The 70636-nt window shown below is 47.5% G+C and overlaps 2 protein-coding genes across 6 annotated transcripts; one reads left to right on the top strand and one right to left on the bottom strand.

The window, feature by feature from the left end:
* Positions 1-39886: 39886 nt before the first annotated feature.
* On the top strand, positions 39887-49893 carry Gtf3a (general transcription factor IIIA). The gene is made up of 10 exons (XM_036172310.1): positions 39887-39984; positions 40859-41300; positions 42989-43089; positions 44831-44927; positions 45515-45603; positions 47005-47078; positions 47521-47601; positions 48034-48263; positions 49382-49441; positions 49630-49893. The coding sequence occupies exons 1-10, from the start codon at positions 39887-39889 to the stop codon at positions 49795-49797; spliced, it is 1440 nt and encodes a 479-aa protein (XP_036028203.1). The 3' UTR covers positions 49798-49893.
* Mtif3 (mitochondrial translational initiation factor 3) lies at positions 49844-58005 on the bottom strand. Of its 5 annotated transcripts, none has more exons than XM_036172236.1 (6): positions 57944-58005; positions 57480-57613; positions 55910-55956; positions 53855-54288; positions 51051-51208; positions 49844-50088 (listed from the first exon to the last, which is right to left on the bottom strand). In XM_036172236.1, exons 4-6 carry the CDS (start codon positions 54285-54287, stop codon positions 49873-49875), a joined length of 807 nt encoding a protein of 268 aa, XP_036028129.1. In that variant the 5' UTR covers position 54288; positions 55910-55956; positions 57480-57613; positions 57944-58005; the 3' UTR covers positions 49844-49872. The 5 variants fall into 5 exon arrangements, with proteins under 5 accessions (XP_036028129.1, XP_036028130.1, XP_036028131.1 ...); XM_036172237.1 differs by having other exon boundaries at positions 57933-57998; XM_036172238.1 differs by lacking the exon at positions 57480-57613 and having other exon boundaries at positions 57944-58001.
* Positions 58006-70636: the final 12631 nt, after the last annotated feature.

Raw genomic sequence — 70636 nt, 5'->3', positions numbered from 1 at the left:
GACACCTGCCCTAGATGAGGCTTCGGAATCTAAGGAAAACTACAGTTCGGGCTGAAGCCGGACCGCAGCCAGATGTCTGGAGAGTAACAAAGCTTGGCAGACATTGGGGCACAGCTGCTTCACCCCACAGCTGGACCAACCCCGGGAGATGGACGAGTCAGTTACTGAGTACTACTTCCAGACATTTCCAAATGTTGGGGTGCTGCTCATCAGGGGGCAGCGCTGCAGAAAAGGAGGGTATGACTCTGCTCAAATACTGTATGTTTGTTGAATGAATACTTGTAAATAATAAAGATGAAACGCCATCAGCTGCCATTTAGTGAGCATTAATTCTGGACCAGGCACTGTGCTCTCTGGCTTTTCCCTATAAAATTCCATTCCCTTTTGACAACTTTACACACAAACACACAGACACAGACACAGACACAGACACAGACACAGACACAGACTACACAAAGGGAAAAAGCCTGATGTTTAAGTGATGTTCCATGCTTGCCTGGGCTCTAGGGTAGGGATGTTAAGCCTCAAACCTAGAAGAACTTGCGTTCCTACAAGGTGATGTAACTGTACAGCTCTCCCCCTTTCTGCAAATGGGCCATTTAATGCCAGAGGTGTCAAATGGCTGTGGGCTGTTTCCCACTGTGAGCAGACCGCAGAAGCAAAAGCCGCACATTCCTGGACCACTCCCATTTCCCACTGGGGCCTGGAGACGTGGTTCCCTCCAGGTCAACACTTCCTCGCAGCTTTATCTGTCCTGGGTTCCAGGTCCCAGCCGTATTTGTCCAAATTAGAGTCCGTTGACTTTACAAACCGCCCTCTAGCTTCCCCGGACACCCAGCAGCTGCTCCCCTGACGTCCCTAGCAGGGCCCTTGTTTGCAATCAGCAAACAGACCGCCCTGCACAAGCCACTGGGTCGCCTGGCTGCGGAGATGGGCGCAGCAGGCAACCGGAAGCTGGAAGCTGCCCACTGCTTTACACAAATAGACTGCTCTCTCTCCGTTCCCTCGCTCTCTCTCTCTCAAAACAAATAAGTAAATAAAATAAGAATCCAGAAATGAGGTATTCTTGGGGAAATGTGCAAAGATGTCTACACAAAGCGGAAAGATCATGGGAAAGATCATGCCCACCGACCCGCTGTTACTCTGGCTGCTCGGCTCTCACTCCACCGGGCCACACCCTCAGGCTCGCCTTAGGCTTAAGTGGAACAGACAGGTGGTGTTGAGGTCCCTGTTCCTACCGGGGGTTTCAGCTTTGTGCAGCCCAGTGTCCTCACGTGTAGAATGGTGATAAGGAAGCGTGTTAGGAGGAGTAATCAGGTCTAGCGGTAGTGGCGCAAGCCTACACAGAAAAACCCTGTCTCGAAGAACCAAAAAAAGAAAAGAAAAAAAGAAAAACAAAAACAAAAAACCCTGAACGAATCAGATCTAGCACACAATCCACTAGCATCACTATCCATTAGCATCTACAGCTGCTTCTTAAGCAATGACCAGACTGTGCCTCAATAAATCTACAGCACCTTGGTGTACCCAAAGTGGAAAATACAGTGATCCACGCACCCTGAAGAAACCCACAGCTGTAGTGTGTAGTTGTGAGTCCCAGTGGCCAAATGGGAGCTGTGATCGCTGCTATCCCTAGGGTCATGAAAGAGCATCAGGTTGCAAGTCACTAGGGAGAAGAGCCAGATTCCAAACTTGAAGTAGACTTTCTCTTGATGTGCCTGGCTTTCACCCCATCGGGTGGAGCCGCCCTCAGGTGGACCTCTGTAAGTTAGGAACCATCAAACTCTGGGGTCGCCTGCTACAAGGCTGGTTTTGCTATATGTGTGCTGTTAGGGATCCTTGAAGAATTGGTGGCTTGAGGTGCCTGTCTGTACCCTACTCAGATGTGACATGGAGTTTGACAGGAACCTAGAGAGGCTGCTCTGGGCCACTGTGGTCGAACTATATCCCTCTTGGGGGCTCCCTCCAGCAGACCCCACATGCTGTTTCTTCACCCTGTAAGGGAGTGTTTGTGTATCCCAGTATCCTTTTTTTTTTTTTTGAGATGAGGATTGAACCCAGGGCCTTGCGATTGCTAGGCAAATGCTCTACCACTGAGCTAAATCCCCAACCCTCCCAGTATTCTTATATTTGAGCAGCTCAAGGATTCAGTGGCCCGTTTATTGTTTGGTTCCACCTGCAAAATACCTGACAGGTGTTTAGTGTGAAACTGGGTGTCCTTAGCCCTCCCCAGCCCTGACATCGGGATGTCAGCAGACACAGCAGGGTGAGTGGGAGTCACTGGATATGGCCCGCTGGGATGATATGTTGCTCCTTAAGCTCCCATTGCCTGCACAGTGGCAGGTTGCCATCTCTGCCTCAGTCACCAAGATGCCTCGCCTACTCTGAAGAGTTCTGGAAGGCCCTGACTTGGTCACATGGGCCGGGTAAGGGAAGCCTTAAAATACCCCTCCCTCGGCCTCCTGTGAGTCTTCTCTGGAAAGGATTTCTAGGAGAGGTGCCTGTCAGTGAGTCAGTGAGCAACAGGCTTGTCATAGCCCAGCCTCCTAGCCCGTCCCTAGACAGCCTGGTGCCGAGGAGTGTCCTTTCCTAGGATAATTAAGGAGAAGGCCACTTTCTCCTTGTTTCTGATTCATTCGGCTCTTGACCCACAGAGCACACAGGCCCAGCCTCTTGTCTGTGAGTCAGCATGTGACTCCAGCCTCCCATTTTATCTGATGGCTCCCGGTGGGCAGACACCTGTAGATGCAGCCAGTCCTTTGAGATGTCGTTATGCTGACAAGTCACGGGACAAACTCTGACAGCCACACTTCTCATTTTTCTGGCCTCCTTGATTTCACACGGGGCTCTTCTTTACTCCGGGAATGAGCAGTAGGTGGTGCTGTGTGGCCACAAACCGCTTTCCAGAGCTCTGTGGTCCAACCGCCCCACAGGCTAGAGACTGGTTTAGGGGTCCTGTCCCCAGAGATGCTCAAGTCCCTCATGTGACCATACATAGATCCAATACAACCCTCCCATGTTCAACCATCTCGGGATTTCTGGTAATGACTAACACAGTGTAAATGCTGTATGAATGGTTGACATTGGGGACTGCAATGTCTACGGAATAAAAACCAGCAAGACAAAATCTATGCACATCCAGTATACATTAATTTTATTATTGAAAGTTTTGTTTTGTTTTTGAGACAAAAATCTCACTATGTAGCTCTATCTGTCTTGGAACTCACTATATAGACCAGGCCGGCCTCGAACTCTCAGAGATCCACTACCTCTGCCTTCCAAGTGCGGGATTTAAAGGTGTGTGCCACCACTCTAGCTAATTTTTTTTTTTAAAAAAGATTTATTTATTTTATATGTATGAGTATTTTGCCTGCATGTATGTATGTGCACCATGTTCATATCTGGTATCTGAAGAAGTTAGAAGAGGGTATGGGATCCCTTGGTGTTGGGAATTGAACCTGGGACCTCTGCAAGAGCAGCCAGTGCTCTAAGCCACTGAGCCACCTCTCTCTCCAGCCTCTCCCCCCTTTAAATTTGAAATTGGTTGGCACAGATTTGGAACCCATGGGGATGTTTCCCAGCTCCTCTGCCCCTGGACAGACCTCCTCAGAGAGACGGTACAGAAGCCTGACTGGTCGGTTTCTTCCTGGTCCCCTTGCACATCTGCATGAAATTTCCCAAAGTCAGGGCAACCCCTCCGGCTCTATCTCCTCTAATAGAAAGGATCGATTCCCTTGATGCTGAAGTGACATTGATTATATTGGCTAAATGATACTGCCACCAACTCTCCATACCACATTTCCTCAGTTAGTTTGAAACATAGTCTGTTTCCCTCAAACAAGCTTAGAGCATGAAAGTTTAATTGTGGATGTTTAAGTAGGAAAAGGACACTATCCTGTTAAAAAATAATCTCTCAGTTGGGTGGTGGTGGCACACGCCTTTAATCCCAGCACTCGGAGGCAGAGGCAGGCAGATCTCTGTGTGTTTAAGTACAGCCTGGAGTGAGTTCTAGGAAAGCCAGGGATGCACAGAGAAACCCTGTCTCAAAATCCAAAACAACAAAACAAAACAAACCTCTCATGAGAGTATTTCTTTAAATAAATCTTTATTAACCCTTTAGAATTTTATACTATGTATTTTGATCATTAATTTTACCCTTAACTCCACCTGGACTCACGCTCACCTCCTCATACATTCAACTTCATGACCTTCTTTGCTTTTTACATTTAAAAGCCCATCAACTCTGATTTGTGCTGTCCATATACTTCTGGGCGTGGGGCCATCTACTAGGGTGTGGTCAGCCTACCCAAACCACAATGTCTATTCTTGGAGAACTATATTCAGTAATCCTTTCTGTGGGGTTTGCTTGTTGGCAGAGGATCAAACTCAGGGCCCCCCACCAATTTGCTTCTGGAGAAGGAGACATTTTGCCATCGACCACAGTAAAGATTGGGTACCACCAAGGCCAAAAAAAGTTTAAGGCAAAGAGGTGCCGTCAAAAGATGATTCCTGTGCACAATATGCATTGGCACTGTTAGGAGAAATACATGAGATGCTACTTGAGAGAGAGAGAGCGTTGTGGATCCTAAATCTCTATAATGGGACCAAGAGAGTTGAGTGGTAGTCCTCTAGGGTGCAGGAGAGTACCCCCAAAGGGGAGTTTCCTGGGAAACCCAGGTACCTGCTAAGCACTCTTAGTCCAAAAATCCAAAGCCAAAGCTGCTCTGAAATCTAAAATGTCAATGGATGAAGCCTGCGGAAACATTTCCAAGTCAGAAGAACTCCAAAAGTCTGTCTGTGTGGCTGTCAGCCAGCGAGCCTGGGGCAGCTCCTGCCATGATCACCTCTCTCCACCAGGGGGCTCCACTCCTTTTCCTGAATTACCAGCCTGAACTCTATTCCACGTGAGAAGTGGATCCCTTCACTCTTATCTCCATGAAGAAGGCTCTACCCCTGCTCCCCAGCTCATCTGTGATCTAGATTAAAGTGCTAGAGAAGCCGCAGATGGAGAATCACCAACCTCAGCTAAACTGGAAGCCCCATAGAAATGCTGTCCAGGCTGGGTATCCATCAGAGGCCTGCCTGGTCTACATAGTGAGTCTCAGGCTAGCCTGGGCTCCACAGGAGACCATGGGGAGGGCTGAGTGGCTGTTCAATCATATGTTGGTTTCAATGGGAAATGTCCCCCATAGGTTCACATATTTAAAAACTTGGCCCTTGCCGGGCGGTGGTGGTGCACACCTATAATCCCAGCACTCGGGAGGCAGAGGCAGATGGATCTCTGTGAATTTGAGGCCAGCCTGGTCTACAGAGCTAGTCCAGGACAGGCTCCAAAGTTACAAGAGAAACCCTGTCTTGAAAAACAAAAAACAAACAACAACAACAAAAAACTTGGCCCTCAACTGGTAACACTATTTATGGAGGTTTAGGAGGTGTGAACTTGCTGGAATATGGAGGTCACTGAGAGTGGTCTCTCTCTCTCTGCTTTGTGCTTCTTGCCCCTCCCCCCCATGCCTGCGCTTTTCTGCCATGCCTCCCAAGTCGACTCTTACCCCCTGGGATGGTGAGTCCAAACAAACCATCCCTCCAAGAGCTGCCTTGGTCAAGGTGTTTTTATCACAGCAGCAGAAAAGGAACTGAGTCAAGGTGGCTGGACAGTGGAGGCAGAGGCAGGCAGATCTCTGAGTTCAAGACCAGCCTGGTCTACAGAATGAGTTCCAGGACAGCCAGGGAGACACAGAGAAAGGCTGCCTCAAACAAAACAAAACACCAAACAAACAAACAAAACAGAATTCACTCCTGGCCACGTGTGTGACACAGGCCAGGGAGGCTAAAAGCTGCAAACCGGGCTGGCCTGGGCTACAATGAGACCCTGTCTCAAAACACCAAAAAGCTAAGAAAAGGAAAGAAAAAATCCATTCTGATGGCTTTGAATAACTTAAGAATCATAGGAGACCCAGCCATCTGGGTTCTTGATATTTCCTTTATGTTACACCCTCCCTCATATCTTAACAAAAGAACACTGGCTTCTCATCATTTTCAAATCTATTTTACATATCTTTTAGGTATGTGTTTTACAGGGTACATGTATTTAATATCTCCAGTGTTCTTTATGACTGTTAGGACCCTGCTGTCACTCTTCCAGGGCCGACGTCTTATATCATGGGGGGGGGGGGGGCATGGGTGACTACATACCGCCACGTGCTCATGCAATCTCTGCCTTAAAAAGCCACACACGGACCCCCACTCCCTCTTTCTCTTTCCTCTCTGCTCTGCTCCCACCATCTTTCTGTCTCTCCAGGCCTGGTTTCTTTCTAATAAAGCTCTTTCTAACTCTGGTAGTCGGAGCTGTGGCTGGTAACTTTTCCGCTGCGCCCACCGACTTTCAATGACTGTATAAGTTACTTAGGCTCCATTTTCAGAAAATGAACTAAGTTTCACAAAATAAGTGGCATTGAAAACCGTGAGGTACAGAAGTGAATATTTAGAGGCTGGAGGGATGGCTCAACAGGTAAAAGCACTGGCTGCTCTTCCAGAGGACCCGGGTTCGATTCCCAGCACCTACATGACAGCTCACAACTGTCTATAATTCAGTTCCCGAGAATCTGACACCTTCTTCTGGCCACCATGAGCACAAGGGACGCACATGATGCACAGTCATACTTCCAGGCCAAACAACCATTCACATAAATATCAAATGAGTGAATATTTATCTAGAGAAAAAGAAGAAATTATAAAAATAGCAAATGTTTATAGGCTGACAGATTCAAGCATCTCAAAATCCAAGACACAATGTATGTAAAAGTATTAACTATTCAATGCGATGTTCCCCTGTAAGTTTAACAAATTGTGGTAGAGCTGACCAGTTGGCTCAGTGGGTAAAGTGAACTTGACCCCCTGACCCTCGAGGAAGGAGAGAGCTGACTCCTGCAAGTGGTCCTCCCACCTCTGCAGTGTACACGTGCTCCACACAAAAGAAACAAACGTCAAAAGAAAGTGATAGAACGTATACGCCATAAAATTCACCATTTAAAAACTGTCCACGAGGATGTTTCAGGGGCATTAAACCTGTTCACCTTGGCGCACGGCCATCTCCGCCATCCAGCTGCAGAAGTTTTCCATCTATGAACCGGAAGCTCTAGTCTCACTAGACAGAGACTCCCTTTGCTTCCTCACAGTCACGGGAGAGCACCCTGCCGGTGCCATCTCTGTAACGCTGAGCGGCTAGCCCTTGTCCTTTGTGACTGACTTATCTCACTAAGCATAAGGTCGTCAAGGCTCATCTATGCTGCAGCACCTACTGCAACTTTCCTCCTTCCAAAAAGGCTCAGTGATTTGCGTTATCTCACCTTTAACCATCCCTGTTCACTGATGGGCACGTGGATTGTTTCCGCCTCTTGGCTATTTGAATAATGGACGTTGGGACATACAGATATTTGAGTCCCTTCTTTGGTGTGTATACCTGTTTGTAACTTGCTGTCTGCACCCAGCCCATGGGAGCTCCCCTGTTATGGGGACACCAGGTTCTGCTGCAGACATTAAGGCCCATCCCCCAGGCACCCATCCACACAGGCCTTGAGTTAGCACATCCTCTGGACCTCCGTGGCAGTGACGTGAAGTGTAGGCTTGCCAGTCTGGCTGAAAACACAACAGAAGACCAAGAGCATCTTTATCCTATAGCTGGGCTGGCCCATCAGAGGTTATGTGGTAGAGATGCTGTTTGGTAAGCCCCATGGAGACATCCCAGAACCCTCATCTCACGGTGACATGCAGAAGCCCGACCTGAGGACACTCAGGGTCCCACTGCCCCATCCCACACCTCCTGTCAGATCAGCCAACTTGCCGCTGAGGGGAACCAGATGTTTGGAGTCGGAAGCCCCCAGCAGTCGGCTGGGAGGGCTCTCCTAAAGGGCCTGTGTACCTGGCGCTGGAGGGGGTGGGGGAGGCAGGAAGAGAGCGGGAGAAAACGAGACAAAGGAAGACCACCATAAACCAGCAGCACGTCTGTAATCACCAGAGCCCTTTGTTTAGCGCACTTCTAAACAAGTCCTGGTGCCTTGTAAGGGGAGGCCATAAACCCAAGGGAAAATAAAAGTGTTTACAACACGGGAGAGCCAGGTGCGGGTTCGTTTGGCCAGATCAATGGGGAAAGTGGTGGCTGGGGTGGGCCGACCCGGCTGAGAACGGGCTTCCTCTCAGCGCCGACCCCAACATCACAGGCTCCAGTGCGGATGGGGGAGGAGCGCCCCTCCCCCACCCGCTCCAGGCTTCCAGGGACCATGCCGCATTCCAACCTGCTTTAGGGGTGGGCAAGGGTGGGGAGGCAGGAGGGTTGGATGTCAGGGCCTCTGGGCTTCTAGGGAGCCGCCCTCTAGGTCAGCCTCTATTCTGTAAATTCCTTTATAATGGACTTGAGGCTTCGGACAGCTGTTTCTCTACCCCCCCCCACACACACACACACACTCACTCAACAGCTGAGAAATGTAAGGTGGTCCACTGTGGGGCGGGTCATTCTTCTGGGAACTTCTGGAGCTGCGGAGGAAGGCAGATGTTCTGCAAAGAGAGCATTTGCAGAGCATGACTGTCTGAAATTTCTGGAAGCCTCACGGGGCAGCATGGGCACACCTGCTACTGTGTTGTTCTCTACTTATCTGAGATGCTTAAACCTCCTTGGCCAAATATTCACGTCACACATTTAGGACGCACCTGTTTTAGGACAGCCAGCCAGTGCAGAGGTGACAGAGCTACAGGACAAGGTTTGGGTTGAAAAAAGCAATGCATTGGGGGATGGCTCAGTAATAATACTTCCAGGGCATGAAAACATGGATACGCTTATGTTTTAAACACAATTAGTTCTTAACTTGCCTCAGGAATATGTGTCTATGCTATGTAACATCATGGGAGAACAGCCACACTGGGCACATCATTGGTCATGCAGCATGCTGATATCATCACAGTGTCCCTGGACTGTGCTCCACAAGAAAGGCTGTGTGTGGGGGGGTGGGGGGGAATACACCACACTGAGGTCACATCCATGCTAGTAAGAAAACCAAGTGACCAGAGGCTCATGGTCACTTCTGCCCTTCAAACACTTGTGTCTCGACCTTGCAACAATTCTCAGTGGTCCAGCAAAGTGGGAGTCCCCTCCGAAAGACATGCCAACCTTTCTAGTTGGAAATGTCCCTGACAGTCAAATGCTGGATTCTGGGACCCACCTCGCCAGCTAATGTGATGAATTTCTTCTGGGATGTGTTTTCAGCAGGAAAACAAGCAAACTCTCTGCTACCAGCACCTTCCAAAGGCCATTGCCTGTTCTCTGGACACATCCTCCTCCTGCCGTGTTGGCCCAGCACCCTCCACACACAGGCCCAGGGGTCTGGCTGAACACTGGTGACCAGGTGCCCTGCAAGCTGGGAGGTGGGGGAAAGAAGGAGAGAGGAGAGGAGAGAAGAGGGGAAAGGAGAGGGGAGGGGAGCAGGAGGTGGAGGGAGAGAGGAGAGAGAGAGAGAGCATTTTCTAGCATATCAAAACAGGGCAGTTTGGTGGGCATCTCTGCTTTGACTGTACCGCTGGCCTGCCATCTGCTTGCAGCGGAGGTAAGAGCACCACTAGGGAAGATGCCCCACAGCCTTCCCATTCTTCACCCCCACCACACCCGAAGGCTTCCATCCTCCTCCTATTCCGCTGTACTTATCCACGTGGCCCCAGCCAACCATTAAGGAGAAAGAAAACCCAGAGGCGTGCAAGTATAGATTGTGTGTCTGAATGCTGCCGGGGACATTTGCTTATATTTGGGTGAGCTAATACCATGGTGATTATCTATCTATCTATCTATCTATCTATTTATCTATCTAGGTTTTTCGAGACAAGATTTCTCTGTGTAGCTTTGGTGCCTTTCCTGGAACTCACTCTGTAGACCAGGCTGGCCTCGAACTCACAGAGATCCACCTGGCTTATGTGAATGGGAGCCACAGAAGCCTTGATAAAAATGTCTAGTGTGTCCTGTCCACGGCCAGCGAGAGGCTCATCAAGTCTCCAGTCTTCCAGTCACCCAAAGGATAGCCAACATCCTTTCTTCCTGGCATGGGACGTGCAGAAAGTGTCTTTCCCCAGAAGTGGTAGCCGGGCCACTTCTCCAAGTGGAGGCCCCTTGCTCTCAGTGGAGGATTCTGAGTGATGGGGATCCACATGCGGAAGCCACAGCTGCTCCCAGAAGGCCATCTTCTCCAGGCCTTTTTGTGAATATGGCCTGAAAAGGTGTACTTTTTTTTTTTTTTTTTAATCTTTTTGATTTTTCAAGACAGGGTTTCTTTGTGTAACAGCCCTGGCTGTCCCAGAACTCGTTCTGTAGACCAGGCTGGCCTCAAATTCAAAGAGATCCTCCTGCCTCTGCCTCCTGAATGCTGGGATTAAAGGCATGAGCCACCGTGCCCAACTGAAAATATGTACTTTTGCATTAGAGATGAAGCTGTCATAAGATGTAACTCTGAGACTTCAACTCCAGCCAGGGTCACAGGGGTCTCTGTCTGCATGACTTCCTTTCCCACACAGGGAGATGCTCTCAGAGGCACCAGAAGTCAGGCTCATTAAATCGCTCCCCCACCCCCCAAACAGAGCAACACTCGGGAAGGGACCAGCATTGCGGTTCCCTCCCAAAGCCAGGAGGGCTTATCTGTAGGATGCTCTTGATTCACACACTGGTTTGAAGATAAGGCCATACATAGTTCAATGGTAGTGCCCTTGCCTAGCGTGTACAAGGGCCTGGGGTTAATCCTTAGTGCCAAAATAAATAAATAAAATTTCTCTGTTCTTTTAAAAAAAAAAAAAGATATAGCATGTTTAAAAAAACAAAACAAAAAACAATGGGTGGGGATTTAGCTCAATGGTAGAGCGCTTGCCTAGCAAGCACAAGGCCCTGGGTTCAATCCTCAGCTCAAAAAAAAAAAATCAGAAGCGAACTTCTGCCTTCCGGGGTTCCCCCATTGTGCTATAAGCCTGTATTTAAGACCTCCTCCCTCCTTCCATAAACGGCATTCAGCATTCAAAAGAGAAGAAGAAGAAGGAGGAGGAGGAAGAGGAGGAGGAGGAGGAGAAGAAGAAGGAGAAGAAGGAGAAGAAGAAGAAGGGATCAAGATCATGATGGGGAAACCTACAGAGACAGCTGACTGGTGCTAGTTGGAGCTCACTGACTCTGGACTGACAGCTCGGGAACCTGCATGGGACTGAACTAGGCCCGCTGAACGTGGGTGACAGCTATGTGACTCGATCTGTTTGGGGGGGTCCCTGGCAGCAGGACCAGGACTTATCCCAGGTGCATGAACTGGCTTTTTGGAGCCCATTCCCTGTGGTGGGATACCTTGCTCAGCCTTGGTACAATGGGGAGGGGCTAGGCTCTCCTTCAACTTGGTATGCCAGACTTTGTTGACTGGGGTTGATATGTGAAATGAAAAAAAAAAAATTAATAAATAAATATATTAAAGAAACAAACAACAACAAAACCCCACTACCTTTTATCTTCTCCTTGCATCTTTAAACTTATTTTATTGCTGGGTGGTGGTGGTGCACGCCTTTAATCCCAGCACTCAGGAGGCAGAGCCAGGCGGATCTCTGTGAGTTGGAGGCCAACCTAGGCTACAGAGTGAGATCGAGGACAGGCACCAAAACTACACAGAGAAACCTTGTCTGGAAAAACAAAACAAAACAAACAAACAAACAAACAAACAAACAAAAAACATATTTTATCCTTCTTTAAAATGTTATAGTGTTTAAATATTATGCTTTATTCTCCACTTTAAAGGTTATATATTTTTTAATGAAAACTTGAGACATAGCTTGCACACTTTTAAAGGAATCTTTTTATGCTCCTTCTCCTCATAGAAAAATAGTGGCAGAGAAGTGAGAGACAGCTCAACAATAAAGAACACTGGCTGCTCTTGCAGAGGACCCAAGTTCAGGTCCCAGCATCCATGTGGCTGCTTACAGCCATCACTGATTTTAATTCCAAGGGTTTCTACCACCCTCTTCTGGCCTCTGTGGGTCCTGCACACACATAGTGCACATGCATACGTGCAGAGAAAACACTCATATACATAAAGATAATGGTGGCAGGTAATAAACATTGTTCTCCTTTATTTTTTGCACTAGCTACAAAATCCCAGATCTCCACCTTGTCAGTGCACAGACCTAGCCCTCATTTTCTTGTAGCTGCTCTGTCTAAAACTCTATCGTTTATATAGTTAGTTCATTGGTGGCCATTGAATCACTTCCAGATTTTTGCTATTGCAAATGATGCATACATCTAAGCATACACTGGCAGTGTGCCTCCAGGGTGGATCTGTAGAAAGGGAATCACCGAGTCCTGGGGCAAATGCATCTATGCAGCTTTTCTAGATGTTACTTACTTTTCTGTGATAAGATACCACAGCCAAGGCAACTCATAAAAGAAAGAATTTATTTGGGTTTACAGTTGCAGAGGGCTGGAGTCCATGCTGGCAAACAAAGGTGGGGTGGGGAGATGGGGCGCAGGAGCAGGAAGATGGGGGTGCATATTGTGAGCCATAAGCACAAAGTGGAGAGAGCCAATCAGAAGTAGCACTCAGCTTAAACTCTCAAAGCCTGCCCCCTCCCCAAGCGATGTACTTCCTCCCACAAGGCCACAGCTCCTACACCTCCCAGACAGCACCACCAACTGGGGACCAGATGCCTGAGACTAAAGGGGACATTCTCATTTAAATCACCACGCATAATTGACGGCTCTCTTCCTCAGTCTCCACTCTGGGTGCTTCTGAACCATTGCAGAGGTTCTGGGCGCACAGTGAAACCCACTCAGTGGTGTTTTACTTCAGGTGTCGCCCAATAGGAGAGGGTTTTCTTTTCCTCCCTCCCTCCCTCCCTCCCTCCCTCCCTCCCTCCCTCCCTCCCTCCCTCCCACTTTCTACCCTCCTTCCCTCTAAGTTTTTCTCCTATGGACTACATTCTAACTCTCACAGATCTTCCAAGAGATTATGGCATTCAGCAGCCATTTCCCCTCAATTTTTTACCTTGGCCTGTGTGTGAAAGCATTTTGCTGTTGTTTTCTACAAGCAACTGTATCAATCCCTCATTGCTTCTGGTTCTGAAACATGGACAAACCCCTTACTTTGGGTCTGTGGATCTGAACCAGCTCTTTTTTTTTTTTTTTTTAAAGATGTATTTATTTATTATGTATACAGTGTTCTGCCTGCATGTATGTCTGCATGCCAGAAGAGAGCACCAGATCTCATTACAGATGGTTGTGAGCCACCATATGGTTGCTGGGAATTGAACTCAGGACCTCTGGAAGAGTAGTCAGTGCTCTTAACCTCTGAGCCATCTCTCCAGCTCCTGAACCAGCTCTTTACAGTATCCTAAGTTCCACGTACAGTTGGTATGTTTCTGAATCTTCAATTCTGCTTCCTTGTCTGTCTGTCTATTTTGAGCTGAGACTATGCTCTCTCATTGCTGGCCCGGGACTTTCCTGATTACTCTGCTTTTAAACATTATTTTTATTTGAATCTATGTTCATGTGTGTTTGTATGCAACATGTGTGTGCTGTCAAAGGCCTGTTGAAGGCCAGATGAAGGCAGTTGTGAGCTGCCTGATGTGGGTGCTGGGACCTTTGTTAGAGCCACCAAAGCCTATTTCTCTCTCTCTCTCTCTCTCTCTCTCTCTATCTATATATATATATATATATATATATATATTTATTTATTTATTTATTTTTCAAGACAATGTCCTGCTATGTAGCTCTATGTAGCTCTGGCTGTCCTGAAACTCATTATGTAGACCAGGCTGGTTTCAGACCAGGCTGGTTTCAAACTCATACAGATCCTCCTGTCTCTGCCTCTCAAGTGCTGGGATTAAAGGAATGTGCCACCACTGCCCAGCTGCAAGAGATACCCAGAGCAAAAGAGGCTTGGAGACAAGGACACAGGCAGCAAGATCCTCCAATAGACGCTCAGGGCACCATTAGAGCCCAGTGTGGTACTCTGAAAGGGTCTCTCAGCAACCCTGGAGTCCCATCCACCCTCTTGTCTCCACCTCCTCAGTGCTGGGATCGCAGGTGTGCACTGGTGTGTCTGGCTCTTACGTGGGTGCTAGGAATCTGAAGCAAGATCCTCATCTCTGTGTAGCGACCACTTTCCAGACAGGGCCATCTCCCTAGCCAAAAGCATTAAGAAGCAGGTCTTATGGAGGTAACCACAGCTGGTGAGAGTTTATGTGCGCAATGGCCCCGTCATGTCCAGAAAATGTTTTCATAGCCCTCCTCCCCCCCCCCAATTCTTTTTTTGTTTTGTTTTGTTTTGTTTTGTTTTTAGAGACAGGGTTTCTCTATGTAGTTTTGTGCCTTTCCTGGAATTCACTCTGTAGCCCAGGCTGGCCTCGAACTCACAGTGATCTGCCTGCCTCTGCCTCCTGAGTGCTGGGATTAAAGGCGTGTGCCACCACTGCCCGGCTCTCACCCCCAATTCTTACATTCTCTCTTTCTTCCCTTTCCAAGAAGACCCTGAAGACTTAGAGGGGATGATATGGATGTACCATTTAGGATGGTTAAATCTTTTTATCATCTAACTTAAGTTGTCTGGTGATGTTTGTGTATTGCTGAGTTACTGATTATTCCCTGTAAATTTAATGTAATCATTTGTTAGATTACATTTTTCAATTACAAGGAGTTAGGATTAAAAAAAGAACTGAAATTCTGTTCTGTTTTCCAGTCTCAGTTTAAAGAGTTAAAATGTAGGGGGCTGGAGAGATGGCTCAGCAATTAAGACCTCTAGCTGCTCTTCCAGAGGACCTGGACTTAATTCCCAGCACTCACATGGTGGCTCACAGCTATCTGTAACTCTAGTCTTAGGGGCTCCAACATCCTCTGCTGGCCTCTGTGGGAATCAGACATCTCCATGGTCCACAGATCTACATGCAAACAAAACATCCATACACATAAATTAATTATTTTTTTTCTGTAATCCCTGTAACTGGATTTAATGATAGTTATAACCCACTGTGCTATTGAACCTGGGTCCTCTGGACAAACAGCCAGTGTTCTTAACTGCTGAGCCATCTCTCCAGCCCCCACATAAATTAATTTAAAAATTCTATTTATACTCCTAAAAGTTTTAAAGACTTTTTGCCTAGATGGGTCATATCTGTCATGCTTATCATTTCAGAGATTAAAATGAAGGAGTTTACAATAGTGATTTGTTAATTTACTATAAAACAGTCCTGAGGGGTTGGGGATGTAGCTGAATAGTCAAAGACTTTCCTAACATGCATAGGCCCCATGTTTGACCCTTAGCACTACAAAGCCAAATTAGAACAATTTCAACAACAATAATAAATTTTTTCCATGTTCACATACATATTTTCATTGTAAATAATTATATTTTCCAAAGCATCAAAACAGAATAGCGTGGCTTCTCATTTTTACAGATCTCATTGATGCTTCGCTTTCTACTTGGCAAATGTCTGTAACATATATGTCTTATGCATGAAAGCATATATACATCTGCACATACACACACACACACACACACACACACACACACACAGAAAGAGAGAGACAGAGAGAGAGAGAGAGAGAGAGAGAGAGAGAGAGAGATTGATGGATTATCAGGGAGCCCCCAAAAGACTCTTGGCCCCCTCTAGGGCTCATAGACTTTCGGAACTGTTAATATGAATTTGCATGAGAACACACTCAAGTTGGACTTTTTTAAAATTAATATATTTATTTATTTATTTATTTTTCATTTTACATACCAACCCCAGTTCCCCCTCTCCCTCCCCTTCTCCCGCCTCCTCACCTCCCTCCCACTTCTCAGAGTGGGTAAGGCCTCCCATGGTAGTCAACAAAGTCTGGCATACCAAGTTGAAGGAGAGTCTAGCTCAAGGCTGAGCAAGGTATCCCACCACAGGGAATGGGCTCCAAAAAGTCAGTTCATGCACCTGGGATAAGTCCTGGTCCTGCTGCCAGTGTCCCCACAAACAGATGAAGCCACACAACTGTCACCCACATTCAGCGGGCCTAGTTCAGTCCCATGCAGGTTCCTGAGCTGTCAGTCCAGAGTCAGTGAGCTCCAACTAGCACCAGTCAGCTGTCTCTGTGGGTTTCCCCATCATGATCTTGACCCCCTCTTCTTCTTCTTTTTCTTTTCTTTCTTTCTTTTTTTTTTTTTTTTTTGAATGCTGAATGCCGTTTATTGAAGGAAGGAGGAGGTCTTAAATACAGGCTTACAGCACAATGGGAGAATCCTGGAGGGCAGAAGTTCACTTCTGATGTGTGTTTTTGTTTGTTTGTTTGTTTGTTTTGTTTTGTTTTGTTTTGTTTTGTTTTTAGCTGAGGATTGAACCCGGGCCTTGTGCTTGCTAGGCAAATGCTCTACTGCTGAGCTAAATCCCCTTCTGATGTTTTACAGTCTTGCATCTAAACTGACAAGGAGTTTCCCTTAAGCATTCAGGAGGGTGGAATCTCACAGGGAATTAACATAGGGAGGATATCAAGGTCAAGGTCAGCAAGCAATGCAACAGTTTCCCAAAACCGAGGCCAGAGCCATACAGGTACCCTCTTTTACTAAAAAATGAGCTTCTGACTTAGGTTGCGTGGGACATCAACAGGTCACCTTACTTGTCATGGAGACACCTGTCCAGGTCGCACAGGCATTCTGTCTTAGGTTGGTAAGTACCCTCCAGGTATTACCCATCTCTGAATACTCATTATCATACAGGCTCAATCGTGTGAGAGCTGCAGAGTTAACTGTTGCCAAAGATCTCTAAGTGGCACTGGGCTTGCAATCTGTGTGTTCGACACAGAAAAGACCAACAGAAGTCTTAACCCACCCATAGCTGGTAGGCTGAAGGCAACTGAGCCATTCCCTCCTTAACGAGCCTTACTGCAAATTGGAGTCCCTGTAAGATGGTATCCCGAGAGCAAATGGAACTTGAATTTGTAAATTTATAACTTTCAAAGCCAATCGAAATGTATATAACTATTGATTTAAATTTGTCATGCCCAATAGAATGAAAGATTAACTAACTGTGGTAGCTACTTTTGCTGCCAGGGTCTCCACTGTGCTAGCTGTAGTAACCAGTTATGAAATGGCAATCCCAGAAACAGTAGTAGCGGTGGTCATCACTGTTATAATAGCAACAATGGCAGCAGTGATGTCAAATTCTCTTCTGGAGTGTGTGGACATCCACTGGCATGGACACAACTCCAGGAACACGAACCGCTGAGGCCCCTTATTCTTGATCACAGCACAACTTAAGCTGGCATCAAGCTGGACTTTTTAAGTCTTTGGAGGAATGGATAATTTTGAAAAAGTTGGAGAATAATCAACTGAGAAACAGCTCATTCATCAAGAGAGACATCTGTGAGCTGGGTGTGGTGGTGCACACCTTTGATCACATCACTGGGAGGCAGAAGCAGGTGGATCTCTGGGAGTTGGAGCCCAGCCTGGTCTACAGAGTGAGTTCCAGGACAGCCAGGGCTACACAAAGAAACCCTGTCTCAAAAAACAAAAAACAAACCAAAACAAACCAAAAAAAAAAAAACAAAACAAAAACAAAAATAACGTGAGTGAGAGAGACATCTGTGTTTTCTTAAAAGGAAGATGGGAGTCTGTTCAGGAGACCCCAGACTTTGGAGGGAGTGATATAGTTGGACAAGCCTGGAGCTGGGCACTCAGTGACACTGTCCAGGGGAAGGGGAGCCCGGCACCAGGTAACGCGGTTCCGCTTTAGCATCTGTGGAGAACAAGCATGGTTCACCGAGCTTCCTCCTAACAAGATTCCTTTGCTTTCTCCCCATCTTTGTGTCACTGTCCCGTGGGACACACCTTGGGTCTCATGGTAAAATGATGAGTTGGTCTGTGGCTCCCACACAGGAGCCTCCTGCTGCAAAGCCCTTGGCTTCTTCACAGTCTCTTCCCCAGAGCAGCAGCTGTTCACAGAGACGGGCGCATGGTTAACACTGGGCTCAATTAAAGGGGGACATTTATGATGTCCCTCTGCCTCTCCCAGCCCCGTAGATGCTGATTCAGGGAGATGCTAGGGAAGAAGTAGACAAGAGGCAGATGCGCTGCCTTCCCTAGATACCGAGCAAACGCTGCTTCTGCAATGACTTTTCACGGCTCTGCAGATAGATGCCTCTTCTGACTTTGAAAAAGGAGCCGAAGTCAAACGCGGATGCGTACCAAGGATGCTTTAGGAATCTGACCAGCCACTCCAGCTGGCTTCGAACCACCCATTAAATGACACAGTAAGTATCACCTCCCATTGCATGGGTGTAGCTATTCTTCTCATGTTTTCATTCAAGATTTTATGCGTACCTACAAAACACAAAAATGTCTTATTGGACTGTGAATGTCTTTCCATAAAACCTTGATGGTTCAATAATTATTTTAAAGGCAATATGTATGCACTTACAGCGAGAAGAAGCTGGTAGAGACTGTAGACTCCTGTTTATTATCTTTTAATGAGCATCGATACACCCAATTACCTCTAAAGGACACATTTTAGTGGTTTGGATCATTTAGATGAAGTTAAATAGGAAAATGCCCTGGGTTTGGCGATTTTCCTGTCCACAGTGCTAAACTTGCACAGGCCCTGCTCATTAGATCTGATGCCAGTGAGGAACAGCCTACACACGGGAGCGAGGGGCAGGGAGTGATGAAATGCTCCGGAGACTTGTCCCAAAACTGATAGAAAAACTGCTGAGTAGGCAGAGACCCTAAACATACATCTCAAGCAGAGGGAGAACACAGCCTCTATCTATAGGACCTGTTCAGGTGTCCCTTCACCTGGGGACAGCAATGGCCGGTGTTCAGCAATCACCTCTTTATGATAATAAGCCGTGGTTTGTAGTCCTGGCTATTCCTGTGGTGTAAACAATCCCCCATGGCTGATTTTCCTCTCCCACAGTCACGTGGCTGCACTCGGACTTGGGAAGTGATACCCTTGATGGCCCCTTGCCTCCCAGGACTCCCCCTGGTGCCCCCTATGTGTGATTCTATCTCCTTCCCCTTAGTTTTGAGTCAGATGCCCACATGGCTATCTCTCTAGGGAGACTGGAAGTCTGGAGAAGGCTGAGTGTCCTAAAATCCTTGCATCATTTATAAGTCAGTGTCAGGGTCAGCACGCCAAAGTCCCCGTAAATGGCCAACCGACCCCATCGTGACTGCATTTGCTGCTGTTATCGTTAATATTCATCAAGCTAAATTTTACTTTTCATGAGAGACTCACCAGTATAGACTCATTTGGTGATGGCAAACGGAACGATAAATTGGAGAGGATTAATGTACATGTTGAAAGGATAAAAGGATTGATGCCACACCTGTGCTCATTCAGGGATGGGAACCAGCAAATTTCCTTCCTTCCTTCCCTCCTTCCTTCTTTCTCTCCTTCCTTCCTTCTTTCCTGTTTTTCTTTCTTTCTTTTTTTCCGAGACAAGGTTTCTCTGTGTAGTTTTGGTGCCTTTCCTAGAACTTGCTCTGTAGACCACTCAAACTCATAGAGATCCACCTGGCTCTGCCTCCAGAGTGCTGGGATTAAAGGCGTGCACCACCACCGCCGCCACCCGGCTGAATTTTCATTGCATCTCTTCATCTTTCTGACTCTACAGAGCATGTCTTCCTATCTCTTTCCACACATCCCTTTCCTCTACTGACTAATTATGCACATATGCAAATATTTGCACAGGACACTCAGTTGTTAGACCCCTAAAAGTCTCTCTATGCAGCCCTGGATATCCTGGAAACACGTAGCCCAGGCTGGCCTCAGACTCACAGAGATCTACCTGCTTCTGCCCAAGGAGGCTGCAGGAGGGCACTGGGTCCCCTGGAACCCGAGTTACAGACATTTGTGAGTTTCCCTGTAGGTGCTAGGAACCAAACCGTGGTCCTCAGAAAGAGCTCTTAACTACTGAGCCATCTCTTCCTCCATTCCCACAGAGGCCTAAAATTCTTCATCTGACCTTCAATTATCAATGCCATCTTCCTGCAATAACCATCTTTCTAGCAAATGTTTGCCTTATCATGGAGTTAAAGGAATTTAAGCATCTCAAATCAAATCACATGATCCTCCTGGACTCTGAATGCCTGGAGACTAGACGGAGGATGAGATTAAGGACATTTCTCTCTGGTCACTCCCAGCCTCAGAAGGTACTCTGGAGGCCACTTTGGGAGGTGCTCCCAGAGTCTCCAAATCACAGACAGAATGAATCAGAAGCCTAGAGGCTGGCTTTACTGTGCCATCTCAAACACAGAATTATAAACCCCAAGGTATTTCCTAATAGTCATTCAAAAACACTTCCATGCCTTAAACTTTAAATATGCGAAATGGTACTTCCAAAGCAGGAGTCTGGGGGGCTGGAGAGATGTCTCAGTGGTTAGAGCACTGGATGCTCTTGCAGAGGACCAGGATTCCATTCCCAGCACCCACATGGCAGCTCACAACCATCTGTAAATTCTAGTTCTAGGGGATTCCATCACTTCTTCTGATCTCTGTGGAGAGTACATGCAGTGGGGCACAGACACACATGCAACCAAATACCCACATACATAAAATAATAATAATAATAATAATAATAATAATAATAATAATAATAAAAAGAGCAGGAGTCCAAGAGAGTTGAGGGCTGCTCTGTACACGGGCGGGCTCACATAATCAGAGAGGTCGAGAACCTTCCAGAAGTTATTGCATGGGAACTGAAGTGCAGGATTGTTTTCCTTTGGACTTTAGACCAGTGATTTTATGGCTGATGTAGGCTGGTATAGCTTTACCCTACCGATCCAAATGGGTCAAACATCATTCACATTAACATGCTTATTTTCTTATGTGATTATCTCTTTTATTTCCTCCAACAACCCTATCAAACCAGCAGTATTGTCCTCTTTATGCAGGTGATAAAAGACAAGGTCCAACTAGGTTAAAGATGGTTTCCATGATAGTCGACATGGAGTGTACAGTTGCTATTCACATCCCAAGATGCTGCCCAATGCCAGAGCCAATGCTGCCAGCCAATGCCTTCAGCATCAAGGCTATGATTGCCATCTAGAGGGTGGGGACAGGGTAGAGGGTTGAAGACAGCGCAGAAGCGACACTTGGAGGGCACATGCCCCTCTTTTTTCTAGACATCTTTAATTTGGAGTTGACAAGAGGCACATAAGAAAGCATGTCTACTTCCTTGAAAAACTGACATTCGTGGATGAGAGTCAATGCACAGAGGGGTCAATACGGAAGCAATGAACCAAAATTTATCTTGTTTATGCGTAATAATTTGTTCACTCTTTATTTTGAGGAATAAATGCTTGCCATTAAAATGTTTATTAGCTGTTAAATTCCCATGCATGCTATATGCAGGGAATTTGAAAATATTGGAGCTTGGGGCTGGAGAGATGGCTCAGAGGTTAAGAGCACTGACTGCTCTTCCAGAGGTCCTGAGTTCAATTTTCAGCACCCACATGGTGGCTCACAACCATCTGTAATGAAATCTGGCACTCTCTTCTGTATACATAATAAATAAATAAATCTTCTTAAAAAAGAAAGAAAGAAAATCATATTTAACTAAACCTATTACTATTATTATTATTATTTATTATTATTTTGAGACAGAGTAGTGTTATGTAGTCCTGGCTGCCTTGGAACTCACTATATAGATCAGGCTGACCTTGAACTCACAGAGATCTGCCTCCCTATTAGAAGTGTGTACCATCATGCCCAGTATTTAGTTTTGATATTTTGGGTCTTATGGAGTAGCCCAGGCTGGGTTCAAACTCAAGATCCTTCCTGAGTACTGGAATTACTGGTGTGTGTCACCATGCCAGGCTAAACCTGTGACAGTCCTTAGCAACACCCCAGATTTGGTGCAGGACATCTCGTCTGCATCCCTGCAATGTCTGGGTTGTGCAGAGGTTACAGGAGTTTCTGGCATTTGTTAAATGTTTTCCCCTAGCTTTTATTAGATTGGGCTGCTGTTTGTAAATTTATCCTCAGAATTGAAATTTGGATGATACAGGTGGGGCTATGTGAATGGGAACATTATTTCAGCTGCTTTAGTCATCTATCATTGGGGCTGATATTCAGAGGATGTTTTTCTCTTGTAGCTTTTGCTGTGTGAAATGACTGTTCTAGATTTATACCTAGTCTCACCAAAGCTCTGCTCAAGGGGGCACCATTTTACTCAGGACCTTTCCCAAAAGGAACTCCTGTCCACTTCATCCATAAACCTCAGGTAGGAGTTTGGACAAAGTGTCTGTTGATCAAGCCTGAGAAAACACCAGCTCAGGGAAGAGTCTTTGGTTCCAACAGCCAGGGTTTTTTGTTGTTGTTGGATTGATTGTTTTTGTTTGTTTGTTTGTTTTTGTTGTTGCTTGTTTTTGTTTTTTGAGACAAGGTTTCTTTGTGTAATAATAGCTGTCCTGGATCTTGCTCTGTAGCCCAGGCTGGCCTCATACTCACAGAGATCCATTTGCCTCTGCCTACCGAGTGCTGGGATTAAAGGTGTGTGCCATCGCCCGGCTCCAACGGACAGTTTTTTAATCGCTGGTTATAGAGCTCCATCCCCACCTCACCTGGGACCTGGAGCAAGATGGAATCGGTAGCATTAGGAGGAAGGTTTACAGGCCTTGTTAGGGAGATGAAGGACTATGGGGGAACAGACCCAGACGGGGCGGTTCCAAGAGCTGTCGAGAGATGTGGACAAAATAGAAAACTAGGAGACGTCGGTTCAGCATGCTGATACCCAGCCATTCCCAAAGGCAGCAAAGACTTGACAGTTGGGTTGACTAGAAATGGAAGGAGATGTAGAGGTTGTTGAAGAAGCTCAGCAAGCAAGGATCCCTCCTTCAGAAAGAGATATGTACCTTCAGCAGGCTGAGGCAGGAGGATCACAAATTCTAGGCTAACTTGGGCTATAAAGTGAGATAGTGTTTGTATGTATGTCAATGTGAGCACTAGCGGCTCTCCAATGACAGACAGCAGCTTGTGGTCTGTTTCACAGGAACCTCCGTCTTGCTCCTCCCATTCCACTTGGAAGCCAGCTTGTTGATCTGAAGGCGGCTATTTCTGCTGGATTATAGACCGGAGGGTTTCGATCTGTCTGTTTTTGGGGGTTCTTAGGTTAAGAACCCCTTGGTTTGTTGTTGCCCATCCCATCATTAAATACCCACATGAGTAGACCCAGACATCTAAATGGATTGCCTGGTTGTGTCTTACAAAGGGTGAGTGTTTGTGTTCGGCAGCCTGGGATGGCTCTTAAACTATTATTTTAAAAAGAGCTTGTTCTCCACGTGAGACCACAGGTACAAGCTCTGAGAAAAGAATCCCAGAAGCTGGGGCTGGTCTAGAAGATTCCCCAGCAGAAGGACCCAAGTTCCCATCAACAACCAAAAAAAGCAGAAGTGGGAGTTGAGGCAATGTGTTATCCCTTGTTGTGTTTTCAAAATGTGGATCTGCTTTTGGAAGACATGAAGATTGGATTTTATTAAGAAGGTGATACAGGGGCTGGGGCAATGGCTCAGTGGTTAAGGACACTGTCTGCTCTTGCAGAGGACCTGGGTTCAGTTCCCAGCACCCACATAGAACTCAGTCATCTGTAACTTCAGTCCCAGAGGATCCAGCGTCCTGTTCTGGCTTCTGTGGGTACTGCACACACATGGTGCATAGACGTGTGTGTAGGCAAAACACCCATAAACACACATAAGTCTAAATAAATAAACTAGTAAAAAGGTGACATGGTGGGAGTCAAACTTTGAAAAAACCCACACTTGACTAATAAAGAAGACGGATGCAATTATTCATGGGGGAAGGCAGGGGGACGGAGGAGCAGGGGGAGATGGACTTTTGGCAAAGGCATAAAGTAAAAAAAAATGTGTAAATTACATGTGTATATCTTTGGAAATAGCTTTGAAAATGGAATTGGAGTTTTATGGCTTATAATTAGAGTTTGGGTTAAGATTCTTCAGGGAGAGAAAATAAAAGACTGTTAAAGGCCACACCTCGGTTCTGGAGAAGTAAGCTGGGGCAGGTTTTTACGGCCTCAGGAGGCTTTAGTCCTGGCTGCCACTCTCCTCCTAATTCCCAAACTGCTGCTGGCCTTCCTCTTTATGGAGGCTGAGCTTCCTGTACTGGCTGAAGTGTGGACCTGCCCTGGCCCATCTCAGTGGCACACAGGCTGCACACAGCCACAGCTCATCCCTAGCTCTGGCCACATCGTGGTGACTGTGATAAGGCGGTGGGTAGGCCGAGCTCAGAGCTGCTGTTTAAATTATCAGGCCAGGTAGCCAGAGCTGGAAACTGGTCGGAAAGTCTCTTCAGGAACTTTCTGTGCCAAAACCTCAATATAATCACCATTTTCCAAGATATATATATATATATTATAACCCAGGGGCTAGAGAGATGACTCAACCAACGGTGCTCAATGCCAAATCATAAGCAGACTTCAGATTCCAGTCCCCACCTAACAAACTGGGCATCCTGGAAACGCCTGGAGCTCCAGCTCTCGGGACCTAATGCCCTCTCAGGCTCATGCACCTGCACGCACACACACATGCCCAAACACTCAGGCACACACACACAAACACACACATGCCCAAACACTCAGGCACACACACACACACACACACACACACACACACACACACACGCCCAAACACTCAGACACACACACACACATGCCCATACACCCAGGCACACACACACAAACACACACATGCCCAAACACTCAGGCAGACACACACATATACATACATAAAATCTTTTTTAACATTGGGACCAGTGAGGTAGGTAAAGACACCAGACACGTGATGGTGACCTAAGTTCAATCCTGGGAGTCACGTAAAAGTGGAAGTAGAGAACCACCTCCACAGAGTTGTCCTCTGGCACACACACACACACACACACACACACACACACACACACACACACGTTTGTGACTTAGAAACAGGAGCATGGATAGATAGTACCCATTGCATGTTAAGGTGAAGCTACTAAAATGGAACAGGCAGATTCTGAAAGAGTACCAAGTACCAAGCAAACAAGCCCACCTAACTATGGAGACAGTAAGGTCACATGAACAACAGGAAGTTAAACTAAAAAAACAAAAACAAGAAGAATATCTGTCATTGTAAAGTCAGCGTCAGTGACAAAGCTTGCCCCTCCAGGTTACAGGATTTCTAACTATGCTGTGGCATGTGGTTCAGAGGCAGTCAGCCAGCCTCCGGGAAGGAAGGAACCTAACCCCAGCAGAGTCCTCTCAGTCAACTCTACTTCTGCCTGAGGTTAGAGCATGAATAATTAATTGTGCTTAATGACTAACTGCTTAGGCTGCAAATAGCTGGACATTGGTCAGCTAGAAAAATGCAAGTATCTGTCATTTACATATGAGATGCTCATCCCTGCTTAGGAGAGGCTTGTCCCACAGGTAGCTCAGGCTCTGGGACTCCATTGCGTCTCTGATGTCTCGCTGGTGCCCCAGCTTAGTGTCAGTAAAGCCATTCGTGAAGCATCGTGCCCTCTGGAGAGCCAGTTGGCACACTGCGGCTGAAGCTGGGCAGCCTCAGAACTGCTGCAGATCACTCTGGACAGGCCCATCTGCAACTCCACCCGTCTCTGAGACTGAAAAAGAGTGGGTTTCCTTGCCCGACCACTCCAGAGGCCGGGCTCTGCTGCAGGCAGGGCAGGGCTTGGAATATTAGCCGTGTATCATTCCGGAGGAAGGCCAAGTGGCTGGCTGTTAGCACAGCTCTGGGAAGTTTGGACTGGCTTCCTCATATGCTCAAAAGAGTCTATCTAGCTGGGATGTGGTGGCTGATGCCTTTATCCCAGCACTTGGGAGGCAAACACAGGTGGATCTCTGTGAGTTCGAGGTCAGCCTGGTCTACAGAGTGAGTTCCAGGACAGTCAGACATACACAGAGAAACTCCTGTCTTGAACTGCATCATCATCCCCCCCATACCCCCCACCCCCACCCCCACCCCCCACCCCACCCCCACCCCCGCCACATACTCAAAAATATGGGAGCCAGAACAGCATCAGCACCTGGAACTCACTCAGCAGCAAATCCTTCCTTAGCCTTGGAGGTCAAAGGTGACACTTTTTGAGAAAGGCTGTAAAACATTAATGGTGGGTAAAGTTCTTTCTCGATCGCCAGATTCATGAACTGGGTGGTGTTTGCCCTGTAAAGGGCACTGTGTTGGCAAAGGGTAATTTGGAATTGGCAGCATGAATGCCCCCTTAGCTTCCTGCTGCACTGAGGTAAGTGTGACAGGTCACAGCAGGAACCCAGGGAGCATCCTGGTGCTCTCAAGGCTGTGGAGATAAGCAAGCACCACTGGGATAAAGGCCGAATATTTGGTGAGAACAGCTGGATGTTTGGAGCTGCGAGGACTTCCCAGAGCCTGTCTTGTTATCAAATTGCTCAGATACAAATTCTCTGACAGCAGTGTAGAGAGGGGCAGATGGCTGCACCCCTGACAGCTAACCTCCGATTCCCTCAGGTCTCTCACTCCCAGACGTCTGAGTGACCTTGGACACAGTCTGCACCTAGGAAGTGCCGTGTTTGTGCATTCTCTCTCTCTCTCTCTCTCTCTCTCTCTCTCTCTCTCTCTCTCTCTCTTCTTTTGGCAAGGAATAAGCTCCCAGTGAGCATTTACTAAGCAAACAAATGGGTGCTGCCTCCTGCTCCCCACAAGTGGCCTGCTGCTTCCAAGGCACTTAAGCTCCTGCTTAGGAGCCACGGGTGTGATGTGGCGTGGGTGGAGCCAGGATTAGGCCAGCAAAGCCAGGAACTGGCACTTAGGCACTTAAGCACTCCCTCCAGGAAGTCAGTGAGTTCAGAGGCCCATGTGAAGCTGGCAGGCACCTGTGTGTCTTCTGGGCAAAGATCAGGTTGCCTCAGGTGTTGGGGGCTGGGTGGGTGTGGACAATTAAGATATGCCTTCAGGATATGGGAAACTGGGCTTTAGAAATTGGTCCGATTCTATTTTAGCCTTTCAAATTAACAGCCAAAGGGTAATCTGATTCTGTTAATGCCTGAAGCATCTTGCTGTTTTCATGGTTTGTAGTCTTGAGATAGGGCCTTCACCAACACAAAGGCCACTTCCTCCCAGCATCGGGCAGGATGTGGAGAAGTCTCCTACATTAATGGAAATATCTATTGGGTCCTGATAACCCTTTAGTCAGAGGGAGAAAAACTCTAAAAAACCAAACCAAACCAAACTAAACCAAACCAAGCCAAACCAAAAAACAAAAAAAACCAAAAAAACAAAAAACAAAAAACAAAAAACCAAGCTGTCACATTAATTTTTTTTTAAAAAAAGAGATTTATGTGTATGGGTGTTTTGCTTACAACTTTGTCTGTGCACCACATGGGTGCAGTGCCTGTGGAGGCCAGAAGAAGGCACCAGACCCCCTGGAACTAGAGCTGTAGTTGTCAGCCACCATGTGGGTACTAGGAATAATAGCATCTTCAGCAATAGCAAGGAAAAAACAAACAAAAAAAAGAGCTCTTTTCCGCTGAGTCAACTCTCCAGACCCAATTGTCACTTTTTTTTTTTTTTTTTTTTTTTTTGGAGGTGTCTTTTAACACAAGTATGCAAGAAGAGAATGTGTGTCCAGCTTACACGGAAGGCTGTTTGCCTATTTGAGGACTGAAGTCTGTATATGAAAGGCACACGACTTCACTAGTCACAGCTGAAGCAACCCAAGGAGCTTTCCATTGTTCGAGCTGTTTATGACAGCCTGGACCGGCAGCTCACAGGACTGTGTGGAGCTGCGGCCACCCAGGCTCCGGCAGCTGCTGCTTTACCATTCACCCTCTGTCAGTCTGACCCCAGGCCGGCGGGCACGCTCGCCATGGTTCACGAAACTCAGCTTGGGTCGCTCCTGTTTGGAAGGCAATGAAAGGCTTGCATGGGATGATGGCGGTTCCCGGAACAGCCACAGGAACCTGAAAGCATACAAATGGATACATCGCAGAGCCCGGGGAATCCTGCTGATGAATTCCATTCATAAGGAGGGCATGGCTGTCCAGCATTTGGCAGCATCACGAAGCAATCAGACTAATTAGTTATTATCTTCTAATAATACAAAAACCCAAAGCCCATCATTGAGGCGCAGAATAAATCTTCCTGGATCATGATTACACAGTTTAGCTGTTTACTTTCATCAAATCGTAAAATAATGATCAAATTTGGATTTGATTATGTGCCTATAAAGATAACCAGAGAACCAACACAAGAGACTGTCAGTCCATGTCTTCTCAGACAATAGCCGGCATTTCAACATGCCAATGACATTTTTATCAGGTAGTTAAGTTAATTACTTGTGGTAAATGTGTTAGTGGACAAGTATAGATTGCTGTCAACATTTGCCAACCACTTTAAAATGCTGCCCGACCATATGGGAGGAATTGAGGGCGTAATAGCATGCAATTTATTTACACCTGCTAATGCCATATAAAATCCAATAAAGAACTAGGATTGAAACACACTTATCATTTTCTTACCACAAGATGGCACTATTTTTTTTTGTTTGTTTGTTTTTTATTTTGTTTTTTAAATTCTCTCTCCTCAGGCAACCTAGGCTCACACTAGAACAGCATGAGCTGTGGGCCATGGCGTCATCAAGACAAGATGTTCGAAGGGAGTGATTTCCATCTCCCTTCCTTGTGGTACAAACCCACTCCTTCTCTCCCTGTCCTCAAAGAGCCTAAGGGCCCTTGGCTCTTCCCCCTATCCCGGATTCAACATGGTCTGGATGCTGCCCCTTCGGTAAGGGCTGGGTCCATTTGGTTTGCTCTCTTGTTTTCCCAGAGCTTAAAGCCATGCATATAATTCTATTTGGAGACTCATTTGTTTAGATGGAGAAATTGAGGGAACGGACAAGATGAACAGACGGCCCAAATCCACAAATGAGAAGTAGGATAGAGTGAGAAGCCAGTCCCAGGTCATCTGATCACCACATTGATCATGTCTTTCCTCAGAGAAGGGGTGTGTATGTGAGATATAGAGGAACCATTTTAAAGTCCAGTGAAAAAGCAGTTAGACCCTTGGGGTGCTACATATGCACGTATAAATGCTAGACTGCCTGCTGTCTGTTCACCTCAGTACTGATGGTGGGACTCCACTCCCTGAATAACAAAAAGTGACTGAACACACAGCAGCAGCATGCACAGCTGAGGAGGCAGCTGCTCACTGGGTACACATTCTCACAGCACCCTGGGAAAAGGTCATGCACCCCCAGGACAATGCAGGTGCCATACTTTCGGTTTGTAAGGAGAGTGGTAATTGTAGAGATGTAAGGATAAGGTGATCAAGGAAGAGCCTTGTCTCTGCAGGGCTTGCCTTCTCTGCTGGCTAGACCACTGGTTCCTTGAACCCGTGTCCACAAGGTCTGAAGAACCAGAGAGCAGAAAATCCAAATGGAACTTTCTGTCCCAGCTGCAGCTGCATGAAAGCATTCTTGCTGCTTTTAGATTCCTTCTCCTTCTGGGAGGGGGTGGGTCCAGATGAGCCAGCAGCTGTCCCTACATCTGCTAGAAGCCCTGTTTTCAGAACACACCGCAGAGCCCAGCTGCTTGCTCTTTTCTGTGGGTAAACAGATGTCAGTAGTGGTCCTTTTGAGATTTTTCAGGGAGTTGGAGTCATCACATAAATGAGAACCAGGGTTTCCAGGACACAGCCTGCCTGCCTCCATGAGGGCCCTAGATATCTGGAGGAATACCCAGACCCTCCTGCCTCCTTCTTCCCATATAACCCTTCACTTTGAAGAGAGATGGTTCTAGAAGCTGAGGCTGGCCCCGGGACCAGCAAGAAAGGATTGGTCTCATGGATCCCCTAAACATCCTCCTCCTTTCATCTTGCAGTATTGGTCAGATGGGCATAGAGGCTAGGACCCCTTGACCTTTGACTTTGGAATAGGGCCAGGCCAGGGGTCGGCAAGTTCCACGAGAAAGAAAACCTGATTCAAGCTGGAAAACCTGCCTGGCAGGAAGCCAGGAGTCCACACTGCCCATCCACTACTCTAGGATCTCTTTGCTCCCAAGGGAATCCTGGCAATGCCTGTACCACCCTCCACATCCTTTGTAGGGCCGCAGGAATCAGGTCCTTCTGGGTGCTGCATCTGGATCTAGTTGCTTTTATCTGACACCCCCTCTGTCTGCCCTCACCCCACCAACAGGGCCAATGGCTGCCTGGAGGAGGTCTTGTAAGATCTTTGGAGGAACTCACTCCTAAGCAGCCTCCTGATAGGTGGGTGGGCTTTGCAAATGTTGAAAGATGGAGGAGGAAGGAGGAAGTAATGCAAACCAAGAGATAGTACAGTGGTCCCTGGTCCCAAGACCGCTGAGTACACTGAATTACAAAGATTCTCAAGTCCTTCATGTAAGACGGCGTGGCATTTGCACAGAGCATACACATGCACTTTAAATCATCTCTAGACGCCTCGTGGTGCTGACTGGAATGCCTATCCTGTGCAGACAGTCGCTGTACTGGACTGTGTAGGAATCACAGGCAGGAAAAATGCCTGTTCATTTCAGTCTGGGGTTGGCTGAGTTCCTGAATGTGGAACCTGGGTCTACTGCATGGCAGTGGGAGAGGGTGAGTGCAGAAAAGGAAGGCAGCTCAGTCGAGCGTCCTTGCACATCACGGCAGTGTAAGAAATGAGGCCTGGAGAAACTTGCAAAAGGTCCTGTGAGACCTTGCAAATGTACCAGGAAGGAACTGTGACTCTATCCCAACAATAGTGGGTCATTCCTCAAACTGCTGGAATTTGAGAAAGATCCCTGAGTGCTGTGGATATCGCTCTGTGTAAATAAAGTTCTGATTGGCCAGTGGCCAGGCAGGAAGTATAGGCGGGACAAGAGAGAAGAGAATTCTGGGAAGTAGAAGACTGGAGAGAGACACTGCCAGCCACTGCCATGAAAAGCAACATGTAAAGACACTGGTAAGCCACAAGCCATGTGGCAAAGTATAGACTAACAGAAATGGGTTAATTTAAGATAGAAAAAGTAGATAACAAGAAGCCTGCCATGGCCATACAGTTTCTAAACAATATAAGTTTCTGTATGCTTTCTTGGTTGGGTCTGAGCGACTGTGGGACTGGTGGGTGAGAGAGATTTGTCCTGACTGGGCCAGGCAGGAAAACTCTAACTACAAATGGCGCCCAACGTGTTGGCAAGAATTTCCACCTAAAACCTGAGAAAAAATATTCTAAAACGGAGCTAAAAACAGCTTCCTAGATGTTTTTCTCAAGGTAGTGACAGCCTGCCGGTTTGAGCTACTGTGGCGGGTTCCTGGCGTGTGCATCTGACCTGCAGTGTGGCGGGAATGAGGAGTCTACAAGCGACGCTTTACTCTGCTGCATGGTAGATTTAGCCTTTGCGAGTTAAAAAAAAAAAAAAGTTTCTGGGCTATGCACTGTTTTGATAGAACTGCTTCTGATAGTTGATGGTACACATGGCTCCAGACCCAGAGCTGGCAGTAAACTGTACCACTGCCATGTTGGGAAGCTGAGGTGGGGCGGAGCCAGCAGCCACAGTGGTGTTTCAATCTTACAAAGATGGATATTACACAGAGAATCTGGTTTGTCTTGTCTTTGGGATTTTTAACTACAAAAAAAGATTTGATCATAAAAACTGCTGAGTTAAACAAATATGTAAATTTTAAAGGTACCTTGACTTCAAAATTTAGATATAAGGATATGTTGCTTTGGAAAGGAGTCTCTGCTTTTGTTTCCACAGAAAGCAAGAGGCTGTGGATTTGTTCCAGATTAAGATACATCAGGTTTGATCAGCCAAGACCACCTGAAAGGTCTCCAATGACACAATGGCCCAGATGATCCAACATCCAGAATGCTTTCAAGGCAACTGGCTCAGAGGTTCACCCTAATGGACTACTCCATAATCCTAAAATTTTCTTTGTGTCCCCATAAGATACAGCGCCCCCCTCCAACAGGAAGTAGTAAGAGAAACTACGCCCACATTCCCAAAATTATCAAGCTGGTTTTGGAGATGGAACTGGCTCACTCCTTCTCTAAACCCAGACATATTGCTAAAAGAAAAGGTTAAGAGATTCTTGTGTCCCAAATCAGAAGAGCCCTCTGGTGTGGGACAGAGAAAAACCAATATTTTTATTTAAAGCAGGTTGATTATAAATGAGATCTCTTTCTAAAGAAGAAAAGGGGATATGATACAGATATAATAGGATGAAAGGGTAGATTAAGGAACTTACTTCTAAAGAGCAACAACTTGTTTAAAATGTTTTACATTGGTTTAGATTTTAGTCTATTGATACAAACTTAAAGTTAATTTTGTTATACTATGTATATATTTCTACTCGTGTTTAAGGTATTATGTTTGTATAGCTCATTTAAATTGTAATGGATAATTAAAAATAGATTAATAACTGGTCATCTATGATAATCATACTCATAGCCATGTTAGTTAAGTCTTCTAGGTATACACAGAGATATTTCAGATAGACAGGTAATCTTCAAACACTTCAAAGGTCTACAGAATATGGCATTTAAAATTTAGACTTTCTGGACAGTGAGACATGTCTGCTCCTGGCAGCACCGATTTACTTCAGAGACAAGGATGGGCATTCATATCTTATCTTCACCTTGGCAAAAATAGCCATTTGGGCAAGAAACTGTTCTTGCCTGGACTGCTTGATCAACTGGACATGCAGGACCCATAGAAAGGTGACCACTAAACTTTGTTTGACAAAATGGTCCTTCAGGTTCCTGCTTCGCAGAGGAAACTGCCAGACATTCTACAGGACATTGAGAGAAGTGATTGAGAGACTCTAGCCCTGTGGGCTAAAGACAAATGCCCCAACTTTACAAAGGAACATTAGGTGACTGTCCAGGCTGCCAGCTGTCTCTGTCTACTCTTATAAGGCTCCTGAAAAATGCTTACATCCTTCTCCTGGTTCTCAGGTAATATTATAACCTTCTGAGGTCTTTGATGTGGTTGAAGACTAGATAGTTATAATTTCCTCAGTTATGATACAAGATAAGTTAGATATAAAACTTTAGACTCACAAATATAAGATAGATAGGATATCTTCTTTAATATTGTAACTATAATTCTTGCTTGATAATTGTTTTGTTATATATAATTGTACTATGTAAAAGTTAAAACCTTCCTTAAAAAAAAAAAAGAAAAGGGGAAGTGCTGTGGATATCGCTCTGTGTAAATAAAGTTCTGATTGGCCAGTGGCCAGGCAGGAAGTATAGGCGGGACAAGAGAGAAGAGAATTCTGGGAAGTAGAAGGTTGGAGGGAGACACCACCAGCCGCCGCCATGAAAAGCAACATGTAAAGACACTGGTAAGCCACAAGCCATGTGGCAAAGTATAGACTAACAGAAATGGGTTAATTTAAGAGAGAAGAAGTAGATAACAAGCAGCCTGCCACGGCCATACAGTTTCTAAACAATATAAGTTTCTGTGTGCTTTCTTGGTTGGGTCTGAGCGACTGTGGGACTGGCGGGTAAGAGAGATTTGTCCTGACTGTGGGCCAGGCAGGAAAACTCTAACTACACCTGAGCAGCAGTGGAGAGAAAGGATCAGAGATGATGGGTACAGATGCTAACTGTGGCTGAGGTCAGATGTGACCATGGTAAACTGGATCAAAATGGCATCAAGGGAAGAGAGATGGATGGATCCTGCCTCCAGTGTATACCCAGAAGCCAGGCAGCAAGGACTCCCCCAAAGATGTCTGCTCATCTCAGCCAGGCACATTTCTGCTGGCTGTCAGGGGAAATTATCAAACACAAAACCCTTGCATGAACTGCAGATGGAGACTGCGTGTTCATGAGCCTGACCCCAAGAGTAATCAGAGAGCAATTAAACCTCACTCACTAGACAGGATCTGGTTCCCTTGGACTAAATGGATTTGAAGTGGAAGGCAGTGACTGAGCGTGGGGCTTGTGCACCCTGGCAGAGCTATCAGGGCTACATAACAGGATCTGACCAAGGGAGACAAGGGCTAATCAGAAAAGCCAGGTGGAGTCATGTGATCCGCTGATAATGAAGAAGACTAAATGGAAGCATGCCTCAACACTTGTCTGCGTGATGAGTCTAGATAAGCAAACATCACAGGGAACGTTCATAGAACGGGTGTGGAGAGCATCTGCTGATGATAGCCAGGGGCAAAGACAAGCCACATGTGAGAGCTAGCCCTTACTGAGGACTAGACAGAAACTTCTCCAGCCTTCCTGGAGGACTGGGGCACAGGGGGACTGTAGCTGCCGGTGAGGTGTGGCAGGGGACTCTCTCTTGCTTCATCCAGAGGCAAAATGGTTAGATTTTTTTTTTTTTTTTTGAACCATTGTCTCCTAACTCGTGATTTATTTAGCCCTCATTCATCCAGGCACTTTTCACCTGGTCCAGCACTCAAGAACCCACTGTCAGCGTAAACCTACTGTCCACTGACACAGCATTCCGTGACTGACATGCGGATCACGGAAGCGGTAGCAGTGAGAGTCAACGGCCTCAGAACAGTCCTGTCAGCCACGTGCTTTGCTCTGGTTTTACACAGGTTAGTCAAGCCTTGCTACCTGTGAGGTGGCTGATGGGGCAGCTAAAGTACAGAGGTCACACACACAGAACCTGCTGAGCTGGCCAGTGAAGCTTGAAACAGCTGTGTGAGGCGTGCTGGGCAGGGAGCCCTCTACTCTCCGGCTGCCAGAGTCACAGGCAGGTAGCGACAATTGGAGCCAACCCAAAGAGCTGTCTACCGTACTACCCGGGTCACAAAAGGAAGAAAGAACATGTTGGGCATGATGGCTTTAATTCCAGCAATCAGGAAGCAAAGACAGGCAGATCTCCAGTTCAAGACTAGCCTAGTCTACATAGTGAGTTTCAGGCCAGCCACGGTTACGCATTGAAACCCAGCTCACTGCTCAAAGGAGAGGAGCGGGCAGACACTGCTGCTCATTTCAAGGCACATTTATGGATAACGCCTTGGTTTTTTTTTTTTTTTTTTTTTTTAAGATTTATTTATTTATTATGTATACAGTGTTCTGCCTAGATGTACGCTTTCAGGCCAGAAGAGGGCACCAGATCTCATTACAGATGGTTGTGAGCCACCATGTGGTTGCTGGGAATTGAACTCAGGTTGCCTGGAAGAGCAGCCAATGCTCTTAACTACTGAGCCCTCTCTCCAGCCCAAAGCCTTGTTTTTGATTTTTCAAGTAGTTAAAAAAAAAAAAAAAAAAAAAAAAAAAGCAAAACTGGCATAAATGGGATCACACACTGAAGATTTCCTAGGGCAGATCTTACAGGAGATTGTGTGGTCTGCCCTAGGAAATTACCTACCTTACCATACAAACTCATGCTTAGCACAGTATATATCTGAGTTTCAGTTGGGAAGAAACAAAATGGTTGAATTCAGGCTGAAGAGCTGGCTCAATGGTTAGGAACACTGGCTGCTCTCCAAGACGAAGGGGATACAGTTCCCAGCACTCACGTGGTGGTGCAAACCTCTTTGTAACTCCAGTCCCAGATATCTGCTGCCCTCTCTTGGCCTTGGTGAGCATGTACACACATGATGCACAGATACACATGCAGGCAAAATGCCCATACATATAAAATAACAAAAGAATAAAAAATTGTATTTATTATTGTTTTTTGTTTGTTTTTTTGAGACAGGGTTTCTCCATGTAACAACTCTGGCTGTCCTAGAACTTGTTCTGTAGACCAGGCTGACCTCGAACTCACAGAGATCCACCTGACTGTGTCTCCAGAGTGCTGGGATTAAAGGCGTGTGCCACCACTGCCCGACTAAATATTTTAAATGCCTGAATTCTGTGTCAGAGTCTTCCCTGGTTCCCAGAAGGCCCCTCTTCCTTCTTGCTCAGCTATTTTCTCTTTTGTGAGAGTTTGGCACCACTCCATCTAGAGTTATTTTGTGAAGTACAAAACTTGGACTCTATATATTAGTTGTGCCAAATAACAAGTTCCCCTTTTACTTGGTGGTCTAAACCACCACCCATTTCTTTTTGCTTTGTTTTCCAACATGCATTTAAATTTTTGTGTTTGGTTTGGTGTTTTGTTTTTGAGACAGGGTCACTCTGTATAGCTCTGGCTGTCTTGGTTTTTTCGAGACAGGGTCTCTCTGTAGCTTTGGAGCCTGTCCTGAACTCGCTCTGTAGCCCAGGCTGGCCTCGAACTCACAGAGATCCGCCTGGCTCTGCCTCCCGAGTGCTGGGATTACAGGCGTGCGCCACCACCGCCCGGTCCCACAACCAGCATTTCTTATCACACAGTTTCTGTGGGGCAGGAGTGTGGACACAGCTGGTCTCTCTACTTAAGGTCTTTCCCGAGCTGCAATGAAGAAGTGAGCCAGGGTTACAGCACTTGTCTGAAGGTGTGACTGGGACAAGATCCTTCAGGGCTGCTGACTGAGGGCCTGGGTCCTATCTGGCTGCTGGCCAGAGGCCACTGTCAGCACTTTCCACATAGACTTCTTAAAAAGCATACGAGCCAAGAAGCTCGTGGAAGGCAAGGAATTTCCCTAGAAAGATGGAAGTGTCAACTGGTCTAGATCTGAAGGGTACAGACTGCTAATTTCTTAGTCCTGTGTAAAGCATCGCTCAGAGGTTAATCATCTCATACAATTCCCCCCCCCCCCCAGACAGGGTTTCTCTGTGTAGCTTTGGAGCCTGTCCTGGAACTCACTCTGTAGCCCAGGCTGGCCTGAACTCACAGAGATCCGCTGGCTCCGCCTCTCGAGTGCTGGGATGAAAGGCGTGCTCCACCACCGCCCGGCTTTCTCATACAGTTCTCACAACTGTGGGATGCTGACATGATAATCGTTATTTATGGAAAACATAGATTTCAGGGAAATTAACTGCCTCAAGGTCAAGCAGGAAACAGGCTGCAAAATCAGGTCCCAGAACCCTAAAGCCCGCACTTCTAACTAGCACGGAAGCTGAATCACCACTGCATCTAAGCCTTCTTCTTCCCAGTTTCATGGTTACCCCCTCAACACCAGCCCTCCAACTTTGCTGATGACAAGGTCCTTAGTGTGCATTCAGTACCCCAGAACTTCCTTTCCAACCAACTACATCCCCACTTCTTCCTTAGTAGCATATTTACCCTGTCAAGGGTTGGCTCAAAAAGTGATGGCTATGGGTCTTTGTAACCATAGGCAATGTTAGAGATGGAAGGGACCAGCTTCTGGAAGGGACTTCTTCCTCAGTTATGGAGTGTGGTGTGGTGAGAGAGTAATCTGGTTCTCAATATGCTTTACCTGATACAATCACAGACGTCAGATGGTTGTGAAGGTCTCCATGGAATGACCAGAGACCAGGGGTAAACTGGAATAGTATGGGGAAAGAATAGCCCCTAGTAACAGAATTCTCTTCATGTAGTTGAGGGTGAACTCATCTCCCTAAATACTCCTTTTCTGATGAAATCATGGCTCAGCCTAGGAACTAGAGGGCCAAGGTCTTCCCTGGGCATAACTGAAAATGAGTTAAGGACAATGTATGATGGGACATTTATGGTCAGTTGGCAGGTAGACTGTGGCAGCACTCACAGGGGTAAGATGAGATTCTTTTGGATAGGCTGGACTTCAGGGTATGTGGGTCTTTGATTAGGAATGGAGACAGTTAGATGCAACCAGAATGGCCCAAATTTGATGGTGGTTGAAGCTGAGTGAGAGGTCCAAAGGGCTCTGTGTACTGTCCATTCCAGTTTTGGGCATGTTTAAAGGTTTCATGATGATGATGGTGGTGGTGGTGGTGGTGGTGGTAATGAAGAAAGCGTGAATGCACAAAGAGGAATAAGTTGTTTGTAAATGATGTGGGTATGAAGGGAAGGGGTATAATTAGTAATGAACGGTAATCATTGGGATCTAAGAAAGATTTATTGAAAAGATGACAGAAGGGGTTGGGGATTTAGCTCAGAGGTAGAGTGCTCGCCTAGCAAGCGCAAGACCCTGGGTTCGATCCTCAGCTCCAAAAAAATAAATTAAATAAAATAAATTAAAAAGATGACAGAAATAAATGAGTATGTTTGTTGTCTAAGTGTTGCAAGATATTTCATTACAGTGTGTAAAGATATGTCACTATGGTTGGTTTAATAAATGGCCAATAGACAGGCAGGATTTTCGGGCACAACAAGAAGATGGGAAGAAAAAGGGAGGAGGAGTCACAAGGAGACACCAAGGATGCCGAGCAGGCAGTATGGGCTTTACAAAGTAAAAGTGACCAAGCCACCTGAAAGAAGTGGTGGTGCACGCCATTAATCCCAGCACTCAGGAGGCAGAGCCAGTCGGATCTCTGGGAGTTCGAGGCCAGCCTGGTCTACAGATGGAGATCCAGGACAGGCTCCAAAACTACACAGAGAAACCCTGTCTCGGAAAAAAAAAAAAGTAGATGAAAAGATATGGGTTAATTTAAGTTATAAGAACTAGTTAAAGCACTAGAGAGATGGCTCAGTGGTTAAGAGCACTGGCTGTTCGCCCAGAGGTCCTGAGTTCAATTCCCAGCACCCACATGGTGGCTCACAACCATCTGTAATGAGATCTGGTGCCCTCTTCTGGCCTGCAAGCGTGCATGTAGGCAGAACACTGTATACATAATAAATAAATAAATCTTTTTTTTTTTTTTTTTTAAAGAACTAGTTAGAAACAAGCCTGGGCTGTTGGTGGAGCTTTCATAATTAGTAAGAAGTCTCTGTTGTTTTTGGTGAGCTGGTGGCTAAAGAAAACTCCACCTCCAGTTGAGCATGTTTCTTCTATAAACACAAGCCAGGGTGTGTTGGCTATTGCTACCAAATCACTGACCAACAACCACTCTACAACTCAATGGCATATAGTCACGTACTGCTGCAGATCCCTGCTGGGCTTGGCTGGTATTGTGAAGGCAATACAGACCCCATCTTAGGGTAGGGCCACCATCTTAGCCCACCTGCTGTACTCAGTTCCAGGAAGGACCTCAGGAATGTGCCGTGGCAACTGGAACAGATACCGGGCAGTATGATACTGGAGACAAGGGCGGCTTATGGCCCTTGAAGACATTTAGATAATCCTGCTGACCAGCCCAGATATCCTGTTCATTGAGTTGTGGTTTCCTGCCAAAAGTACAATCCAATAGTTTCAAATGTGGCTTTGAGTCTAAAGTCTAGACCAACAGTTTCAAAAAACCACCTTGCCCCATATCCCTTCTACATATCCCAAGCATGTAATTTCCGGCTTGTGGTTTTCCCTATAAAAACCCTCTACTCCTGGGCTCGTGGCCACCACATTTCCTTCCATCTGCCATGCAGTGGCCTAGGTTAAACCTGAATAAAAGGACCCTTATGTACTTGCATTGGAAACTGGCTCCTTGGTGGTCTCTGGGGGTTTTGCAAAAAACGGGTACAACAGTGTGGCTTAGCTTTGTTCCTCTTGTCTTTTCTTCTTGGGACAGACTGGTGTAGAAACGTCATCTTGGAGCCAATGGCAAAGGTACAGGGTCCACAGACAAGTTTCCTTGAGACTTAGGCTTGGAAACTACACATGGTTGCTTCCGATTTATAGTGTCAAAGTAGCCTCAAAGTTGGGTTCAGGATCCAAGGGTGAGAAGAGAGCCCCAGGCCCCTTTGTGATCGAGAAGACTAGTAAAGGAAAGCCCCCAGCTAGTCAAGTGATCGAGAAGACTTGTAAAGGAAAGCCCCCAGCTAGAACATGAATACAACAGTTGTATGTAAATCCTCAGCTTTGACCCTCATGACTCACAATCCTGCCCCTGTGGGGGCGCTGAGAAGAGCCTGATCCTAGCTGAGCCTCACATTGATTAACCAGGGTCACTAGCTAAGAGGACGGGTAGAAGATTATGCAAAGAGAGATTATGCTGAGACCCAAACCCCTGGAAAACAACAGTCATGGACGCAGGACCTCAGAATCTTCTAGAAGCTGATCTTCGAGAAAAGGAAAGACAAACAGGTAAGGGAGGACTGGGGCTGGGGGAGTCTGATGGAGGGTGAGAAAGGGGAGTGGGGAGGGGACCGACGGGAGAGACAGCCAGCAATGCACACATGCACGTGGGACCCGAATAGGAGCGGATGTAGTGAGCATGGGGAGAGGTAGTGGGCAGCCATCCCAGCCTTGGCCTGGAAGTTGAGGCTTCGGTAATGGTCACGCCCACAAGGCGGGGCTGAGGGAGGACGCTGAAGACCCAGAACCAAGAGGATTAATGGTGTGTGCCACCACCGACTGGCCCATCAGTCCCTTTTCATGTGGATTAGTTTGACTAGGATAAAGTGAGTCCAAAACATTTATTTTTTTTCTCCCTCCGTGTAGTTTTGGTGCCTGTCCTGGAACTAACTCACTCTCTAGACCAGGCTAGCCTCGAACTCAGAGAGATCCGCCTGCCTCTGCTTCCCGAGTGCTGGGATTAAAGGCATGCACCACCGCCGCCCGGCCAAATCATTCTTCTGTAAAGATATTCATGGTCATCTTCATTCAACTAACAGTAAGATCAGTTCAGGCCTTCATGGACGCACACCCTTGCTGGTAAGGATTCAGAAAGGGTATTTTTCAGTCTCTGCCAAAACAGAGATTGAATCGAGAGAAGGGGAAGAGGAAAGCCTAGGCTGAGAATAGCCCCAAACACCTGGGGCCTCAAAAACAAAAAGTCGACAAAACAGTAACTAGCACATTCGCTCTCAGAAATTACTGTCTAACTGGTCCTGATAAGCCCTAGGCTTTGAAATTTGAGAAATCTCCACGTGACTCGAATGAGCAGACAAGCCTGGGACCCACTGTGTCCTGGGGCTCGTGGCAGGAGGCAGAGAGCGAACCTGGAGTGTGCAGAACAGTCCATCTTAGGTCAGGTTGGAACTCTGGACCCTTAGCCAGCGCTTCCAGTTTCTGAAAGCCGCGACCGCTGAGCACAAACCCTGTCCTGGGGAGGCATGCGCAGCCAGCCTCTCGGAGCATGCGCAGTCGAGGCGCTGGAGGTTGGTGGGCGGGGCCTGGAGCCCTGCGAGGCCGCGTCCCCGGAAGTGTGGAGTCTGCGGCCGGTCCGCCGGTGACTCGTGTCCGACGTCCCGGGAGCCGCACGTGGCTGCTCCGCCTCGGCCCGGGAGCGGCCACGTCGCCCTGGAGCCGCGGGTCTCGGTCGCGGAAGCCGTGTCGTCCCTGACCATCGCGGACGCGTTCGTTGCGGCCTCTGCGGGCCCCGCCCCGCCGCGTCCCGCGCTCCCCAGCCGGTTCATCTGCTCCTTCCCCGACTGCGGCGCCAGTTACAACAAAGCCTGGAAGCTAGACGCGCATCTGTGCAAGCACACGGGGGAGGTAACCTGCCCGCGGATGCACGTGGCAAGCCCGGCGCGGGGGCTGCGACCTGGGCTTGGCCGGCGAAGGCGATGAGCCCGGACGGGGGGTCCACTCATCTTTAGTAGCGGGGTCTGACCATTACCGGGATCTGGAAGTCAGCTACCACTAGACACACCCATCCGCCCAGAGAACCTCCGCCTACTAGAGCTCCTGCAAGGGAAAGCTTAAAGGTTCCCTGCAAGCAACAAGTGTGCACCCTTTTAATTGCAGGAGGGCTTTGGTCGGGTACCAAGGCTGGGTAAAGGGGTGGTCAGGTAAAGCCTTCCTGTTCGGCTTTTCCCCGGGCCCCTCTTGGCAGACTTACCCACTACTGCCATCCCTCATAACCTTTGTGACTGTACCCCCTCTTCAGTCCTTGCCTGTTCTGTTCCCACGTTTGTCCCGGTGTCAGAGCTTGCCATTCCTTCTAGACCATAATGCTGCACGTTGGTTGGACACTAAGCTGTGTTTATTGTCCCACAATAATTTGACCCTCCTCTGGGACTGGAGCTGAAGAAGGTTCTTTGACTGTTCTGGGCAGTATGGCTCACCTATGTCTTCCTGTCCACTGGCTGTCTAGTACTGTGATTGAGGGCTTGGTACCACCCTCCTGGATTTCGAGTATTTCTGTAGTTAGGTACACCAAACTGGATGTTGGGACATGATGTAGCTTTACTGTGGATTCACCAGATCATCCCCTTCCTCCAGGGTCCCAAAGGGAGATTGCAATTAGGGGTGGGAGCTGTTTCCTCGTTTGCCCTTGCACCTATGAGCTTTTTCAACGGTGACACATTTTTCTGTATCTGTCCATATGGCATCTCTTAGTACAGATACTGAGCTCTCCTGGGATGATACAGCCTGCTCCTTCCTCTGCCCTGAGTTCTTTTCAGTTGGTAAACTGATGCTGTGGGAGAGATGTGCAAACAGGCCACATATGCTCATGTCAAAGTAATCTTGAAAAGAGCTTTGCTGGGGAAGCCTGGTCTCTTAGAAGAGCAGGTTAGCTTGCTTATTTCAGATGCTGTCTGTCCTAAAACACATGATCAAAGAGCAAGCTGGGGGAGGGTTTATCAGGCTTACACTTCAGCGTTGCTGTTCATCACTGAAGAAGTCAGCACAGGAACTCAAACCGGGCAGGATCCCAGAGGCAGGAGCTGATGCAGAGGCGCCGCTTACTGGCTTGCTTCCCATGGCTTGCTCAACCCACCTTCTTATAGAACCCAGGACCAGCAGCTTGTGTCAAGTTGACCCACAAAACCAGCTAGTACACTGTCTACCCACAAAAGGAAAGTCTGTTTACTACAGCGACTTATGAGAAGATGGCTTGATTATGGTGTGGAACTTGGTACAGCAAAATTAGCTCTTGCCTGAGGGTAGCAGGTGCCTTCCTGAGTGGACACATCCCTGGAGTGGAAGTCTGAGGCTTTTGCCTACCACAACTCAGACTTAACAACAGAACTGATGGGGTAGGGTAGCTCAGTGAGGAGGGGCACTTGTCAGATCTGAGGACCTAGATTCCTGGAACTCAAGCGTAGAAGGAAAGAACTGACTCCCAGAAGTTATCCTCTGACCTCCACACGTATGCATTGTACACACACACATAACACACACAATCAACCAATCAATAAATAAATGTATGATTTTTTTCCTTCCACCTCTTTTTCCAGAGGCCATTTGTCTGTGACTATGAGGGCTGTGGCAAGGCCTTCATCAGAGACTACCATCTGAGTCGCCATGTCCTGATTCACACTGGAGAAAAGCCGTTCGTGTGAGTAGGGGCTGACTAGGCCTTTGGAGTGGGGTATGTTCGGCATGGAGCCCTGGCGGGATGGTCGCTGATTCATAAGATTCAGAATGGAGGATGGGCTGAAATGGCTTAGTGGGTAAAAGTGCTCACCTCCAAGCTTGGTCTTGGAAGTGTTGTTTGTGGCTCCGACGGGCTCCTCACGAGTCGGTGCCTGACAGCAGTGGTTCTGTGCTCCGAGAACATGAAGTCCCCGTCCCTCGTGTGGTGATGGCCTGTGCTCCTCTTCCCTTTCTCCTTCCCTTCCCCTGGGTGCTTGGCCCTCAGAAATGAAGCTGTGGCCCAGCTGTACTGATAGACCTTTCCACTCCAGTTTGCCAGGGTCCTTCTTGCCCCTGCCCCTGCCATTGGTTCCGCCATGGTTTGTGACCCTGTCCTCCTGTCCTGCGCGTGTGTTTAAATGTCTGTGTTAGAGTGAACAGTGAAGAGAAGCTAAGCACAAGCTGCTCACCCATTGGTCTGTGTTCTGACTGGAATCAGAAGTAGAATTAGAAAGTGTAGGGTACTCCAGGGTCTTCAGGGACTTGGGCTCCAAATTGGAGACTCTGCCATTCTCATCTTGGGGTTTCAACACTGTAGTCCAAGACGCCCATTTGGTTCCCAGCTTTTTCAAAGAGGGCAGTGGACATGCTGACCCCACTTAAGGCACTGTGAGAGTTGAGTAGGATGGCCTGGACTTGGCCATGTGGCCACCTCCAGTTGCAGGGGTGGTGGGGAGGAAGCTTAGGTACGTAACAGGCCTCCTGTGTGCCGCTGTGGCCCCTGCACTGTGCCCCTCATTGTGCTCACTGATCGCTGGACTCCTTGCCCAGGTGCACAGTGTCTGAGGGAGTCTCCTCATGCAGTGAGACTGGGAAAGGCGTCCTAGTTCATTTCAGGGCCACGAACTCTTCACAGGGGACTTAACTCTTTCAAGGACAAGATTTCAACACAAGGGGAACTGGAATGGCCTAGTGACGTCCCGAGGGGACAGTGGGTCACAGTTCTGTGCCAAGCATGTTTTCACTTGTAGTGACAGTACTGGAGCCAGGCTCTTTCCCTTGTTGAAAATGCAGCTTATGATTACATTTCTCACAAAAGGAGGTTATTAGATTAAATTAAAGTAGTTGAATCTGGGCACCACTGTAGCCTGAGCAGCATTCAGGCATCCGAGGCCAGTGTTTCCTCCCTTTGCCAGTGTTCAGAGATGGGTGACCCAGTGTACATTTTATCCTGAGTGCAAGTGCAGAGCATTCTGTTGCACACCTGTCCAAGTTGAGGCCTGCATGACATGGTTTGACCCGTGGGACTGCACCCCCACCCCTCCACTGAGCCACAGTCCCATCCTGACACTTTGGAATTTACTGAGAGGCTACTTTATAGTGTTTCTTGCAATCATCCGCTTTTATAAAGTAGAAGGATGTTCACATCTTAAAAAAAAATACTATTTTATTATTTTATGTGTATGAGTGTTTTGCCTGCATGTATTTCTGTGTCGTGTGTGTGTGCATGGTGCCTGTGGAGACCAGAAGAGGGCGTCAGATCCCCTGGAAGTAGAGTTACAGATGGTTGTGAGCCACCACGTGGGTTCTGGGAACTGAACCTGGGTCCTCTGCTGGAGCAGCCAGTGCTCTTAACTGTTGAGCCCTCTCTCCAGCCCCACATGTTCACACCCTAAACCTTTCCGCTTTGGTGTGTTATATTTTGTTCATATAATCTCTTACAGTTGTGAAGATAATGGCTGTAATCAGAAATTCAACACAAAATCGAACTTGAAGAAGCACATCGAACGCAAACATGAAAATCCACGGAAACAGTATATAGTGAGTATGGCCTGATATGCTTCAGTTTTGACTGTTTTTACATTTGTTACCGAAGTGAGTTTGCCTAAACCTGATTTTATCTTGTGGAGATGTAAAGTCCAGCATTGGCTGTCCTCATCCTGCAAGCTTTCATTTTGAAAACTCACTTTGGGCACATTTGTGTTACTGACGACTACCCAGCAGAAGCATGCTTGCTTTTCTGATTGCCGTTGCTCTTTAAGGTTTTGAGATGAAGCATTTCACAGGGACTAAGTGGGTGAACGTTTATATTCCCTGAGGCACTTAGGTCCTGAGAAGCTGTTGTTGAATTTTAAAAAGTTTCATGTTCATTTTATAAGCAAGTGTTTTGCCTGCACATGTGCCTGTGCACCACATGCATGTGGGTGCCTGTGGGGGTCAGAGGAGGGTGTCAGCTCCTTTGGAACTGTAGTCAGATGGCTGAGAAGCACCAGGTGGATGCTGGAATCGGCACCTGGCTCCTCTGAGACAGAAGCAAGTGTTCTTAACTGAGCCGCCTGCAGCCCCGGAGAGGACGTCCACATCTGCTGAGTCTGCCTTTACTAACCGGTGCTTATCTTTCTTCACAGTGCACTTTTGAAGGCTGCACGAAAGCCTTTAAGAAGCACCAGCAGCTGAAGACGCACCAGTGCCAGCACACCGGAGAGCTGCTCTTCAGGTCAGGGCTTTGCAGGCACTGAGTTCAGATCAGAGGGTCCTGAGCCAGGCTGTCCTGGGTGCCCATGGGGACTCCACAGTTGTATTTGTTTCTGTTCCCCTAAAGACCATTTTGCATGTGTGGGGAACAGCTCTTGAGAGCCGGGCAGCTGTGGTTAAGCTTGAAGGGAAGGTGAGGAACTACCTCATGAAGTAATTGGGCTCCGCCTGCCCTGGGGTTTCCTGGGTACTCAGAAGGACAGATGGGGACAGGGGTGCGGTGGTCAGGTGTGGTGGTTTCCTGCACATTGGGCTGCTGCAGTGACAGTGCGGTCTCACCCACAGGCTTGTGGTTGCATTGGTGTGCGGTTTTCACTGGTGCTGAGGATGCAGTGCACTGCCCTTTCCTCAGACACCTGAAGCCCTCACCTGCTCGTCCCTTTCCTCCTTGGCTTCTGTTGTCTGTTTTCTTTCTTTCTTTTTTTATAAAGTGAGACCCTAGACAGGCCATCTGCTTTTTAAAATAATTTATTTGTATTTTACGTGCATTGGTGTTTTGCCTGCATCTATGTCTGAGGGCGTCAGATCCCCTGGAACAGGAGTTACAGTTATGAGTTGCCATGTGGGAGCAGGGTATTGAACCTGGGTCTTCTGTAAGAGCAGTCAGTGCTCTTAACCGCTGAGCCATCTCTCCAGCCCCCATTTTCTGTTTTCTTGAGACAGGTCTTGCTGCATAGCTCAGGCTAGCCCTAAACTCTCAGTTTTCCTGCCCCGATCCTCGGTGCTATGGTCAGAGGCATGTGCTGCCGTGCCCAGCAACAAACACCATTTGTTTTTTTATTGTTTGTTTGTTTGTTTGTGTCTTTTTTCAAGACAGGGTTTCTCTGTGTAGCCCTGGCTGTCCTAGAACTCACTCTGTAGACCAGGCTGGCCTCGAACTCAGAGATTGCCTGCTTCTGCATCTTGAGTGCTGGGATTAAAGGTGTGCGTTACCACTGCCCAGCTCTAAACACCTTTCTCTTTGTTGTTGGTGTTTTCTGGTACTGGCCCTGAGCTGCACCCCAGTCCTTGTGCTGTGTCCCTGTCTGACAGTGTAGCATATTGGTCACACCACAGACCAACAGCTCAGGATGGTCCAGTGTCACCTAAACCAAGTCGGCCTCCTGACGTGGCTTCTGTAGCCACACAACAATATTTTCAGAACTATGAGAACTTTCAATTTGGTGACAGAAACAAAAGATGTGTTTTTCTCAAAAAGCTTGTTTTGCTCCAAAGCTGGCCAGGTCACTGGTGTTTGTATTTAGGGCTCTACTGAATATTTTGGTGACAGGTTTGGTGTGGGAAGCGATGGGCTCCGGTGAGGAGCTCAGCAAAGTTCTCCACAGGAAGGGACTGGCTAATGCTTCGCATGCTGCTTCCCCAGGTGCACCCAGGAGGGATGTGGGAAGCACTTCGCCTCCCCCAGCGGACTGAAACGGCACGGGAAGGTTCACGAGGGTACGTACAGATGGTCACCGTGCCGGCCCTGAGGACACTAACAGCAGCAGCCTGTGCTTGGCGTCCTTGGTCTGCTCCACGGTCACACTGAGCCCGGGAGAGCTGTGTGGCAGACAGAGGACACTGTTGTGTTGTGTGGGTCTTGGCCTCTTGTCACTGCCATTGAAAGTTGTACTGTTCCTAAGCACCCGGCTGTGCTTGAGTTTATTAGTAACTCCTTTCGTATGCTGCTGTGTCTCCTTTTCTGGTTAGCTAAAGTGTGCAAAGGTTTAGCTTGTCCAAGTTCCCAGAGCAGTGAGTGTGACACGCCCACTTGATTGCACGCAGTGGAGCAGCACATTTGTGAGAAGAGGAAACTGCAGGGCACGCAGTCCCTTCTGGCGTTAGTTCGCGCGGGGCTAACAGGGCAGGCCGTGGGTAACTCTTTGGTGTTCTTGAACAGGCTATCTATGTCAAAAGGGATGTTCTTTTGTGGCAAAAACATGGACAGAGCTTTTGAAGCACACGAGAGAAGCCCATAAAGGTAGGTGGCCATGGGGCTGAGGAAGAGCACTGCACTGGGGAGCCGAAGCATGCTTTGAAAGAATGGAATGTGTACATGTGCTGTAAAGGAGGGGTTCTGCAGCACGCCACGGGGAGTGATGGCTTCCTGGGCGGTGAGGGGCTGCTGTGGATCTCTGAGCCGGTGCGGCCATGCACTCTGCTTTCCTGAGGCTCTGCAACTCTGCAGGGCTTCTTGGGAAATGCTGCTGTGAGTCAGGACAAAGGCAGACGCCATGACATTAATTCCACCTGCCTAGTCACCTAGTTGGGAGCCAGGAGAGAACTTGGGATTCGGAGCCAGTGAGATGAGGGGTTGAAGCTTCCTCTGGAACCCCTGGTTTGTGTGTAGTCACAGGACTAGCTATTGTGTAGTAATAGGGAGGGAAGGTGGTTAGTGAGTATCTCCCACCAGAGGAAGTCACCTGCGCAGTATGCCAGAAGACTTTCCAGCGCAAAGACTACCTTAAGCAGCACATGAAGACGCATGCTCCCGAAAGGGACGTGTACCGCTGTGTGCGCGAAGGCTGTGGAAGAACCTACACAACTGTGTTCAACCTGCAGAGCCACATTCTCTCCTTCCACGAGGAAGCACGTCCCTTTGTCTGTGAGCACGCCGGCTGTGGCAGGACGTTCGCAATGAAAGTAAGTGTCCTGCCCCAGGCTGGGGTCTCCCCGTGCAGCCTGCAGAGCCCCAGGTCCCCATTCTGACCCGGCTGGGCCAGAAGCCCTGGGGTTTGGGAAGCTGATGGCTTATTTTAACAGGTGCTCTAGAACAGTGGTTCTCAACCTTCCGAACACTGCAACCCGTTAATATAGTCCTCATGCTGTGCTGACCCCCAGCCATAACATAATTTCGTTGCTACTTCATCGTTGTAATCTTGCTACTCTTATGAGTTGTGATAATCTGATATGCAGGATGTCTGATAGTCAACTCCAAAGGGGTCCTGACCCACAGGTTGAGAACCACTGCTCTAGGGCGTTCTGGCTGTGCTGAGTGTGGGTGCCAGAGTCCTTATTTAGAGATACTCTGAGCTTGTAGACCATCGTGTAGGGCCTGAGGAAAGAGGTGACTAACACAGGTGGGCTACCTGGGGGCTGTGGGATCTTGGCTTGATTGTGACCTGATTCAAGGGTCACTCAGGAACATGGTTCCTGCCGGGGGACTGTGCGGCTTGCTTCAGCCTAGCTGGTGTCTTCAGAGCTCTTGCTACGGATTATAAACTCTCCAAGCATAGCTCGGATCAGTGCCTACAACATGCTGTGGTGACCAGCCAGCAGGGCAGAGGCCAGATTTCCATCTGGTGTTTAGGGATGCAGCTGAGAGATTCAGCTAAGTAAGCTTGAGCTTGCAAGTTCAACCCTAGGTTTCCCTTCTCAGGAAAGGTCTGAGTTAGTAGATTGGGATGGAGTCAGTTCCCAGCATGGTCCTTGGGAAGAAAGTCCCTCTGCTAAGGAGTTGAAGTCTCCCCTGGCTTTGGTCAGGGAGCTGGGTGGAAGTCAGATTCTGGCCACAAACAGGCAGCTGGCAGTTGATTGCACCATCTCACCACATTTTCATGTTAGCAGGCACCAAGAGTTTGTAATTTTTTAAAAAGGTTAATTAGTGGAACCAGCATAGAGGTGGTTGTGAGCCACCATGTGGTTTGTGGGAACTGACCCCGGGTCCTCTGCGAGAGTGGCTACACATGCGCTAACCACCGAGCCACCCCAGCCCCAAACCGAGGGTTTCTGAAGTGGGCTTCTTTCTCCTGTACTTGCAGCAGAGCCTCATGCGGCACAGCGTTGTGCATGACCCCGACAAGAAGAGGGTGAAGGCCAAAGTAAGTGGAGCTGCTTGGATTGGCACTTGGCTGTGAGGCCTGCTTGTCCCCGCCCCCCCTCCTCCTGTCCCCGCCCCCCCCCCCTGGGTGTGTCCACCTTTGAAGGTGTGACTCCTCAAGGACTGTCACTGTCAAGCGGGTGTGTTGTGATGCAGGTAATTCAATCGTCTCTTTCCTTACTCCCAAAGGTAAAACTGCCTCGGGCAAGACGGAGCTTGGCCTCTCGCCTCAGTGGGTACTTCCCTCCTAAAAGGAAACAAGAGCCAGACTCCTCCATGCCCACAAGTGCAGAGTCCAGCAGCAGCAGCCTGCAAGGCAAGATGTTCCCACTGGCTGCATCACTTACCCTCCAGTAGGCAGCCCTGGCTGCGGGATCGACTCCAGGGCAGCCAGCAGGGCTTCTACATGTGCCTGGATTTTGTTTATTAAAATCACTGACACAGAACGTCTGATTCCTTGGTCCTGTGGTCTTTGCTCGAAGTGTTCCTTCTCTGGGGCTCTTGTGAGTCTCTGTAGGCCTTCTCTTCTTTCTTGCTCAAGGGGCGGAAAACACAGGTGGAGGCGCTTCCTCCTCTAACGGCTTTCGGTCTGCTTGAGAAGGTTGCCAGTCCAGGCATAGTCTGGAGAATCTGGTTAAACACCTCATCCTACAAAGAACAGCAGTGCAAGGTAAGTTTAAACTTGGTGTCTCTGATGCTGTGGGGAAATTGCGCATGCGCCCTGGAGCTGCTGTGACAGGCTGGTCAGTGTCTACATCTGCTTGTCCTGTCTGCACAGGAACTCCATGTGCTAACTACCACAGGCCACTGCAGCCCCCACTCTGCTGTCACAGCACCAGGGGCTACAGCTAGCCCACCTACGCTCTCCCAAAAGTCAAGCACTGGGGTTGGGTCTTGGCAGAGTGCTTTCCTAATTCTGAAGGGAGGGAGGGAGGGAGGGAGGTCCCACCTGGACTCTACAAAGTCTGAAGCAGTTGCATTGTGTCCTGCAAGTGTGGGATGCAGGCAGCCTGGGTTGAAATCCCACTGTACCACGCTGCCTTTGGTGGTGAGAAAGTGAGCTAGGCTTAAAGGCCACGCAGCACTCCAGGGATTCTAAGAGTAGAGTTCCCCAGAGAAGAGGTGAATGGGAGAGACACCTATGAACTATCTGCTTTTTATATTTGAAATGTTAGCTATCCGGCAGTTTTTAAAAGACAATATAGCTTTTATATTACAATTCTTAAAAATGTGTATGGGTGTTGTTGTGTCTGCATGTATGTATGTATGTGTACCACATGTGTGTGGTGCCCACAGAGGCCAGAAGAGGGCACCATATTCCTTGGAACTGGAGTTACAGACTTGTGAACTGCCATGTGGATGCTGGGGACAGAATGTGGGTCCTCGGTAAGAACAGTGGGTGCTCTGGACTACAGAGCCATTTCTCTCATCCCCAGAACAGTTTCCATGGCACAAATATGTTATGATGGAAAACATGTATACAGTAAGTGTACAGTTGGACACACGGCGGTAGAATCACTAGTCAGTTTCTTTGCTTGTCGTCTTCCCAGTTTTTCTATAACTTCTTGTATCAGAAAAGAAAGGCCCAGCAGGGGCTCACACCTCCTCACCATCTCATTCTCCAGCTGGTCTGTACTTTTCTTCTTCTTTATTGTGACTTGAACGTGGTATCTTTTCTCAATCCACTGCTGAATCTGTTTACTCTTTGTGTCCAGGTCATGCTGTCCAATATTTGAAGAAAAAATGACTTCCTTTACCACAGCTGGTCCTGGGTGGAAACAGGGACGTTTATTGCTGGGTCTGTTTACTGCTGTCTGAAACCTCAGCTTCTGCCCATGGGTGACTCTGACAGCCTGAGCTCACTTCAGCCTCGTGGACCATCAGCTGCTTTTTAGTGGGGCAGACAGGCATAAAGGTGTGTGTTTTTAGTGTGCGTGCATGTGCATGTGTGGTGTGTGTAGGCGTGCCTGAGTGCACGTGTACACGCATGTGTGCCTATCTATGGTCGGAGCAACCTCGAGTGTTGGTCCTCACCACCTTGAGAAAAGGTCTCGTTTTCACACTACACCAGGGGCACTGGCCTGTAAGCTTCTAGGACTCTCCTGTCTCCTGCTGCCGTCTCCCCAGGGGGCAGGCTTGGAGTGCACACACTGGTGCTGCTAAGACTTTCAAACTCACACTTGTGCATGAGCACTCTGAGCCACTGACCTCTCCCCCATGCCCCGTGTTAGACTGAGCTATGAATCTGGAGGAAGACCATCCAAGAGAAACAGGGGGTGCAGTAGGCAACTCAGAGATGCAGCTCAGGTGGCAGAAGGGCAACCTTAGGACAAGCAGAGGCTCCTCACTGTCACTGTGCTGACAATCAGTGTGACAGTACCGGGAACAGAGGAGCCGCATCTGGTACTGCCATGGTTTAGGTTCACAGAACACAGAGTACACACGAGCATTCCTAAGACTGAAGAACTGGGAAGAGACCAGATGCCATGGGGATGGGTTAACAAATCAGATCTGTTCCTAATAACTTATCCACAGCTATCCTATGAACATGGGATATGCATTTAAAAAGAAAAATATTTACTACATATACAGTGTTCTGCCTGCAGGCCAGAAGAGGGCACCAGATCTCATTACAGATGCTTGTGAACCACCATGTGGGTGCTGCGAATTGAACTCAGGTCCTCAGGAAGAGCAGCCCATGTTCCTAATCTCCGAGCCATCTCTCCAGCCCCTGGGATATGCCATTTTTAAAAAACATAATTTGCATACTGTTTCTGAACATCTGTCATTAACATTGGCTAAAGTCCATGAGAGTGTACAGGGACATCTCTCTTGGGGGCATGGAAGAGGCTTCAACTTTTTGGTAATGTTTAAAATCTGAATCACAGCCAGATTTACTCTTTTTGGATGATAGACAATTATTATTTTTTCTTTTTCTTCTTTTTTTTTTTTTTGGAGACAGGATTTTTGTGTGTAACATCCCTAGTCCCCCTAGCCCTCCATTTGTAGACCAAACTGGCCTCAAACTCAGAGATTCTCCTGCCTCTGCCTCCTGAGTGCTGGGATTCAAGGCATGTGCCACTACACCTGGCTTTATTACCTTTTTTTATAGGCCTTTAGAGTTTCTAGCACCTCCTTGTTTCCCACCAGTTGGTTCTGGGTCTCCATCAGAATGAGGTGAAGACCGGCTCTCTGGGCTCTACATTCCACTCTCCGTGTTCTGGCTGACGTGATAACTCCTGACCTCTGGTTAGCTTCCTATGAATGTTAGTTTTCATGTTAGCGTTCCTGGGGTATTATAAAGTAGCTTTTCTTGCCTCACAGCGCTCAGCCTCCTACAGTAGAGCCAGCCCCCAGTCCTTGTCACGGTGTGGAGCCCATGGAGCCGGAAGAGCCAGCCCAGTGCCTGGCCTCCAAGTGGCTTCCGTGACAGGTTCCTGAGGGTGATGGCGGTGTGCACTGGCCAGGGCTACTGTGAACCCTTTCAGGATTTACAAGGTGCTTAAAAAGCAAAAGGACAGGAAGGAGGTTGGGCATGGAGAACATGTCTATCAAGTGCTGTGGATATCGCTCTGTGTAAATAAAGTTCTGATTGGCCAGTGGTCAGGCAGGAAGTATAGGCGGGACAAGAGAGAAGAGAATTCTGGGAAGTAGAAGGCTGGGGGGAGACACCGCCAGTTGCTGCCATGAAAAGCAACATGTAAAGATACTGGTAAGCCACAAGCCATGTGGCAAAGTATAGATTAACAGAAATGGGTTAATTTAAGATAGAAAAGGCAGATAACAAGCAGCCTGCCACGGCCATACAGTTTGTAAGCAATATAAGTTTCTGTGTGCTTTCTTGGTTGGGTCTGAGCGACTGTGGGACTGGCGGGTAAGAGAGATTTGTCCTGACTGGGCCAGGCAGGAAAACTCTAACTACAATCAAGTGCTGTTTCACTGCCCCAGCAGCCACACGGCTCGCCAGTGCATCTGGAGCCCAGGCTACAAGTGAAGGCGACTTCCATCACTTTGATCTCCTTACCTCGTTTCTCCCCACACTTGACAGGTTTAAAAGAAGAGGTGATGGACACGGGACATCAAAGGTGAGGGGCAAGGCATGGGAGTGAGGGGTGAAGGAGGACCCTCCCTGCAATGACGGCGAAACCAGCTACATCAGTTTCCAGTTTCTCATGTCCCACCTTCACCTTGGCCAACACAAGAGCTGAGTGCTGCCATGTTGTTAATACAGTTCCTCATGTCGTGGGGACCCCAACCGTAACATTACCTCATTGCTGCTTCATAACTGTGATCTTACTGTTTTGAACCGCAATGTAAATATCTGACATGGAACCCCTGTGGATAGGGGGGTCTCAACCCACAGGTTGAGAACCACTGCTTGGATGTATTTACAGCGCAAACGTTCAGCACCTACCAGTTTTGGGGTTGGCCTTTTCGCCTTCCCGCAGCCTTAGCCGCTCCTGGTGAATCTGCGCTCCGGTCATGAGCTGGTACTCGGGTGGCTCCGAGCCGGTGTTCTTCTTCACCAGCCTCAAGTCCTGCTGGTCCATGAGTCTGATTACATCTGCTCGGTGCATCATTCCCAGGTCACTGCCTTTCTCATCCAGGACGCGGATAATCCGCTCACTAATTTTCCTTCCAGTGTTGGTGAAAGCGTCTTTCCTTTTCTGTTTCTTCCCCTCTTGGCTGTCTTCAGTGGTACTAAAGGCTTTTGTGAAAGTCAGGTACAAGAGCTTCGGGGTGGAGGCCGTCGGGGACAGCGGTGCAGGAGCTGGCTTTGCAATGTATTTTCTGAAACATCTTCCGATTGAGGGTTGTAGCATCAACCTGGTCAGAAGAACGGCCATCCTGACAAAATGACAGGGGAGTGTGTTACAACTCAACCACTGGTGCTATGGTCCGCCAGTACGGTGCAGTGTGGCGCAGGTGAGGCTGTGCAGCCTTGTGGCACCTAGACCACCAGATCCACGTGTAGGAAGGCAACACCAACACATGGACTGTTGTCTGGCACTGTCCCTGGTGCAGCCGGTGACCAGACTGAGCAGCATGCTGTGACGCTACCTAGTTTCCCTAGATCCTACAGTGCCAGCTCAAAAGCAAAGTTATCTAAGGGTTTGTTGAGGAGGACCATGTAGAAATGCCATTTCAGGGACTGCAGAGTTGGCTCTGATTTAGTCTCTGCTCTCCCAGAGGACCTGGGTTAGACTCAGCACCCACATAGCATCCATATGTTCAACTGAACTCTAGTTCCGGGGATCTGACACCTCTCCTGGTCTTTGAGGGACTGCACACGTGCAGTGCACAACTATGCACGCAGGCAAGCACTTGTAAAATAGAAGAGACACAAAAAATGTAATGGCACTTCGGTGAAAAATGCTGCTTTAGCACGACCAAACAAGAAGCGCTGCTCACTTCTCATGGTATTTCTTGTGCGCACTTTTAATCACAGCACTCGGGAGGCAGAGGCAAGCAGATCGCTGAGTTCCAGGACAGCCAGGTCTACACAGTCAGACCCTGTCTCAGAGAAAAAAAAAACCCGAATTCATAATTATTATTATTCAGAACCTTTATTAGGTGCCTGGGAATCTGGCTCAGTGGTAGAGCATTTGCCTAAAATGTGCAAGGCCCTGGGTTTAATCCTCAGCACCGAACACAGGAGCAACAATCTTGGGAAATTGTTGTGTAGAAACAATGTAAAGAACAGCATGGCTGAAACCAGTTTTACCCTCCACCCACAACCTGCGAGGATCTGCTACAAAGTGGCCAGTGTGCCACCAGCAAACACCGCCACGCAGCTCTGCAGTCTTTTTAATGATCGCAGAGTCTGGTCCTGACAGAGACTGGGTTTCCAGATTTCCCTGAACACATTATCATTTTGTTTGGTGGTGACATTTTATTTACATTTTGGCTGCATGAAGTGGCTTCTTCTAGGCAGTTATATAATTTAAACATTAAGGAAAATGGCTGTAATTCTCTTCAACACACCGAAAATGCAAACATCTATTAGGCTGCTAATCGCCACTGTGTGTCACTGTCACCCCAGCTCCACTGACAACTGGTAAATTGGTAAAGAAACTGAAAAGAGCTGAGCATTTATTGTCTTTTTAGGAAAAACTGTGCCTGTCTATTTTGATGAGGAAAAGCTCTCTTTCAAGTATGGAGCTAATATAATAATATTCATCATCATCATCATCACCATTTTGCCACCAATGAAAATGGCACATTTAAGCAACAGTCAGACACTTCAGGTACAAGGATGATGCCAGGGGGTCACCCACACAGATTAAATATGTAAAACACTCTGCTGAGGAAGAAGCTGACCGTCACCATCATGACCAAGGGTCAGAGTGGCATCCCCACCAGAGGACAACCGGACACCCCAGGCATGTCTCCTGATGAGAAGCTACAGCAAATACCCAGTGCTTCCCACAACACAGTCTTGTCCCGAAGTGATCCAAAGCTGGCCTACCTTTCCACAGAGCTTCAAGCACAAGGCCAGGTCCAGAGAGGAGTGAACTGCAAAATACCACAGGGAAGCGAAATCACAAATCCAGATCGGGATTTGGACAAAGGCTTGCTGAGGATGGGAAGGGAAGGATAAGCTAGTTCTGAATAAAAAGACAAGGGAATTACAAAATGAAATGTGTCTGAGAAAAATCCCCCAAAAAGAGGAATTGGGGAAATGGAAATGCAGACTAGGTATTTGAAACTATCAAAAACTACCATTGATATTCACAGTGTGAAAATAAAATTCCCAGGAAACAAACATTGATGTATTTAGGTTCACGAGTGGAAAAGGTGGGGCAGGAAATGGGGTTAGAGGACGCTGTTACGGCAACATTTACTGCCTCGGGCTACATGGCTGCTAGTCCTTCCTCTAGCCATTCTTTGGCTTGTTTAAATTACTTTGTAATTAAAGTTTAAAGAAAACAAGAATTGATGGCCTAAAAGAAGTGGTCATGTCAGTGCACTAATCCAGCCCAAAGATCATGTTCATCTTACGGGAACAGACAGGCTGGCTTTGTGTGATATTCTGGTTAGATTTTTTTTTGGGGGGGGGGGTTGTTTTGTTTTGTTTTTGAGACAGGGTGTGTAACTGCTCTGGTTGTCCTGGAACTAGGTTTGTAGACGAGGCTGGCCTCAAATTCACAGAGATCTGCCTGCCTCTGCCTCCTGAGTGCTGGGAGTAAAGGCGTACACCACCACCGGGCAGTCCTGGTTAGTTCTTAGTCAACCTGACAAACCCAGAGTCATCTGGGAAGAGGGAACCTCAATTGAGTAAATTGCTCCTTCAGGTTGGCCTGTGGGCAAGTCTGTGGGGCATTTTTCTTGATTAATGATTACTGCAGGAGGGTCCGGCCCAAAGTGGGCAGTACCACTCCTGGGCAGGTGGTCCTGGGTGTGTAAAAAGCAGGCTGAAAACAAAATGGGGAGCTAGCCATTGACCAGTGTCCCTCTGTGGTGCTACTTGGTTTCTGCCCCCAGGTTCTTGCCCTAACTTCCCTCAATGATGGACTATGTTTGGGGCCTGCAAGCCAAACCAACCCTGTTTTCTCCAAGTCTTTGCTTTTTGGTTATGATGTAACTGTCTGATGTGCCCGGGCACCCTTGCCACGGTGCTGGTGCAGAGGTCAAAGGGCAACTTCCGAAATTAGTTCTCTCCTTCCACTTTACGTAGGTTCCAGGCACTGAATTCTGCTTTTCTTTGCTTTCTCTTCAACCTGATGATACTGGTTTTTATTTACTTATTTTTTGAGACAGGATCTCACTGTGTAGACCAGGCTGGCCTCCAATTCACGAGAGATAAGAGATCAGCCTGCCTCTGCCTCTCGAGTGAGGGCTAGGACTAAAGCCGTGCACCACCACACCTGGCCAGACACGAATTTGTACCGTTTATTTACTCACTGGTTTTCTGTAGCGTTCGTTACATAGTCAGAAGCTTACTGACACCTATTCACTCCAGAAGGAAGGGGTTCGAGTAGATTCAATCCTTTGTGAACTCAACTTTGGCGTCCTGCTCTAGCTATGAAGTTTCTTACCCTCACTTCCGGGAGGAGTTTCCAAAGTCCTGGCACCGGGACGCAGGACTTTAGTCCCAAGACTTCGGAAACTGAGGCAGGTCAGCCTGGTTACAGAGTGAATTCCAGCGCAGTCAGGGCTACGTACTGAGGCCCTGTTTCAATAAAAAAACAAACCAAAACAGAAAAGCCTCACAAGGTGTCTCTAAGGGTCGGCAGCGGGAACGCCCACCCGAGGGACACGCCCACCCGGAAGCCAGACACACTCTCCCCGCCCCGCCCCCACGCGCCCCAGGCCGTGCGCGTGCGCACGTCCGCGGCGAAAATGGCTGGAATCGCGGGTCGGTGGGAGCGCGGCAGCTGGGTTGGACCCCGAGGCCTGGCGCCACCGTACCCCGTCCGCCTGGGGCACTCTGCATAGACTGTTCCCAGGACACGTCCTCTCGCGTCAACCCCGCACCGCCGAGCCCTCACCTTAGCCCTACCTGGGCCGGAGACAGCGAGCGGGAAGAACCAGCAGATCGGTACACGGGCTCCGCGGATTGACCGCATCGGCTTCCGTAGCGGGCGGAACTTCCCGAGTCCTTAAAGGGAAGGTCCGCTAATAGAATAAAGTCCTCCGGGGGAAGGGGGGGAAGTACAGACGTTCTGAGGAAGAAACTGAGGAAATTGCTGCTTACTCACCTGCTGCTGCTCCTGAGAACGTTAAAATGTGGAGTCCCCAGAGCAGTCACTGCATCGCGTTCGCCAGTTACATTAATACCAATTTAATAAAGTATTAAATGCCTCGTACTATGTTTCACAAATATCTGGACAACCACTCTACGGTATGGAATACTGCCATCTGCATACGAGCAGATCAGACTAGTGAAAGCTCTGGGTAGCAAGGTATAAACCTCTCTCCTAAGACCACTGTCTGCTGACGAAAAGTGATGGATTCAGGCTCAAGAGCTGTCAGAACTGGGAGAAATCACGGCTCATCCGTCCACAGGCAGATGAGTCAGGGAAGAGGGCAGTGTGAAGCTTCACGCCCCTGTTACACCTGCTGGCTCTAGGGGCTGGCACCCATGCATCAGGCCGCTGACTGTCCCCTGCATGGGCGTCAAGTTCTTCAACAGGGGACTCCTTAGTGGGAGCACTTACATTCCTTTTATGAAGGGAAGCCATAGTATTTATAGGCCGCGTGTTAAACAAGGCAAGACCACGTTTTCTTATTTAGTTCTCACCAAATAACTCTATCAGGGTAATATCTGCTTATAACTATTACTCTTGCATCAGGAAACTAGGGAAACCTTAAATAGCTTCTTGAGAGCCACATCTAAGTCTTCTTTTTCTCGTCAGATCACAGCCTCTGGCACCTGAGCCTTGTGTCTGGCCAGGGCTGGGGCCTGCCTGTCAGCCATTTCCAAGTGAAATGAAGAATTAGAGGCCCTTTTTATTCTGCAAGAATTAGTCCTCATCGGGAAGATGGAAGCAGAGCTGTGAGGATAAAGCATGGTGCCCACCCTCTGGGTAGACGGCCTACACTGACTGTAAGTGTTGGTGGTAACATTTATATAAGCACCATACTTCTAAACACATACCATGTATCAAGTTAGTTTCATCCTCAAGACACCTTCATGATCTACTGCCATCGTTACCAATTTCATAGATGAGCGGACTGAAACATGAAGATGTTATGTGACTTGTCCCAACATCACATAATCAGCAGAGTCAAGCAGTAAAAAGAAGGCTGGGGTTGGGGATGTAGCTCAGTGGTAGAGCAATTGCCTAGCAAGCGGAAAGCCCAGGGTTCGATCCTCAGCCCCCAAAAACAAACAAACAAACAAACAAACAAACAAACAAACAATTGACATTTAAGCCGGGCGGTGGTGGCTCCCGCCTTTAATCCCAGCACTCAGGAGGCAGAGCCAGGCAGATCTCTGTCAGTTCAAGGCCAGCCTGGGCTACCAAGTGAGTTCCAGGAAAAGGCACAAAGTTACACAGAAACCCTGTCTCAAACAAACAAACAAACAAAAAAAAAAACAAAACAAAAAAAAACCAACAAAAAAAGAAGGCTGGAAAGCTCAGTGGTTAAGAGGGTATTCCTCTTGCAGAGGGACTGGGTTCTGTCCCCAGCACCCATAACTCCAGCAACTCCAGTTCCTAGGACCCCAGTGTCTTGTTATTACCTTGGAGGCACCTGTATGCATGTGGTGTACATGCAGATGTGGAGGCACACACACACACACACACACACACACACACACACACACACACATACTTACACACACACACAAACATAAATAAAAATAACCTTAAAAAGATTTTAAAAGAACAAAAAAGATGGGCTGGAGAGATGGCTCAGAGGTTAAGAGCACTGACTGCTCTTCCAGAGGTCCTGAGTTCAATTCCCAGCACCCACATGGTGGCTCACAGCCATCTGTAATGAGATCTGGCACCCTCTTCTGTATGCATAATAAATAAATAAAAATGAATAAAATTTTTTAAAAATGAATGAAAAAGAGTGAATGGGATTGGGGAAATAGTTCAGTGACAGGTCTCTCATTTCTCTCTCATAATAATGCTGTCTCTCATCTTTCTCATAATAATGCTGGCTCCACAAAAAGTCCTGTCAGGATGCAATTTTAACTAAGAGTCAGCAGGTTTGTAAGTCCTCAATATTTTTTCCAAATTTCACTTTTATTAAAAAGGTCATGCCGGGCGGTGGTGGCATAAGCCTTTAATCCCAGCATTCAGGAGGCAGAGGCAGGACGATCTTTTGTGAGTTGGAGGCCAGCCTCCTCTATAGAGAGAGTTCAAGGACAGCCAGGGCTACATAGAGAAACCCTGTCTGGTGGGGAGGGGGGAAGGTTTCCATGGAAACTCTTTCAAAAATTCTGTCTCAAATTAATTTCAGAACAAGTGGTTCTTACACACCAAAGAGAGTGATACTGATGTCCATGGCAAGCTTGCCAAGGAGTCCAACCTCCCAGAGGAGCTGCCAGGCCATCTAGGGCAGCCAGGTTACCCATGAGGGAATCCTGGGAGAAGCTGATGAAGAAGGAGTCCGCACACACACTGGCATACTCTCCCTCTTATTTGATGACTGGGGACAGTAACAGTTTTAAAAACAAACCACATACTAGTAAAATTCTTGGGTTTATTTTGAAATTGTATAGATGCTGTTGAGCCTGCATGGGTTCATGGCAGTGCCTCTGTCAATACAGAGTGGGTTTAAAGGCTGAGAAGACACACATTCACCTTCTGCCTACTGATAAGGCGAAAGGGATGTAGGAGACAAGATGTGCTGGGGTGGGGGTGGGCTTTGGCTGAGCGTTAGGAAAAGTGTTCAAGATTTCCTGGAGACAGCCAGCCCCATCCAATGAGACCACTATCATGAATCCATCGGTCTATCACCATAAACTATCATGATAGGTCTTCATGTCAACCATTTACTCTCAGGCAGGACCATGGGTCACCCACTCCAAACATGTGAACACCCATATGTTGAGTAACAAAACAAAACAAAACAAAAACATCAGTAGTTTAGCTGCACTTTCAACATGTATCGGACTTGAGAATCATCCTTTGTATGACTTACATTTATTATGTGGCCACTTAGGCAGGTCCCCCAGCAGACCTGGGGAGCATCTGGTAGCCACATCAGGGTTGCAGCACTTCATATGCCCTAAGACTGAAGTTTGATCCATAATACATTTCTTCATCATGTAAAAAATCCCTCACACTCCAGATTAAGTATTTCTTTTGTCAAAAACTGATGACACCAATTATTAAAACACATCCATAACTGTAAATGAGCACAGTAAGCATGTCAGAGTCTACACATCATGATGAATTTTTCAAAAGCTTTCATGAGTGTTAAATGCAATGTTTATAAATGGAGACACATTTCTCTTCCATATATAGTTTTTTTGCATAGCTGAATGAAGCAGATATGGGTTCAAATATCTCCTTTGGAAAAGCAAGACGGTGGGTTTTGGAGTGATTTAGCTAACCTTCATCACTGGTGTGTGTGTGTGTGTGTGTGTGTGTGTGTGTGTGTGTGTGTAGGACCAGTGGACTGGAAATCAATGTTGGTTGTTGTTCCTCGGGCACTATCCTTTTGACAAATTTTGACCATCTCTCATTGACCTGGACCTCTCCCACCAGGCTAGGCTGACTGGGCAGGAGGCCCAAGGATCTTCTTGTCGCTCAGCACCAGGATTGCAAGTGTGCACCACCACACCCAGCTCTTTATATGGGTGCTGGGAATTGAACTCAGGTGCTCACGCTTGCCTGGCAAGCACTTTATCAACTGAGCTATGTCCTCAGACCCAACTGCCTTCATTTTTGAAACCATTAAAGCAAGTAATTCCCACTGCTCACATATCACGTCATACAGAAGGATGAAGATAAGGAATTCCATGCTCTCTACTGTGGAGGTCACGGCAAAACAAGACCAAGATCTCACCTGGCATCTACATTTCACATACAGCACAATACCGCTTTTCAATATCACACGACATTGTCTGGTCACTCGCTACTTAAGGAGGGTGGGTCTGCCGGTAAGTGCATTGATGATGGAATAGTTGGATGTCACTCTCCCTGAGGCAAATAGAATTAGGGCCCAATTACTCTCCTTTCACAAGTTCCTGGGGTGTGGAGTTTTACATGTGTGCTTACAGAGAGGACTGTCCCTGTCCATTGGAGTCATTGTTTAACACCCTCCCCCCACAAATTGCTAAGTCCCCCCGGCACAGATTTTAAAGGCTGCTTTGTTGGCAGCCCTATGCATCCATGGCTCTGCCAACATGGAAGTGAAAACTGTGTTTTTTCTTCTTTCTTCTTCCTTTTTGCAACAGTAAATCTACCAATTTTACAGTCAGCTGAACAGCAATAGGTTGATTTGTGTAAAGTCTGCGCTCACAAAGGAAACCTGGACTTCAGTAGCTTGAATGCCCGAGTCTGCCACGTGATCCTTGACGGGTAGACACTTTCACAACTTGCTCTGGAAGGATGCGGGCAGGCCACTGTCACCTGCTTCTCGGCCCAGGTGCTGACCTCTCGGGCGATGAGGGGCCTCCAGGCAGGGTGGCAGCAAGGCGGAGCCTTTGTGTGGGACAGAGAAGCCTTTTCCAATGCAAGAGCCAGTTTTCTCCAGCAGCCTCAGGAAGTACAAGAAAGGAGAGGTGAAGGTCACCTTCTGGGTCACAGTGGGTTAAATTTGGTTAACTTCAGCGGTTCCTGCATCTAACAAGGGCTTCAAGGAAACTTATTGGAAGATGCAATTTGTTCCTTCTTTGTCCATCATTTTTTTCTTACTCTATTGAGAGCAACAGCTTAACCAAGTTTTTTGCTTGCTGGGGGCTTTCATCCATTAGAGAATAAAGGGCCGTGTTCCTAAAAGGAGGCGCAGGTGGAAGGCTTTAGAGAGCACCCATGATTTTCAAATTGCGAGCTTTAAAATAGGCTCCCTGCTTGGCTAAGTCAAAAATAATCTACATGGGATGCCAAAGAAAGTTCTCATTAGAAAGGGGGGACAGTTCATCAGAGGCAGAGCCCCATCTTCTAGAAGATTCTTTGTATTTTTCCCATAGGCGTCTTAGGATAGAATTTCTAGCTATTGAGAAATTCCCAGGGAACTTCCCTTACATTTCCATGGGAGTATAGCGCTCTAAACCTGGAGCATAATCCTGGGCAGGAGGTTTTTGTTTTTGCATTTCTATGTAAGCCAAAAGAGGAGGTAGTTAGAGATTTGTGAATAGCTCCTCTGTTCTTTCTGTTATTAATTTTATTTGTATGTGTATGAGTCTCTTGCCTGCATGTATGTATATGCTCCATGTACATTCCTGGTGCCTGTGGAGGCCAAAAGAGGGCTCCAGATACCCTTGAACTGGAGTTCCAGGTGGTGGTGAGCCACTTCGTGGGTGTGAGGAACAGAACTCATGGTCTCCGCAAGAGCAGCCAGTGCCCTTAGCCACTGGGCCGTCTCTCCAGTACTTTCTCTTGTGATTTAGCTGTTCCACAGTCTGTATTCAAGGAGGACTGCTGTAGAAATTAGCCAAGTCTGTATGCGTTCAACTTTCAGCTGGAAATGTAAGATACCTGCTAACGCTGAGGTCCTTCATCCTACCCAGGTCTCTGGTACAATTCACACGTTTCTCTCTCAACAGGAGGATGCCTGGATGAGGTTCGTACATTCGTACAATATTTATATGAATATTCATAATAGATATCTTAGCACAATGAGCTTGGATTCCCAAGCCATACTTTCTACTCAGTGGTCAGCAAAATAATGTGCATTGGAAAATGCATTTGTCTTGGGTAAGGCTAGAATTTATTTGTGTTTTGTGTAAGAGAATCTTCTAGACACCTAAACTTACCTCTTGAACAAATACAATTTTTTTTTTTCCGAGACAGGGTTTCTCTGTGTAGCTTTGCACCTTTCCTGGATCTTGCTCTGTAGCCCAGGCTGGCCTCGAACTCACAAAGATCCCGCCTGCCTCTGCCTCCTGAGTGCTGGGATTAAAGGCATGCGCCACCACCGCCCAGCACAAAATTTTTTTATACTTAGCATTTTAAAAGGTTTGTTATTTTTATTATTTTTAATTCTATGTGCACGTGTATGTGTGTGTATGTATGTGTGTGTGTGCTTTTGTGTGTATGTATGTGTGTGTTTGTATTTATATGTCTGTATGTGTATGAGTATTTGTGTTTATGTGTGTGTGTTTGTGTGTATATGAGTGTGTGTATAAGCATGTATATGCATGTATGTATGTATATGTGTGTGTCTGTGTATGAGTATGTGTGTCTATGTATGTGTGTGATTTTGTGTGTCTATGGGTATGTATGTCTGCTATGTGTATATGTATGTGTGTGTGTATATATGTGTGTGTGCATGTGTATTTGTATGTTTGTGTGTGTCTATATGTTTGTGTTTGTGAGTATGTGTGTATATGTACGTGTGTGAATTTGTGTGTATATATGTGTGTGTGCATGTGTATTTGTATGTTTGTGTGTGTCTATATGTTTGTGTTTGTGAGTATGTGTGTATATGTACGTGTGTGAATTTGTGTGTATATGCATATGTGTGTCTGCATATGTGTGTATGTATGTGTGTATATGTGTGTGTGTGTGTATATGTTGTGTGTGTGAGCATGTGTGTGAAGGTTCCCAAGGAGGACAGAGGCATCAATCCCTCTGGAGTTAGTTATAGGCAGTGTAAGCTACCTGATATGGGTCCTGGGAATTGAACTCTGGTCCTCTGAAAGATAACTCTTAATTCCTGAGTTATCTCTTCTGCCCCTATACTTAGCATTTTTGAATACTCTCTATAATAATGTTTTTGTTTTCTGTAATATAAGATTTCTGAAGGCAGCATCATCATGACTATATTATTATAAGGTGGCATTATAATACCATCACTCCTGTGTTAAACACTCCTGTGCTAAGTGGCCATGATGTCATGGTTTTGAATTTGCAATTCCTTTTATGTGTTGTTTATCCATCACACTCTCAGCTACTGCTTATTTTTTTCAAAATTATGTATATGTAGAGAGTGGTGAGATATAGGTGCCCAAGGAGGCAAAGGCTTTAGATGTCCCTGAAGCTAGATTTACACGTGGTTCTGAGTTACTGGCATGGGTGCTGGGACTTGAACTTGGGGCCTCTGAAAGAACACCAAACGCTCTTAAGAAATGAGCCATCTATAAGGCCTACCTCATTAGCTTTGTTAGACACCCTGTCCCCTGAATTTCTGCTTAAAGTCCAATTCAGTCTCCCCGGGCCTAAAGCAAACTCCTGCTTGTCTTACCCCAAATGAACCCATACTTCCTGCCAGGATGAGCTTGTCATAGCAAAGCTCCATGCCTGTCATCTCCTTCAAACAACAATGCAAACCAAAAATGCATCCGTTAGGTGGCTGTTCTGTCCAGAGAATGACCTATGGCAGCCACGCTTCAGGTTTCAAGGAGTGATTTATTAAGTATACAATAAGCAGAAGTAAAACAAGACTGGGCAACGGCTGGATGACTTCAACTCAGGTGCTTACAACATCAACCGAGCCAGCGATGCTGAGACGTCGTCCTGGTTCCCACCAACAGACTTCAGTTATATCTGGAATTCTTGCCAGGGATGAGCGCCTGCTTCTTGTTCCTATCACAGGCATTTTATAGCATGGAGTCAGGAATAGTAACCCCTGTTGGAAATGGTTTGCCCCTAACTGTTCTTTGTTTTTGTTGTTGTTGGTTTTTTTTTTTTTTTTTTTTGAGCTGAGGATTGAACACAGGGCCTTGCGCTTGCTAGGCAAGCGCTCTACCACTGAGCTAAATCCCCAACCAACACCTTATGTTCTTAAGAGCATAGCCATAGCTGCCAGGTGTTTTTCTTTCTCTTTCTGTTACAGACTGGCAGTTTGCCAACTTGAGGTGGGAGATCAGTTAAGTGTAGAGGGGTATTTGTGAGAAGAAATACTAACTGGACGTCTGTCCTTCTCTTTGCTGGGTTTTGGCAGCACCTCAGAACCATCCTTCCAGAAAGGTATGACTGTGTGCCAGCAAAGTATGCCAATGCATGTGAGCATGGGCAACCCACCAGCAGCCACACCCCAGAAGAAAAATGACTCGCCCTCCCCGGGCAGACAGCAACTGCCAGTAACTCCTCAGCTAGGGGTGGTGCCCCGTGAGCCCTTCCCCACCTGTGCTGGCGCACTGAGTGATCTTTTGGACTTGACCTTGTGTAGGTCTGGTGTGGACAGCTGTAGCTGCAGTGAGTTCCCGAGTACCTGGCCTTGCCCTGTCCGGAAGACAGCATCTCACAGCTCTCTTATTCTTACATCCTGGTTGCCCTCTCTTCAGTGATGCCCCTTGAGCCTTGGCTAGGAAGGTGTGATGATGACTCCCTGACTCACCAGACACTCATTCTCAGCACTTTGGCCCGTTATCAGTTTCGGTATTAACCACTGTCCACTGCAAAAATAAGTTTTTCTGACCAAAGCAAAGAGAACTAACTTATGTGTGTAATCACAAGTATTTAGAAGGCAGTTTGACAACGTGTTCATTTAACAAAACAACAGTGGTAGGCTCCTCCTGGGTCCGGTGACCTCCCCAGCCACAGGCTTTTGATCAGGTTTACGGTACCAGGCATTAACTCCCTTCTGTGGTATAGTCCTCAAATCCAACCAGACAACAATTGGTTGCCCCTTAACATTTATACCACTATAACTCTGGTAACACATACTGTCTAGCAGATCGGTATTGTAGCATACACTGTTCATTAATGATTTCTTTCTTCCAGCAGCCTAAATAGCACCTTCTGGTACCACGAAAACTAGCCACAAGGGAGGAAATGTCCTGTCTAGTTTCAACCTGATTTCTCCATGTCTCGTATCTATGAGACACATTCATATTATCATTATGATTGTTTGATGGCCAGATCTTACAGCAAGGGTGATCAGGTGTGGAACTTACAGTGGGACTGTTACCAAAGAGGCACTCACCTGGAGCCTGACCGTTGAGAGCACGTCAGCAAGCCTGCAGCTGAGGCTGGAATGGGCCAGGCTGGTATGCAGGTGAAGTTTGTGTCTGACGGGACCCTGACCGCCTTGGCAGAGTTGCCCTTCCCATGCTGTGATGCTCCTTCATAGGCATGGCTGACTCGGTTATCTCTCTGCCCCGCACTCTGCATGTGGGTAGAGTTTCAGGTCAGCACGAGACAGACAGATGGTTTTCAGAGGTTTTCCAATTGCATTTTTTAGCTAGTAGTAGATTTGATGTAATGTTGATGCTAACACTGTCTCCCAGGACCCACACTCCTTCAAGAAGTCTAAAACAACTTCTGATATGGCGGAGCCTACTGGGTACCTTATCTAACCATCTATAAGTATCCAGACACTTTCCTTTAGTTAGGAGAGAAGAGGAGAGGAGACTGGTGGGCAGGAGATGTGGATTTGGGGGTGGAGACCAGGCCAATCACAAGTGAGTCACATTCCCAGAGGCTCATTTGATTCCGATGTGGAGGTTGAAGCCCAGCCTTTGTTGTGCTTTGCAGGGTTTATTTATACATTTTATCTCTTGTGTTCCTTCTCTCTTGGTGACACTCTGGCTTTGCTGAAGTAGCATTAAAAAAAAAAAAAAGAAAATGGTAATTATTAACTGCATACCAGATTCAGGAGTCAGAATGAGCTCAGAACAAAAGCCTGCCTTCTGCGTCCCACTCCCACGGCTCCATGGGGATCTGGACTCATCGCCTGCTCAGCAGCCTTCTTGAAATAGGTAGGGCTTGTGTGCCTTTGAACCTCCTGGATCTCGTCTCTGCCGGGCTGTGTTCCGACGTTTGTCTGTTTGTTCCTTACCCTTTACACAGCCTGGGGCCTGGTAGGAAAGGAGGAATGGGGAACGTATGACCTCAAGACAAACATTTCTTCTCAGACTCTGAGTTCTCTTCTTCTTCCCATTTCTACATGGAAACATTTCCGCCTGGGAATGCTAAGGACAGTATCAGAAGTCTGGAGATGTCCCCGCCCCCCCCCCCCCCAAGACAGGGTTTCTCTGTGTTGTCCTGGTTTTCTTAGGACTCACTCTGTAGACCAGGCTGGCCTCAGACTCAGAAATTTGCCTGCCTCTGCCTCCTGAGTACTGAAATCAAAGGTGTGTGCCACCACTGCCTGAACAGAAGTCTGGAGATTTAACCCCAAGTTCTTAGGACATACCCAGGGGCTCTTTGCTGCAGTTGAATGAAAGACTCAGGGTGATTGGCATGGAATCCACAGTGAGGATGAAGGCCTGCCCAATCCTCAGGAACGAGAATAATATAATGTTCCTTTCAATCCACAAGATAACAGGGGCTTGCTGTTGTAATAAACAAAACAGGATTCTCTTTACTGCTCACAGGGAAATATTCTTTTGTAGCAAATTGTGGCACTCACCAAGCTCTAGAAAGGTGTTTGTGTTCTGTATTATCCTAAGAGCACAGGTGTGTACATTGTAGTGTTGTCTTTTGAATTCAACTTACAAGGGTCTATCCATGGATGGGCCTGGGAATCAGCTTTTTAACATGATGTAGTGAGATCCTTTCTGTATAGGACAATGGAAAGCAGCAGTTAAAAAATGCACACATGGGTTGGGGATTTAGCACAGTGGTAGAGCGCTTGCCTAGCAAGTGCAAGTGCCCTGGGTTCGATCCTCAGCTCAAAAAAAAATGCACACATATGGGTTATTTTAAAAAGGGGAGGGGGCTAGAGCGACGGCTCAGCAATTAAGAGCACTGTCTGTTCTTGCAGAGGACCTGGGTTCGGTTCCCAGCACCCACATGGCAGCTCACAACCATCTGTAACTCTAGTTCCAGCAGATCCAATGCTCCCTTCTGGCCTCTGTTGACACTGCACACATGTAGTATATATGCAAATATGCAGGTAAAAGACTTATACACATAAAGTAAAAATAAACAAATCTTACAGTAAAAGGACATGAGGTTGGGAGGAGTAAGAGGCTAGGGGTGGACCTGGGAGGAGTTAAGGGGTTGAGTGTGTGTGTGAGTGTGTGTGAGTGTGTGAGTGTGTGTGAGTGTGTGTGTGAGTGTGTGAGTGTGTGAGTGTGTGAGTGTGTGTGAGTGTGTGAGTGTGTGAGTGTGTGTGAGTGTGTGAGTATGTGAGTGTGTGTGTGAGTGTGTGAGTGTATGTGAGTGTGAGTATGTAAGTGTGTGAGTGTGAGTGTGTGTGAGTGTGTGTGTGAGTGTGTGTGAGTATGTGAGTGTGTGTGTGTGAGTGTGAGTGTGTGTGAGTGAGTGTGTGTCTGTGTGAGTGTGTGTCTGTGTGTCTGTGTGTAGATATGTGCACGTGAGTGCAGGTGCTCACAGAGGTCGGAGGAGTTGGGCTCCCTTGAAGCTGGAGCTGGAGTTACAGGTGGTTGTGAGTGACCTGACCTGGCTAGATGGGGATCAGATCAAGAGCCGTAGGGGCTTTTACCTGCTGAACCATCTCTGCAGCCGCTCAATGTCTGAAGTAGTAAGAATGCAGAATGTTCTTCATTATTCCCTCCCCAGCTCTTCAGTTATCTCACGTCTATGTCAGACATTTATTTTCAATGACTCATTCTTACCGAGATTACAGCTTTTAATATTCCTTTTGCACTCACAGTTTCATGGTTTATGCATTAAGGTCTTGAATCACTTCACAACAGACAGACACTCTGAGAATGCATCTCTAGGCACTCTGGCATTGCACAAACATTCTAGAATATACCTCCACAAATGGCCGGCTTGCAGTCAGTCAGTCCTGGACAGAGATGTAACTCAGCACATGGCTGTATTTAATGAGATCATGCAATTGCCATGTCAGATATGACTTGCAAGAACAGGTTTTTAGGAAAACCAACTTTGGGTCAGATGAAGTAGTAAGGAAAATAATTTTGTGGTTGGGGTCACCACAACGTGAGGAACTGCAGTAAAGGGTCGCAGCTCTGGGAAGGCTGAGAACCACTGTCCTGGGGCGTCCACTCTCCCACAGCTCTGACTGGGTACCTGGCCATGTCTAGACCTACCTATTCTTCCATTAAATAACCAAAGCCCGAGACTGGCCAGCGCCGCTGCACTGCTGAGCTGTAGATGACAGGAAGTGTTATGTCCCCACAGTGCTCAGACCTGGCAGGGACTCACCCTGCTGACAGATTCCCATCGGTGGGACAAAGAGCAAGCAGGCCAGTGCTGGAAGGCAGAACTTTCCCCAGGAGGGTCAAACTGGAGGCGAGACAAGATGAACAAGGCAAGGAAGGCAGACTGTGTATCCATTTATTTGTAAATGGTTCCTTGGAGTGTTTTAGGATGTCCTTTTCAAATATGACCACAGACAGACACACAGACACACAGATGGAGCAAGGCCCAGATGTTGGCCAGCATGCTCTCCCTGTGTGGGACTGCCTCCCTGCTTTTCCTTTGCTCCTCACTCACAGCTGTAGCAATCCCCTCCCCTCTCCACAGCCCAGCCTGACAGTTACTCTCCCTCTCTACCTGCCTGACTCACCCTGCAGGTCCAACCCAGATGGGGTCACCCAGGTCAAGAGTGTGGGTGTCTCTCTTGGATATCCTTGTGTGTCCACACAGTTTAGCTCACAGTTGTTGCCACACGTCTGGACTTCCCACAGTCCCGGCCTCTAAGGGAGGGCTACGGGACAGCAGCTGCTCCACAGACAGGAGTGAGGTGA

This window comes from Onychomys torridus, chromosome 22 (genome assembly GCF_903995425.1).
Source record: "Onychomys torridus chromosome 22, mOncTor1.1, whole genome shotgun sequence".
Lineage (NCBI taxonomy): Eukaryota > Metazoa > Chordata > Mammalia > Rodentia > Cricetidae > Onychomys > Onychomys torridus.
This window is presented reverse-complemented; position numbering and strand designations above follow the sequence as displayed.

What these genes read in the sequence shown, in the direction of transcription:
- Gtf3a (XM_036172310.1), top strand. Translation starts at nt 39,887, where the DNA reads ATGGACGCAGGACCTCAGAATCTTCTAGAAGCTGATCTTCGAGAAAAG. An exon ending in ATCCACGGAAACAGTATATA is followed by an intron (nt 44,928 to 45,514) that starts GTGAGTATGGCC and finishes CTTTCTTCACAG; the next exon opens with TGCACTTTTGAAGGCTGCAC. An exon ending in GCACGGGAAGGTTCACGAGG is followed by an intron (nt 47,079 to 47,520) that starts GTACGTACAGAT and finishes GTTCTTGAACAG; the next exon opens with GCTATCTATGTCAAAAGGGA.
- Mtif3 (XM_036172236.1), bottom strand. Translation starts at nt 54,287, where the DNA reads ATGGCCGTTCTTCTGACCAGGTTGATGCTACAACCCTCAATCGGAAGA. An exon ending in AAAGGCCAACCCCAAAACTG is followed by an intron (nt 51,209 to 53,854) that starts GTAGGTGCTGAA and finishes GTTTCCACCCAG; the next exon opens with GACCAGCTGTGGTAAAGGAA. An exon ending in ACCAGCTGGAGAATGAGATG is followed by an intron (nt 50,089 to 51,050) that starts GTGAGGAGGTGT and finishes TGTTCTTTGTAG; the next exon opens with GATGAGGTGTTTAACCAGAT.